General features: G+C 38.3%; 3 protein-coding genes across 6 annotated transcripts; all 3 read right to left on the bottom strand.

Annotated features, from left to right (window-relative positions):
* Positions 1-13,741: 13,741 nt before the first annotated feature.
* On the bottom strand, positions 13,742-20,897 carry LOC122724634. Its single transcript, XM_043960165.1, has 8 exons — positions 20,513-20,897; positions 19,883-19,984; positions 19,122-19,747; positions 18,607-18,656; positions 18,206-18,520; positions 18,029-18,086; positions 17,335-17,958; positions 13,742-13,768 (listed from the first exon to the last, which is right to left on the bottom strand). Exons 1-8 carry the CDS (start codon positions 20,895-20,897, stop codon positions 13,742-13,744), a joined length of 2,187 nt encoding a protein of 728 aa, XP_043816100.1.
* A 2,945-nt stretch (positions 20,898-23,842) lies between these two features.
* On the bottom strand, positions 23,843-32,781 carry LOC110623263 (nucleoprotein TPR-like). 3 transcript variants are annotated; one of them, XM_043959663.1, is made up of 18 exons: positions 32,326-32,780; positions 32,019-32,240; positions 31,491-31,580; positions 31,222-31,274; positions 30,844-30,940; positions 29,752-29,825; positions 29,307-29,424; positions 28,711-28,821; positions 28,341-28,417; positions 27,882-27,948; positions 26,903-26,968; positions 26,412-26,519; positions 26,193-26,323; positions 25,255-25,321; positions 25,069-25,133; positions 24,898-24,994; positions 24,602-24,672; positions 23,843-24,496 (listed from the first exon to the last, which is right to left on the bottom strand). In XM_043959663.1, the coding sequence occupies exons 1-18, from the start codon at positions 32,473-32,475 to the stop codon at positions 24,154-24,156; spliced, it is 2,007 nt and encodes a 668-aa protein (XP_043815598.1). In that variant the 5' UTR covers positions 32,476-32,780; the 3' UTR covers positions 23,843-24,153. The 3 variants fall into 3 exon arrangements, with proteins under 3 accessions (XP_043815598.1, XP_043815600.1, XP_043815599.1); XM_043959664.1 differs by having other exon boundaries at positions 24,357-24,491; positions 32,326-32,781; XM_043959665.1 differs by lacking the exons at positions 32,019-32,240; positions 32,326-32,780 and adding an exon at positions 31,691-31,813.
* Positions 32,782-57,336: 24,555 nt separating this feature from the next.
* LOC122724513 (G-patch and R3H domain-containing protein C30B4.02c-like) lies at positions 57,337-62,695 on the bottom strand. Of its 2 annotated transcripts, none has more exons than XM_043959680.1 (4): positions 62,279-62,693; positions 58,572-58,671; positions 57,680-58,501; positions 57,337-57,568 (listed from the first exon to the last, which is right to left on the bottom strand). In XM_043959680.1, coding segments are annotated over exons 1-3 (918 nt in total). In that variant the 5' UTR covers positions 62,281-62,693; the 3' UTR covers positions 57,337-57,568; positions 57,680-57,685. The 2 variants fall into 2 exon arrangements, with proteins under 2 accessions (XP_043815615.1, XP_043815616.1); XM_043959681.1 differs by having other exon boundaries at positions 57,339-57,568; positions 57,675-58,501; positions 62,279-62,695.
* Between the last annotated feature and the right edge of the window lie 9,394 nt (positions 62,696-72,089).

Below are 72,089 nucleotides of genomic sequence, written 5' to 3'. Positions count from 1 at the left end.
TGCCATGTTCGGCGGCCGAACTTGACTTTCGGCGGCCGAACCTGGACTTCCCTCACTCATGCTTTCGGGGGCCTATTGTGCCTCCAAAACGCATGCATGTTCAGCGGCCGAACTTGACTTTCGGCGGCCGAACCTGGGTTTTCCTCTAAGGACTTTTCATGCAAAAACTCATTTAATTTTCATACTTAGAACATTAAAATTCATGAAAACATTTTATAAAAACATGTTTTTACCCTTCTAGAGGTTCCCGACATCCGAAATTCCACCGGACGGTAGGAATTCCGATACCGGAGTCTAGCCGGGTATTACACCCCCGGCATGATTGGATATGTATGGTATGCTATGGAAGTCCAGGCGAGCCTGCACTACGCCCCTAGCATAATTAGACTGTATAGAGGGCTAAGTGGTGACAAGTTCATCCTTGATGTGAAATGTTTGTGCTGTGATGCGTTCCATGATATCATATGTTTTAAATACCATGTTTTATTATTCTGCTCACTGGGCTCTAGTAGCTCACCCCTCTCCCTTAACCCCCAGGTTTGCAGGTACAGGGTAGACTAGGAGGTCAGCAGGAGTAGAGTTATGTTGTATGTAATAGCTAGTGTGGACATGATAAATGTTGTTATGTTATGTTGAGTACAGTCATGTAAAAGTATGATATAGAAATGTTATGTAATAATGCTTATGAAGGTTTAGAGTTGTGCTTGACCATAGTTTTATGTTAATCCCTTTCTAATACATGATCTTAATGTTTAATGATGATTATTGAAAACCAAACTTAATGTATGTATGTTACCCCATTGGAGCATTGTTGAGGACTCCAGTGTGGGTTAATGATTATGGTTATGTGTAGTGCATGCACAGGTTGAGTTTGGTGAATGAATGGAAAGAAAAGTTCAAATTATTATGTATGTGTTGATCATGTATGGGATTAAACAGGTTTACAGGATGAATGTTAGGCTTGCTACGGGTCCCGGCGGCCTTATGCCGACCTGGATCCTAGCGCTGGTAGCGGTCCGGATTTTCGGGTCGTTACAGATTGGTATCAGAGCCCTAGGTTCATATGGTCGGACCTAGAGTGTCGGGCTCATAGAGGTTATAGAAGGTCAAGCACAATAGGAAGATCATGTCCACTAGGATAGGATGTAGAGTCCTGTCTTGAATGATGAGGTGTAATGCCATGATGATTTTATGCATGTGCATTAATGATATGCTATGTATGTGATGTATGTGATGCGGGTTTATGTGCTTCCACATGAACCATTTGATGCTGATGTTTATGTGATGTGTGCTGTTTTTCATTAAACAGGATGAGAGGAACTCGTCGATCTGCACGATTGACTGGAGTACCACCCCAGGACGAGGGCACTGATGCCCGTCCTCCTACATTGCCTAGGGCAATGTCTAGTAGGTCCAGCAGAGAAAGAGTAGTAAGAGACCCTAGAAGGTCTTTGGATCTGGGTAGAAGCAGATCAGTGAGGGGAACAGTGCAAGGGGATATGTCAGAGGATGTGGGGGATCAGATGGATGTGGATCAGAGGAGGGATGGCAGTCTCGGAGTAAGTATGTCGGAAGAGGGAATGGGAGAGTCCCAAGGAGGCACTCAGGCCTCGGGATTTGTTCAGCCACCTTATTACCCACCCTTTTCACATAATCCCGGGTATTCAATGGGAGGTACATCGGATTACCCCAGTTTTAACCCTTATCACTCTCAGATGCCATACCCACCTTTCTACCCACCGTACCCACAGTACCCCATGTACCCACCCCCATCTTTCTATCCAGGTACAGCAAACCCTACCCCAGGGGATGCTGCACCTCCACCACCACTAGCACCTACTGTCCCAGAAACTCAAATGCCTAAACCTAGCTCATCTGGAGGGAGCAAGGTCAAGATGACCGACTACATGAAGCTGGGTGCTCCCCAGTTTGAAACCGGTGATGACCCGTTTGTGTACCTTGAGAGGGTCAAGACAATTACAGATGAGATAGGAGCTGATGACAGTAGAGCCATTTAGATGGCTGGGTTCACATTAAAATGCAAGAAGGCCCGAGAATGGTTTAAGAATTATGTGAACCCGAGGTTGGATAGTCTATCCTGGGAGGAGTTTTCCAATGAGTTTGCAGGATGGGCTTTCCCTGACAGTTCCAGGGAGCTGAAAATGATTAAATTTGAGCAGTTGAGGCAGACAGATGAGATGAGTGTGGATGAGTATACAGACAGATTCTTAGAGCTGTTACCGTTTGCTGGGCAGAATCTGGACACAGATCAGAGGAAGTCAAGGAGGTATATCATGAGGCTCCATTCCAGGTATTCCTCCTTGATTCAGTCAGCAGAGAGGGAGAGTTTCCATGCCATAGTGGATATGGCTCGGAGGATGGAGGCTAGTGCTATCATCGAAGGGAAAGTCAAGCAGTCAGTGGCACAGCCTTCTGGTTCCAAGACCCCAGGTGGGGGGAGATTAGACCCTTCTTCTCTGAGTTCAGGCAGTAAGAAGTGGGACAGAGGCTCCCGGAAGTCCAAGAAGAACAAGTTCTGGAGCAAGATCAAGTCAGGTCTGGGATTAGGAAGTGGCTCTAGCTCGGGTGCAGGTATTACAGCATGTATGAAGTGTGGGAAGCCGCACAAGGGAGTATGTCTGGTTGGGACGACAGCCTGCTTCAGATGTGGGCAGGAGGGACACATGGCGCGGGAGTGTCCTAGAGTAGCTTCTGTGGCACAGTCTCAACAGACAGCTTCTGGTAGTATGGCTTAGCCAGTAGCTCCAGCCGCGACTCAGGCTAGTGGCAGAGGCAGAGGAAGAGGGGCAGCCTCTTCTTCAACAGGTTTTAGGGGTGAGGGTCCGTCAGCTCCAGCACGGATCTTCACCATGACTCAGCAGGAGGCAAACACATCCAACACCGTGGTGTCAGGTAATCTCATCATTGGTTGTTCTGATGTGTATGCATTAATGGACCCTGGTGCATCTCATTCTTTCATTGCTCCGAGGGCCGTCGAGAGGTTGGGATTGATGGTCTCTGGGTTAAAGTATCCCCTATGGGTCAGTGGACCCAAGTGTGACCCATCAGTGGCAGAGTCAGTCTGCCAGTGTAGTCCAGTTTTTGTTGAGGGGAGATGCCTTTCCGCCGACCTTGTGGTTCTAGATTTGACAGATTTTGACGTCATTCTAGGGATGGATTGGCTATCTACCCATGGTGCTACCTTGGACTGCAGAGACAAGGTAGTCAAGTTCAGATGTCAGGATGGGTCAGAGGTTGTCTTCAGAGGAGATAGGGGGAGTACACCTAGAGGTTTGATATCAGCCCTTCAGGCTCGTAGGCTACTCAGGAGGGGTTGTCAGGGTTTTCTAGCTCATGTGAGAGAGCTGGATAGTCATGTCAGAGAGCCCGCCTCAGTGCCAGTGGTCAGAGAGTTCTTAGATGTGTTCCCAGACGAGCTACCAGGTTTACCGCCTGCTAGGGAGATAGAGTTCGAAATTGAATTGATGCCTGGAACCAGACCGATCTCTATTCCTCCCTACAGGATGGCACCAGCAGAATTGAAGGAGCTTAAGGAGCAGTTGCAAGAGTTGGTAGATAGAGGATTCATCTGACCGAGTACCTCGCCTTGGGGTGCTCCAGTGCTATTTGTGAAAAAGAAGGATGGATCTCTCAGACTTTGTATTGACTACAGGCAGTTGAACAAAGTCACTACCAAGAATAAGTACCCGTTGCCAAGGATCGACGATCTATTTGACTAGCTAGCTGGAGCAGGTTGTTTCTCCAAAATAGATCCGAGATCGGGGTACCATCAGCTAAGGATAAGAGAAGAGGATGTGCTGAAGACAGCATTCAGGACCAGATATGGGCATTATGAGTTCCTTGTGATGCCGTTCGGGTTAACCAATGCCCCTGCAGCATTCATGGATCTTATGAACAGAGTGTTTAGCCAGTACCTGGATCACTTTGTTATTGTCTTCATAGATGATATCTTAGTGTATTCCAGGAATGCAGAGGAGCATGCCCATCATCTGAGGTTAGTTCTGCAGACCTTAAGGGAACATGGCTTGTATGCCAAGTTCTCCAAGTGTGAGTTCTGGCTGAGGAGCATATCTTTCTTGGGGCATGTGGTGTCAGAAAATGGAATCGAGGTAGACCCCAAGAAAGTGGAAGCTGTAGCAAACTGGCCTAGACCCACTACAGTTACAGAGATCAAGAGCTTCTTGGGTTTAGCAGGTTACTACAAGAGGTTCGTTCAGGACTTCTCTAAGATTGCAGCTCCCATGACCAGATTAACTAAGAAGAACTAGAGGTTTGTATGGACCGACCAGTGTGAGGAGAGCTTTGAGGAGCTAAAGAAGAGGTTGACTTCAGCACCAGTGTTAGCTCTGCCATCTAGTAATGAAGACTTCTCAGTCTATTGTGATGCGTCACGTGTGTGTAATGACCCGGAAATCGGACCGCTACCGGCGCTAGGATCCAGGTCGGCTTAAGGCTGCCGGAACCCATAGCAAGCCTGACATAAAACCTGTAAACCTGTTGAATCCCATACATGATCAAGAATATACAAAAAAATTAAAACTTTTCTTTCATTCATACACCAAACTCAATCTGTGCATGCACTATACATAACATAATCATAAGCATTGACCCCTCTGTGGGATCTCACCAATGCTCCCAATGGGTGACATAACATGTGTTGAGTTGGTTTACATAAACATCATAAAACATCTAAGATCATGTATTAAAAGGGATAACTACATTCTATGGTCAAGCACACCTCTATCATCCATAAACATCATTACATTACATATCTATACTATACATTTACATTACATCATATTCATTTATCATGTCCACACTAGCTATTACATAACCAAGACTTCATTACTCTTGCTGACCTCCTGGTCTACCCTGTACCTGCGAACCTGGGGGTTAAGGGAGAGGGGTGAGCTATAAAGCCCAGTGAGCAGAATAATAAAACATTTAAAACATATGGTAACATGGAATGCATCACATCACAATCATATCACATCAAGGATGAAGTTCTCACCAATAGTCCTCTACATGGTCCAACTGTGCCAGGGGCGTAGAATGGGCCTCACTGGTCTTTCTCTTACATAACATAGCATAACATAACATTCCAACTGTGCCAGGGGCGTAGAATGGGCCTCACTGGTCTTTCTCTTACATGGTGCCAGGGGCGTAGAATGGGCCTCACTGGTCTTCCATACCGTATCATCATCATATCGTGACATATGAGGACTAAAGGATCATTCAACACTCATCCGCATCATCAACATATTATGCAATGCAACATATTCGTGAGTTCTAATGCAAGCACCCTATTATATCTCATGGCATTCATGATGCGTGAATCATGCTAAAACTGGTTTATTTATTTTAAAGCATAAGAGTTATTCCACTCACCTCTGGCTAGCTCTGACAGACACCGAAGCAGCTGAACTCACTGCTGGGGTCCTCGGTTCCTCGGGTCTGAACCTACACAGGTGGACTCAAATGAGGCACCAAACATACATGATCATAACTCTAAACTACTTCCCAAAAACCCCCTAGAAACACCTCAAAACATTCATAGAATACATGCAAAGGAAGGCTGAACAGGGCACTTTCGGCGGCAGGTTCGGCGGCCGAAAGTCCCTTCAGAGCCGAAAGTCAGGCAGGTTCGGCGACACTTTCGGCGGCCGAAACTGCCCTCCAGAGACGAAAGTCCTCTTTCGGGGGCAGGCTTTGGCAGCCGAAGGCTGCTTCCACAAGCGGGTTCGGCGGCCGAAAGTTCCTTCGGCGGCCGAACCTGAGTTTCTCCAAAGTGGCAGAAACTCAGCTCCAATATGCACAAACGCCTCCCAAACCTTTCAAACATGCATAAACCTATTCTACAACACTCTCAAACATACACAACCAAGCATACAAGCTCCTAGGGGCTTCAAACCATCAAAAAAACCCAACTACAACACATCAAACAACTCACATTGTTCATAAACATACATAAACCCATAAACCTAGCAATGACCTAAACATGCATTTCTACCCCATAGATCTACTTAAAACTTACTTAAAACATGCAATGAGCTCAAGATCGGCTCTTACCTCTTGAAGATCGAGAGGAAAACGACCCTAGCTCGGGGATGGGAGAGATTTGAGTTTCTTGAACCTCAAAGCTCCAAAACTTGCTTTATACTTGAAAATCTTCAAAACAAAGTGAAAACTAGTGAAAATCGTGAAAGATTTGAAGGAAGAAACTCAAGATAGGTGAGGGACTGCGGAGAGCTCACCTTGGCCGAAAATGGGGAGAAAACTTGCCCATTTCGGCTAAGGAACCCCTTTATAGGTGGCTGGCCAGGCCACATTAGGGAGCCGAACGTGCCTCCGCATGCATGCCATGTTCGGCGGCCGAACATAACTCACTTATGCTTTCGGGGGCCTAAAGTACTCCCGAAGTGCATGCATGTTTGGCGGCCGAACTTGGGATTCGGCGGCCGAACCTGGGTCTTCCTTCAAGATTATTTTCATGCAAAAACTCATTTCCTTTTTACTTAAAACCATGAAATACATTGAAACATTTTATGAAAACATGTTTCTACCCTACTAGAGGCTTCCGACATCCGAGATTCCACCGGACGGTAGGAATTTCGATATCAGAGTCTAGCCGGGTATTACAGTGTGGGACTGGGTTGTGTGCTGATGCAGAATGAAAGGGTGATTGCTTATGCTTCTAGGCAGCTGAAGAAGCACGAGTTGAATTACCCTACACATGACCTAGAGATGGCAGTGGTAATCTTTGCACCTAAGATGTGGAGGCATTACCTGTATGGGGTGAAATGTGAGATCTTCACAGATCATAAAAGCCTGCAGTACATCCTGAGTCAGAGAGATTTGAATTTGAGGCAAAGAAGATGGGTAGAACTGCTCAGTGACTATGATTGCAAAATCCAGTGCCATCCGGGTAAGGCGAATGTTATGGCAGACGCCTTGAGCCAGAAATCACTTGGCAGTTTGTCCCATATATCAGCAGAGAGGAGGCCGGTAGTGAGGGAGTTCTTTGAGCTCATCAATGAAGGGCTACAGTTGGAGTTGTCTGGTATAGGTGCTTTAGTTGCCCAGATGAGAGTGGCACCCGTGTTTCTAGAGCAGGTGGCTCAGAAACAGCATGAGGACCCAGAGTTAGTGAAGATTGCCAGGACTGTTCAGTTAGGCAAAGATAGTGAGTTCAAATTCGACAGCAAGGGGATCCTCCGCTATGGAAACAGATTGTGTGTACCTGATGACGTAGGGCTGAAAGGAGACATTATGAGAGAGGCTCATAATGCCAGATACAGTGTTCACCCTGGAGCCACCAAGATGTATCAAGATCTGAAGAAGGTTTATTGGTGGCCAGCTATGAAAAGAGAAGTGGCACAGTTTGTGTCAGCCTACGAAGTGTGTCAGAGGGTGAAGCTGGAACATCAGAAGCCGGCTGGAATGCTTAACCCACTACCCATTCCAGAGTGGAAATGGGAGAATATAGCTATGGACTTCGTGGTGGGGTTACCGGCAACGTCCAACAGATTGGACTCCATATGGGTGATTGTGGACAGACTGACCAAATCTGCTCACTTCATCCCTGTCAGGAGTGGCTATTCTGTGGACAAGTTAGCGCAGGTGTATGTTGATGAGGTTGTCAAGTTGCATGGGGTTCCTGTTTCAATAGTGTCTGATAGAGGGCCCCAGTTCACCTCCAGGTTTTGACGGAGTCTGTAGAACGCTATGGGTACCAGGTTGGATTTTAGCACTGCTTTCCATCCTCAGACGGACGGACAATGAGAGAAGACCATCCAAACAATAGAAGATATGCTCAGAATGTGTGTGCTGGATTTTGGCGGTTCTTGGAGGCAGCATCTACCTTTAGTGGAGTTTGCCTACAATAACAGCCATCATGCCAGCATAGGGATGGCCCCATATGAAGCTTTGTATGGAAGGAAGTGCAGGTCGCCTGTCTGTTGGGAAGAAGTAGGAGAAAAGGCCTTGGCAGGGCCTGAGCTAGTAGAGATCACCAGCAGGGTGGTGCCCATAATCAGAGAGAGGATCAAGACTGCTGCAAGCAGATAGAAGAGTTATGCAGATATCCGCAGAAGGCAAGTAGAGTTTCAGGAGGGGGATTTGGTATTGCTCAAGGTGTCTCCAATGAAAGGGGTGATTCGGTTTGGGAAAAAGGGTAAGCTAGCTCCGCGGTACATCGGACCCTTTGAAGTCTTGCAAAAGATTGGGGATGTATCGTACAAGCTGGACTTGCCTGCTTCAATGGAGAGAATCCATCCGGTTCTTCATGTTTCCATGTTAAGAAAGTTCGCGTCAGATCCGGGCAAGGTTCTTAGTGAGCCTGATATGGAGATCCAAGAGGATCTCACCTATGTTGAGTAGCCGGTACGGATCCTAGACACCCAAATCAGAAAGCTAAGGAACAAGAAAATCCCAATGGTGAAAGTCCTTTGAAATCACCACAACATCGAAGAGTGTACTTGGGAGACATGGGAGTCCATGCTCCAGCAATATCCTCATCTCTTTTAAGGTGAGCGTTATGTGTTAGATATATAGGTTGATGTTTTATGCTTTGTATGATCATGTTTGATGCCATGCTATATTGTTTGGTGAACATTTGGGGACGAATGTTCTTAAGGGGGGAAGAATGTAATACCCGGCTAGACTCCGGTATCCGAATTCCTACCGTCCGGTGGAATCTCGGATGTCGGAAACCTCTAGAAGGGTAAAACCATGTTTTCATAAAATGTTTTAACGTATTTTATGGTCTTAAGCAAGAACGAAAGTAAGTTTTGAATGAAAATGGTCTTGAGAGGAAGACTCAGGTTCGACCGCCGAACATGCATGCACTTTGGGAGTGCTTTAGGCCCCCGAAGGCATAAGTGAGGGAAGTCCAGGTTCGGCCGCCGAACCTTATGTTCGGCCGCCGAACATGGCATGCATGCGGAGGCACGTTAGGCCCCCGAAAGTGGCCTGGCCAGCCACCTATAAAGGGGTCCCTTGTCCGAAATGGGCGAGCTTTTCTCCCCATTTTCGGCCAAGGTGAGCTCTCCGCCGTCCCCTATCGATTTTGAGTCTCTTCCTACAAATCTTTTATGATTTTCATGAGATTTCACTTTGTTTTGAAGATTTTTGAGCATTTAAGCAAGTTTTGAGGCTTGGAAGACTCAAGAGCTCTTTTCCTTGGTTCTCCAAGTTTAGGTCGTCTCCTTCTCGATCTTCAAGAGGTAAGAGCCGATCTTGAACTCATTTTATGTTTTAAGTAAGTTTTAAGTTGATTCATGGGGTAGAAATGCATGTTTAGGATAGTTGAGCTTGGTTAGGTTTTATGTGAACTTGTGGACAATGTATGATATTTGTGTATGTTTGATGTGTTGTAGTTGGGGTTTAGGATAGTTTGAGACCCGTAGGTGTTGATGTATGTGTGTATGCATGCTTTGAGAGAGTTGGATGCTTGATTAGAAGGTTTGGGAGGAAAGTGTGCAGTGAAGAGCTGAGTTTCTGCCCTTTGGGAGAAACCAGGTTCGGCAGCCGAAAGGATTTTCGGCCGCCGAACCTGTCTGTGAGGCAAGCCTTTCGGCTGCCGAAGCCTGCCCCTGAAAATGGACTTTCGTCTCTGGAGGGCACTTTCGGCCGCCGAAGGTGCCGCCGAACCTGCATGACTTTCGGCTCTGGAGGGACTTTCGGCCGCCGAACCTGCTGCCGAAAGTGCCCTGTTCAGCCTTCCTTTGCATGTTTTCTATGGATGTTTTGAGGTGTTTTAGGGGGTTTTTGGGGAGTATTTTAGAGTCATATTCATGTTTGTTAGGTCTCTCATTTGAGTCCACCTGTGTAGGTTCGGACCCGAGGAACCGAGGACCCCAGCAGTGAGATAGCTGCTTTCGAGTCTTGTCAGAGCTAGCCAGAGGTGAGTGGAATAACTCTCTATGTTTTCAAAGTAAATAATGAACGTTTTAGCATGATTCACGCATCATGAATGCCATGAGATATATTAGGGTGCTTGCATTAGAATTCACGAATATGTCGCATTGCACATTATGTTGTTGGTGTGGATGAATGTTGAATGATCCATTAGCCCTTATATGGTATGACATGACAGACTATGGAAGTCCGGGTGAGCCTGCACTACACCCCCGGCATGATTGGATATGTATGGTATGCTATGGAAGTCCAGGCGAGCCTGCACTACTCCCCTGGCATAATTAGACTGTATAGAGGGCTAAGTGGTGACAAGTTCATCCTTGATGTGAAATGTTTGTGCTGTGATGCGTTCCATGATATCATATGTTTTAAATACCATGTTTTATTATTCTGCTCACTGGGCTCTAGTAGCTCACCCCTCTCCCTTAACCCCCAGGTTTGCAGGTACAGGGTAGACTAGGAGGTCAGCAGGAGTAGAGTTATGTTGTATGTAATAGCTAGTGTGGACATGATAAATGTTGTTATGTTATGTTGAGTACAGTCATGTAAAAGTATGATATAGAAATGTTATGTAATAATGCTTATGAAGGTTTAGAGTTGTGCTTGACCATAGTTTTATATTAATCCCTTTCTAATACATGATCTTAATGTTTAATGATGATTATTGAAAACCAAACTTAATGTATGTATGTTACCTCATTGGAGCATTGTTGAGGACTCCAGTGTGGGTTAATGATTATGGTTATGTATAGTGCATGCACAGGTTGAGTTTGGTGAATGAATGGAAAGAAAAGTTCAAATTATTATGTATGTGTTGATCATGTATGGGATCAAAACCTTACCCATACTCATTCTTGGTTAATATATTTTGATCAATCAAACATTAAAACAACCACCCGATTTTCAAATTGGTTTTTAAAATAGTGGCAGTATAGAGGTATTTCAGAAGAAATTCTTTCACCTGAAGTACTTCAAGTATACCAGTATTTTATAACTAATTTTAAACCAGCCCAGGATGAAGCTTATATACCACCTTTAATGTATTTTTGTATAAACTTTTTTATTCCCTGGGTATACTAGTGGTTTTTTGATTTTCAATATGCTTCAGGAACTAATATTCCAGTCATTGTGAGAAAACATAAAATCAAATGGTGGGGATCATTCAGAAACACCACCACATAAATAGTTGTTAAGGAATGGATAATTAAAAAAGCACAATTTCCATCCATATCCTATGCAACTAAATTATCCCTGCAATATGGTTCTTCATTCGGAGCATAAAAGGCCCAATGCCAAGCATTACTTGCAGCTGCTAAAACTCCAGAAGAATATAAGATAATTTGTCAACAAATATTTAATCATCTAAATTCAGGAGAATCAGTAAAGAAAGAAGAGATAAAACAGTCTTCTAGTAAGGGATCATCAAGAAAGTCTTCCAGTAAAAAAGTTTTAAAGAAGCAGTCCAGCAGGAGAAAAATTAAAAAGCAGTCCAGTTCAGAATTGGAGTTGACAGCGTCATCCCAGACTTCATCCCCCAGTAAAAATCAGACATCTTTATACTGTGATAGTAATGAAGATGATTGCTATGGAGTTCTTCCACCAGTAAAAATCAAAAGTAAAACAGGAAAAAGAAGAGATAAACAGAAAGCAAAAGTAAAAAAGGAAAAAGAAAAGTTGAAGAAGAAAGGCAAGAAAAAGAAGGACACCTCATCTTCGTCCTCATCATCAGAATCAGAGTAAAGACAAAAATAGTAAAAGATGTGGCAGACAAACTATTCATCAACAGTAAAAAGAAGCAGAAGTGGCAGACAAACTATTCATTAACAGTAAAAAAAGCAGAAGTGGCAGACAAACTATTCATCAACAGTAAAAAGGAGCAGTAAAAGACAAAAACAAGTGGCAGATAGGTTACTATTCATGAACAGTAAAGGTCGCGTGAATCAACAGTAAAGGTCTTGTGACTCAATAGTAAAAGCTTAAAATTTTCTATAAAAGGGAGCCTCTCCCTTTGTGAAGGCACACATCTGATATACATTCTCTCTCTATTTTCTCTATCTTCACTTCCCTCTCTATTTCCTTTGTAAATTCTCTCTTAATTCCCAGAAATTTTGTATCAGTTCTTAAGTCTTTAATATAGTAAGTTTATTTTTGTTATAAGTTTATTTTTGCTACTTATATGAAGACCTCTTTAGGCACAAGAAACCTCAAGTCGTACTTCAACATGGATAAGGAAAACAAATCCAACAAGAAAAAAGGTTTCTCCAAAACATGCCTAGAGTTACCTCAAGTCCTACTTTAACAAGGACAAGAAAAAAAAAATCTAACAAAGAGAAGGATTCCTCCAAAATACGCTTAGGTTCTCTTTCTTCTTCTTCCTTTTTTTTTTTTTATTATGGAACCCAAATTGACCAAGAAAGAAAATTAACTAATTTAATAATAAAAAATTAAATCAACAAACACTCAAACAAGTTTAGATTCTAAACAAATTAAACTAGCACAAGATCGAGACCTTAGAAATAAAAAACATAAGAAAACTAAAATTTAAATCCCCAAACTAAGATAGATTAGAATATACCTTAACATTTAGCTCTGATACCAATTGATACGGGACCCTATGGATCAAGTCCAAGAACTTAGATGACAAGATGGAATAGCTCCAAAGATCCCCTCTTTGGTACCCCATGCAAAGGACAACAAGAACTCCAGTAATTGAGGATTAGAGAAACAAGACAAACGCCATAATTAAATTCATAAGTTTACCTTGATTCTTGATGCAATTGAAAGAATGCAATCTCACACTCTCACAATAATAAAAGACATACAAATAGCATGAATAATTCTGAATTTTGATTAAAGAAGTTTTCCTTCACATAAAAGACAGCTTGAGTTTATATAGAGAAAACTAAATCTAATCCTAAGAGAATAAGGATAAACTAAACCCTAAAGTGTCCAAATAAGACTTGGTTGAATATAAAGCCCATAGTATGGGGCATAATAAGGGCCAAACTAGGTCCAAAATAACAAACTAGGTAGTTAAACAGGTCTAAACACAAATAAGCTAACATATAAAATATGACCCATCGATCAAATAACCCATACCCTCGTACAATATCTAAACTAAATAAAATAATAAAGGATAGATTATGGACAATACAACCAAGCCCATAAATATCAAATTAGAAAGGATCTCATAACACATTAAGACATATGCTAAGTGTAAGTTACATATGCTAAGTGTAAGTTACATATGCTTAATACAATAAAGGCAAGATCACATCAGTAAGGCTGAAAACTCCAAGCATCTCTAGGCAGCAATATCTTTAACACACCTCAAGCAACAAGATTAGCTTATGTGTACCTTCAAACTCCACATAGCATTTGTTGAAAACAAGTTCATTAAACTCTTGTGTAACTTATTCTTGACTGAATAAGGACATGGCTGCCACAAGCTTCTTTGCACCGCTTCTTGTGATAGGTCCACTAAGAAGTACTAATGAATCTCCCATGCTTCATTGAGTTCCATGAATGAGTGATAGTTGATCCGTATCAATCTCACAAGGACCATAGAAGTCGACACAAGCAGCAGTGGAAGCAATTTGATAAGTTGAGGAAGATGGAAAGACATGGTTTTAGTACCACATAATTGCGTGAATAATATATTATATTATTTATTGAGAATATGGCTTATATAGGATATTAAAAATCATAAGATTATAGAAAGTTAGATATGTATATGAATTATCCACACTCTGCATTTCGTTAAGTACATGTTTATATTTTTATACTATTTGAAATTAATTCATTAAACCATTTGAACTAAAACCATTCCCTGTTCAATTTAAACAATCATAAGAATTAAATACAAATTAATTCAACTCATTGTAATTATTTCAATTCAAATTAGTTACAAATGAGTTCAATGAATCACTACAAAATAACAGACTATCAGCGACGGATTCTTCCGTCGCTGATAGTCTGAAATCCGTCGCTAAAACTTTCAGAGTCGGAATTCCGACGGACTCAAATCCGTCGCTTAAAGTCATATCGCTAATTTTTTCCGATGGATCAGGATTCCGTCAGAAACAATAGCGACGGAATTCCGACGGATTTGAAATTCGTCGGATAATTTTGTGACGGATTTTGCGACGGATAATTCTGTCGGAAAGTTTTGCAACGGATTTTATTCGTCGCTAAATCCGTCGGAAATTCCAAATTCATCTATGAACAATCTGTCGCTAATCTGTCGGAAATAATTAGCGACGAAAAATTTCCGTCAGAAATCCGTCGGAAATATTAACACATTTTAACGAATATTCTCACAAATCTGTCGCTAATCCATCGCTAATCTGTTAAAATTCAATCACAAAAAATAATTTCCTGCTTTTATTTAGATATTTCCTGTATAATGAAATAATTTATAATTAAAAATCATATTTAATATAAATCAAATATCATTCATAATAATTATAATTAATGTTCATAATACTTAACAATATTCATAAAATTTAAAATAAATCCATAATATTTAACAATGTTCATAAAATTTAAAATAAATTCATAATATTTAACAATGGTCATAAAATTTAAAATAAACCTATAATACTTAACAATATTCATAAAATTTAAAACTAATCTATGAATTTGTTGAACCATCTGATAAAATGTCCCAAATTCGGACCTCTAGTTCGAACTGATATGATGAAGATGTGTTTGTTTGCCCCCCTAATGCTTGTGGAGTATGCTCCTATATTTCCTCTTGCGCATGTACTACATCATCTATTTCATTCATAGAGAGCTGCTGGCTATGTCCTCTACCTCTAGATGATACTGCTTGTAACGACTCGGTGACCGGACCGCTACCGGCGCTAGGATCCAGATCGGCTTAAGGCCGCCGAGACCCGTAGCAAGCCTACTATGCATTCTGTAAACCTGGTAAATCCCATACATGATCAACAATTTCCATAAAAATTTGAAACTTTACATCTACCAAGCTTAATATGTGCATGCACACAATCTTTATAAACATAAACCCCATACTCGAGCCCTCATCAAATGCTCTAGTTGGGTCATCATTTCATATCTTAAGCTTGGTCATCAACATATATCATTATAAATCATAATAATATACCAAATCATGTACAAAAGGGATTAACCAGTTCTAGGGCCAAGCACAACTCTATCATCATTATACATTACATGACCTTACATCATTTTACAATACATGTCCACCACTACCACTATTACATAAGCTTTTCTCCTGTAGCTATCCCATGCTATCTCTGGCCCTGCAACCTGGGGGTTAAGGAGAGGGATGAGCTACTAGAGCCCAGTGAGTAGAGCACCAAGAAAATCAATAAAACATGCCTCCATGAAATGCATCACATCACAAACAAGTCATAGCAAGGATGAACGTGTCATCAATAGTCCTCACACATGCCATAGTGCTAGGGCGTAGCATGGGCTCCTGGTCTTTCTCATAACATACTAATAACATAACATGACATTCTATCATGCCAGTGGCGTAGATTGGGCCTCTGGTCTTTCTCTTACATGGTGCCAGGGCATAGCATGGGCCTCTGGACTTTCTCATATATCATGCCAGGGCGTAGAAGGGGCCCTGGACTTCCCTCAAGGACTAAAGGATCATCCAACATCCATCCACATCAATAACATATAATGCAATGCAACATATTCGTGAGTTCTAATGCAATACAACCTCATATATCCATAGCATTTATGATGCATGAGTCATGCTAAAACCTTTCATTTAATTTAAAACATAGTTCAGTTCTACTCACCTCTAGTAGACGCTGGAAAACCGCTGAACCAGCTAACACTGAGGGCCTCCTTGGTTCCTCGGGTCCGAACCTACACAGGTGGACTCAAATGAGGTATCGACATACTCTAACATAACTTGAAACATTCCCCCAAAGACCCCCTAAAACATCATAAACATGCATGGAAAAACAAGCAAAGGAAGGCTGGACAGGGGACTTTCGGCGGCAGGTTCGGCGGCCCAAGGTCCCTCTAGAGCCGAAAGTCATGCACTTTCGAAGGCAGGTTCGGCAGCCGAAAATCCTTTCCAGAGACAAAAGTCACAACCTTCGGCGGCATGTTCGGCAGCCGAAACTCCACTCCAGAGCCGAAAGTCCAAACTTTCGGGGGCGGATTTAGGCGGCCAAAACAACCTCCTCAAGGGGTTCGGCGGCCGAACCTGAGTTCTCCATGAAGGCAGAACTCGATCCAACCTTAAGTCTCCAGCCTCCAAAACCTCTCCAAAGCATGCATAACTCCCCAACAAGCTCTCATACACCTGCATATACCCTTCTCCATGCATATAGGGGCTTTAGAACTAGCTTAAACCCCAAAAACAACACAAATACACATATATGGCTTATGATCAACATAAACCCTACCCATGCAAACCATACAAAACCCATGCAAAAACCTCACTTAACCCCTTCAACCACCCTTAAAATATCAGAAAAGGTGAGGATCCATGCTTACCTCTTGAAGATCGAGAGGATTGATGGTCTTAACTTGGAGATGCAAGGAAAAACATATCTAGAACCTCCAAGCCTCACAACTTAGCTTCTTTGCTCAAAAACTTCAAAATCAATATGAAAACAACTTAAAACTTGCTCAACTTGAAAGAAAACCAAGAAATCACCCAAGAAAGATTAAGAACTCACCTATACCCGAAAAGAGAGAGAAAACTCACCTCAAATCCGGATAAGGGGCCCTTTTATAGGTGGCTGGTCAACCACCTTCGGCAGTCAAAGCTGTCTCCACAGCTTCACCACTTTCGGAAGCTGACCTTGGGCTTCGGTGGTAACGAAAGTATGCCACCTTCGGCGGCCGAAAGTGAGGTTCGGCGACCGAACCTTACATTTCCCTCCTTGGTCTTTTCTTTTCAAAACTCCAAGTTTTCCTTACTCAAATCACTAAAAACATGTAAAAACATTTTGAAAAACCTTTCTTTTACCCTTCTAGATAGCTCCGACATCCTTGAATTCCGGATTCCAACGGAGATTCCGCCGGAAAGTAGGAATTTCGATGCCGGGGTCTAGCCGGGTATTACACTGCTCTTCGAGGCATCTGAAAAAATAATTGTCCATAATTTTAAATTAACAATAAAGACAAACAATATATAAAACTATAATCAAATATTATGTCTATAAATATATATAAAAATATGATATACTTTACAATGTATCATTCAGAATCATCTTCTAAGTTGACATTATCATCACTATCAACACCATCAACTTCTAAATCGTCATCTGACTCTTTAGAGTCCTCTTCCTCTTCCTCTTCCTCATCCTCTTCCTCTTCCTCTTCCTCTTCCACCACTCCAAGTGGTTGTTGCATATGTTGCAATTCATTAATATCTACCTCAACTATAATACTTGAATTAAGAAACATTGTGGGATCATCAAGTTCGGTTGTTGGTACAATTTCGTGAGGTCTTGAGACATCATCATCCTGATAAGCAACATCACTGGAGTTTTGCTCATTTGAATTGTTGTTAACCATGGAAGGTCCAATATTGTAAGTGCTCCTAGCTTTGGTTTTGAAAACCGCACACCAGTCAACTCTGACTTTATTGATTTTAGGGTATTTAATATAGCAAACTTGATGAGCTTGTTGAGCTAAAATAAATGGATCAGATGATGCTAGCCTTAATTTGACATTGATTTCCACAAGACCATGTTGAGGATGGACTCTTACCCCTCTATTAGTGTCAAACCATTCATACTTGAAAAGGATTATCTTGTTTCTCTCTCCAAAGTACTCTAATTCTAATACCTCATTCAACAAGCCATAGTAATCACTTTCATATTCATTATAACAACTTCCTTTGACCCATACACCACTATTTAATGTTTTTCGCTCTCTGCTACAATCATATCGATGGAATTTAAATCCATTCACAAAGTATCCTTTATATGATTGTACTTTTTGGCTGGGCCCTTGAGCTATTTGATAAATGCAATTATCAACTTCTTTCCTTCCCACCTAATGTTGAAACATTAAGTTAGAAGTAAACAATAATGCACATGTTAAAATCATCACTTGCAATACTTACATAGTCTTTTAACCAATTAGCCAGTTCATGCTCTCGCATTCGCTCAATTTGTTGATCGCTGATATTTGGTATTGTTTCTCGTAAATGAGAATAAAAAATCCTACAAAAAAAATTAATTTTTTTATATCATAATTTATTTTACCATTAATATGTTAATACTTAATTTAAATCACTTACTCAATAAGCGGATCAATTTCAGGACAATTCAACAACACATATAAATGTGCTGCGTGATACTCTTCATTTGACAATATTCTGCCATGATCCAAATGCCCAAAAGGCCGACCTGCATGAGTGAAAATCAAAAGGCGTCCCATAAGTTCTACATGTCCACCATCATCATTTCTTGGGACTCTATTTAGCCTTGTCGAGATAGATGGCTCAAAGTAATGTGAGCAAAAAGATGAAATTTCCTCAATAAGATATGCCTCAACAATTGAACCCTCAACATAAGCTTTATTTTTTACTTTTTTCTTCAAGTCAAAGAGGTATCTAGTAAAACAAAAATTAGACTGTTAGTTGGTTATTTGACATTTATTTACAATACACCATATGTAAATATTTAGTATTGCATTTACCGTTCAAAGGGATACATCCAACGATATTGCACAGGTCCACCTACTTTTGCCTAGTATGCCAAGTGAATAGGTAAATGCTCCATTGAGTCAAAGAAACCGGGTGGGAATATCTTCTCCATCTTGCAAATGCTCTCAACAATATTTTTTTCTAAGATATTCAAATTTTCTTCTGTGAGTGTGGTTGCAGTTATGTCTCTAAAAAAATGACTCAACTTAGTCAAAGCATCCCAAACTGCTTTAGGCAATATGTCACGAAATGCAATTGGTATCAGTCTTTGCATTAATGTGTGACCATGGCTTTTTAATCCATAAAATTTACAATCATTCACACTAACAGACTAAGCAATGTTCGAAGCATAACCGTCAGGCAACCTCAAATCCTTAAGCCACTGACAAATTGACCGTTTCTGTTCTTTATTCAAAAAATAAGTAGCTTTAGGTTTGTACACTTTACCATTATTATACAACAATTCTAACTCGGGACGATTGCAATAGACTTTCAAATCTTATCTTGCCTTGATATTGTCCTTTGATTTGCCATTCACATCCATAACTGTGTAGAATATGTTATCAAACACATTCTTTTCTATATGCATAACATTCAAATTATGTCGAAGTAAATTTGATTGCCAATATAGAAGCTCCCAAAATATACTCTTTTTTACCCAGTTATGCTGTACTCCAAACCCCGGTATTGTTTGCTTGCCAGCAGTTGTTCCAAACACAACATCACTCAATAAATTAACTCGATGTTGTATAACATCACCTGCCATACGAGAAGGAGGATGAGTTTTTTCTATGAAATATTTTCTAAATTTATCTTTCTGTCTTCGATATGGATGGTTAATAGGAAGGAATTGACGATGACAATCAAAAAAGGATGGCTTCCCACCATGCTGAAGTATAAAGGCCTTACTATTTTCCATACAATATGGACATGACATTCTACCATGTATGCTCCATCCAGATAACATACCATATGCAAGAAAATCACTTATTGTCCATAACAATGCTGCTTTCATTTGAAAGTTTTGGTTAGAATTAGCATCATGAGTCCAAACTCCTTCATGCCACAACAATTTTAGCTCATCAATCAAAGGCCTCAAAAAAACATCCAAGCTTTTTCCAGGGCTTTTAGGACCTGGAATTACCATATTCAAAAACATGTAAGGTTTTTTCATTGCCATCCATGGAGGTAAATTGTAAACTACAACAATTACGGGTCAATAAGAATACGGCTTAGACCGTTGCCCAAAAGGATTGAATCCATCAGTACATAATCCAAGCCGAACATTTCTTGGATCAGATGCAAACCAAGAGTGGGTGCGATCAAAATGTTTCCATGCCTCACTATCAACAGGATGCACCATACTACCATCTACATGTTGGTTAGAAGCATGCCAAACCATATGCAGAGCTGTTTTGGATGACATAAAAAGTCTTTGGAGTCTAGGAATCAAAGGTAGATATCGCAACACTTTAAATGGTCTCTTTTTTCGTCGCCCCATAAATGATTGTATTGGTTTATATCGAGGGTAACCATATATTGTACATGATGTTCTGTCGATATTTTCTTGAAAGTACAACATACAATTGTTTACACAAACATCGATTTTTGTATAACCAAGGCCTAGGGTGGACATCATCTTCTTCGTATTATAAAAATTATCTGGTAAGAGGTTTCCTTCTGGTAGCATACTTTTTACCGTTCCCATAAACTTATTAAAACAACTATGACTAATGTGAAATTCTGACATTAAGTTCAGCAATTGAGATACAGCAGATAACTTGGTATGATTATTGCAGCCTTCCTATAATGGCACATCCGCACCATGTAATAATTCATAGAATTTTGAAACTTCTAAGTTCGGCTCCATGGTTTGATTGCCCATTTCAAAACTACCACCTCCAACTGTGCCATAATTTATATCCATTGCTTCTATGACCATGCTTCTATAATCATTGACATTATTGGTTGTAGCAAGATAATCAGTAGACTGTTCCTCAAGTTGTTCAGAATTTATTTCATGAGTGATACATTCACCATGCGCAATCCACTTAGTATATCCTCCAACAAATCCACTTTTGCAAAGGTGATAAGTAACATCTTGTCTATTCTGAAATTTTCTATTCTGACACTTAGAACATGGACAATGAATTTTATCTTGGCATATAAACTGTACTTGTGCATAGGCAAAGTTTAGAAATGTCTCCACTCCAATCTCAAATTCAGAATTAAGAAAACCATTTTGATCTAGTCGCTCATACATCCATCTACGATCTACCGACATGATAAATATATTCTGAAATATAAACAAATTCAACTCTAATTATATACTAATTTAACAAATCAAACACACTAATCAATTTAACAATACATATCAAAGAAAAGTTGAATGAAGGCACATAAAGTAAACTGACCAAGCCGAACTATACATATCAAGGAGTAATATATATATTAATAAAATTATATATTATTATTATTATTATTTTGAAATTTATAAAATGACTTATTCTCTTAAAATTAAAAAAATATATATATATATTTTTAAAAGGTCAGTTTTCCCTTTTAATTAAAAAAACTATATTAATCAATTTTTTTAATCAATTTTAAACATTAAAAATATTTCGTTGTTTATCCAATTTTTAAATTATTTGTTATCACTACTTTTGATTACCTCTATAAGCAATTCATCTAATTTGCTAGAAAAAAATAATTAATAATTAAAATATAAATATTGGAGGCAATTTACAAAATGGGGACAAAAAAAAAATTAATACAGCTGGGCAGCAAGGCAGGGTAGCAGCAGCATGCAGCTGCTGCAGCAAGGCAGCAAGCTGCTGTGCAGCAGCAAGCTAGCTGCTGCACAAGCAAGGCAGCAGCAAGCTTGCTGCTGTGCAGCTATAAAAAGTGTTGAGCACTTATTCTTTTTATGACTAATGAATATAATTCCACATTATTTTTAACATAAATTTATAAGTTATATTTCATGATTTATAAAAATTAGTAACATAATAATCATGTCCTCAATAATTGATGTTATCTCAAAACCCCAAATAAATAAATAAAAAACATAAAAACAAACAATTAAGCAATAAACCCATCAAACTCAATGGCTAAGTAATCATTTAATCTTTTTCAAAATTATTAATTTAATAATTAATATAAAATTAAAAATTAGTAGGACAAGTATACATTAGGATCAACCAATCATTCCATCACTAACTTACATGGAGTGGCGACGATCGGCAGCTGCAACGGCGGTGAGTGGCAACGGTGGTGGCGGCAGCGGTGGCAGCTCCAGCAATGACGACACAGCCGCGGCAGCAGCAACAGCTATGGAGAGGCGGCAGCAATGCGCGATAGCCCGGGAACTGCAGCAGCAGCAGCGGCGGCGGCGGCGACAGTGGCAAGAAGAAGGATGGAGCGATAAGTAGAAGAGAGGAGAGGAGAGGAAAAGGGTGGCTGAAATCAAAAGAGAGTCCCAAAAGAGATGGATTAGGTTTTTAAATATACTTTTTGCATTTTCTGACGGATTAGCGACGGAATTTATTCCGTCGCTAATATTTTAAAAGTCCGTCGCTAATCCATCACAAATCCGTCAGAAATATAAACATTTAGTATTCGTCGTTGATCCGTCGCTAATTCTATCGCTAAATTTTTTTTTCCGATGGAAGTAATTTCCGTCGCTGATAGTCCATTTTTTTGTGATGAATTAAGACTTTAACAATCGGTATTAGGCAAATTGCTAAGTGGGTTACCATTTTAGCTTGACACAAAACTATCCTAACTCTTGTACGCTATTCTAAATTTTGGCTAAATGTTAATAATAACATGTATGGGTTGCATTATACACATTTATTCACTTAAATGATCTTTCATATATGTATATAGTAAAAGAGACACCTACTACCCATTGGATGAATTGATAATTTATATTTAAGAATCTCCTAGTGATTAGGGTTGAATTACCCTCTTCCTTTTCTGAAGTACCTAACAATAATACATATCTATATATATAGAGAGAGAGGACTAAAGTTCATGAGTTGATCCTTTTGGAAACCAATAAAGCTATGAGATAGAAATGTGATGCTGCAGCAACTCACGTGATGCTCATCTGACCAAAACAAAGGCTAGATATCCTATATGCTGAATAATAAAGAGTGGGGACACTGTCAACTTCTAACGTGGGGAAAGGGCTATTGGCTGAATAAAAATGAATGATTGGTTAATTGGGTACTCGTGAAAGCTGAATAAATAAAAAGGAAAAAGCCTATGCATTCTGCAAATATGAAAAATTTAGAAGGTAAGCTCAGTGGAATCACTTTCGGAAACTGCTTTTTCAAGTAGATGATGGTGGTGGCGGCGGCGACAACGATGATGAGGAGGAGGAGACACGACACACTACTTCTCTTTGGTCAGCTTCTTGCTTTTGGCAACAAAAACATCTGTTCCCCTACCATTGATTATTGAAAATGCTTTTGCCACCTGCCAACCGGGATCAGGAGTCCTTCCAAAATCCAATGATTGTACTTCTCAAAAGTTCAAATAAAAGAAAAAATATAGTTAGATTTTATTACAACATTTATTGAAATAATTTTTTTTTTAATTGAGAATTGAAGATTGAGAGTAAAACATGAGATTTCTCAAATTTAATCAAATGCACTTACCACCTCAGATGCACTTATCATCAGACTAAATCTGTAAGTGTATTGAAAAAGCTTCTTTATAGCTTAATTTCAACATCGTAAAACAATTTTAAAAATTTCTTAAATTAAAATTTGATATTAAAAAACTCAATTTTTCATATAAATCAAAATGTCCAAAAATTTAACCTAAAAATTTTGAATTTTTGAGTTAATTTATACTTAAATTGGAACTTATTGATTAATTTAGATAAAAAGTTGATGAGATAATTTGACAATCATTGAACATTTTGCCAAAACGGCAAAAAAGAAAAGCTTTTGCAGGCATAGCTACATCAATTAATTCTTAGTAAAACCAGGCAAATAATGTGCAGTTCATTTTCTAAGAAATTGTATTATGGTAATGATTTCATTTGGTATTGAAATTAAATTTGATATTTTATAAATTTCCTTAACAATTATTGCGCCTTTATGATAAAAATATGTCCACCTTGTCCAAAAAATTTGACTTGATGTGAAAATAACCAGAAGAACACCTCTCATTGTACAAAATTGGCCCAACAGGATAGAACATGCAAAACAAAAGTAAAATCAGAAGAATCATATCATACTTTGACATGGGAAAATACAACTTTTTTTCATTTGAGGGAGGAAAATACAAAAATTTGTATAAGGTATATATCTACATTTACATAATTGCTACTGCAATTTCTCACAGCTAACTCCCCAATTAACTTGCAGCTTCTGGGGAGCCATTTAGATGTATTGTCAGTAATCTTACAACACTTAGCTTCCTACAGCTTTTCTTCATGCAGGCATGTCAAAAGAACTGCAGTTTTACAAGTTTACAACATTCAAAAACATAAATACAATCAAGATGTATGGTCTATTTCTTGATGGTCAGCTGGTTGCGCTTAGTTCCTTTTCAAGTTCATCAAACTCCCACTCACCAATCTCTTCTGACAGATAATCTAAGTCATCTTTCCCAAGTTCAGACTCTAATTCTTCCAGCTCCACTAGTGCTGATGTTTTTTGATTAAGAAAGGATGTTTTAGATCTCTTGTGATGTTTGTTTTCTACTGTCTGCCTGAAAAAAGGGGATAGACTGCCACGGGGTCTGGGTAGTGAGAGTGACCTTTGTATCCGAGTTTCAACTTCCAAAATTGGCCTCCCAATGGATTCAAATTCCTCTTTCATTTTTTCAAGAGCATTAAATAGTTCCTTGATCCTTTCGTCATCTTTCCTGAAAGTGAGTGTTCAGAATCTCATTTCGATGGGAGTGTTTCAGTACATTGAAAAATGGATGGGTCTATGTGGATATATTTTAAAGAAAAACAAGATAATTTACCTTGGAATACCATCATTTCCGTTGCAAAATTGCTTTTTCACAACATCAACCGTGCTTAAGGTAGATAAAAACTGGCAAAAACGTGGAATCAGAGGATGATAAAGCCTTAGATTAAAGACCAGCTATTTGGACATTAGAGTTGTTTCTCTTCCACCATGTTAAATCCCATCAAGTAAATAACAAGCAGAAAAGTATTCAAAGGAATGAAACTGTAATATCAAAACAGAGAATTCATACTAAAACACATAAAAAAGAATGCCTTAATTATCACAAAGAGAGAGAGAACACAATCATACCTTCCCTTCCAAATCCAGGTATTCCTTTTCAAGGCTCTTCCTTTTCTGTACCACTTTTGAAGAATCGCTATCCTTCATACTAGGTGCTATTTCTGGCCTGATGCAAAAGAATAGTTTGAGGTTTGATTTAACTTAGAAATGAACATTGTTCAAAGAAATACAGTGTAATACCCTTGAAATGAATGCAAATCCCCAACGAGTCCTCTAACGCGGCTGACGGAAGGTTCCAACTGTTCCTGATAAGAGAAGAATGATGTGCATACCAGAAGAAAAATGCTTAGATATATTGCATAAATTTGCTTTTGGAGAGCATATCATTACAAAAGAATCATCTACGAGTGATGAATATATCAATACCTTGTAAGATGTAAGGAGATGAATAACCAAATTCACAAAATAATCTCCATATCTCTCCAACTCAGCACTTAATACAGGAACCAAGAACATTAAAAAGAGAAGGTTAATTTCAAAAAGAAAAGGAAAACCTTTGGTCAAATTTGCAAGAAATAATTAATAAAAACACCTTGAGATTTTTACAACAATGTACATTTTGCTTCCATTTCAAAAATTGTTAGTTTAGTCCTTACACTCCAATCAGCATATGACAAACTGAAGTATTTCATTATTTAACAATTTCAGCAATAAAGTATAGAGATGCTAACAAACCACAGGGATTAAAAGAGTAATTTAAAACACTGAATAAACCTATATTGCAGCAAATCTCAAAGGGATTTTATCCACAGTTATAGCCAATCTTTTTAATCTGTTAAATGTATATACAAGCCTTAGTAATTGGTGTTCATTATAGCAAAACTTGGAATGATGTAAACTCAAACTCTTAAATTGATAATATAACACAAATTTTGCTAAAATTAATATATCCACAGTAGCATATTGGCATAAAAAATTATCAAATGTTATGTAGCACTGAAAAAAACAGAATATAGGAAATGAAAAATCTGGAATTTTTTTACTGCATCCTCTCTCTACCTTTCTCTTCTTCTCTTAAAATGCTTATGTCAATTTTTTTGTAGATAAAAATATGTCAATTTCAATTACTTGAGAATTCTGGCACATGTTCTTCAGTTTTGGCATAATTGATGCTAACATGCAAGATTTTATATATAAGTGACCAAATCAAAAAAGATCAACCACAACTAAAATTGGACCAAGATTTTTTTTCTGAAAAAAAAAAAAAGAAAAAAGAGTGATGAATATCAATCTCCTTTTTTTATTTTAGAAAGATTTCTATAGTCAAATTCATCAGTGGATTGATGGAAAGCAAATGAACATACTTGACCTGCTTCTCTTTTTGCTCAATATATGTGGTGTGTAGCGCCCAGGTATCTTCTAGAAAATTTATCCATCTATTAACAACATCTGCTTCTACTCTGCATGAAGAAATTGATCTTGAGAGCTCTTCGTCCTGCAGACCAAGGAATTTTGGCGGGAAAGGACTTAGATTTTAATGCTTATCACACAATAGCTCCTAGAATGAATAAAATCACACAGACCCTGGCTTTCAAGTGCATTAGAACTTGATTACTGGCTTCATCAAACTGTTCTTGTTCTTCCCTAGCATTGTGAAGTCGTGACCGAGCAGCAGTCAATGAGCTATTGACCTACATGAATGTGCAGGGATAGAATGTAATCCAGAAATATACACGGAAGTATTCCCATGGGATTGACAAAATAAAATTAAAGGACTGTAACTGGTTTAACTATTAAATTTAAATGGACATGAGCATGGATATGCATGTGACATTTCGATAGATTGTAATGAATGTAATGCAACCAAATTTCTAATGAAATTCAACAGAAAATATAGCTTACTAAATGTAGCCTACTGAAATGCATTCAAATACACCAAGGTTATCATGAACATGAATAATAAAAGTCCAACAACAGGTAAATCAAAAATTTTAATAGAAAATGCTTCCCAAAACTGCATTTATACTTCAAATAATTAAGGAAAAAACCCCCCCAAAAAAAGAAAAAAAAAAACCTTTTTCAATTCAGCTTCAAGTTCATCTTTATGCCTCTCAAGTTCTCCAATCTCATTTGCCAATTCCTGCAAAATGAGAGGAAACATTTTCAGTAGCTTGCAACAAATGAAATAGATGATGACATAACTTCCTTCCTAGTGTAAGAATGTTACATATAGTACACCTTAATTGTATAAAAATCCATAAGATCAACTATAATTTTTCTTATACTTTACCTGTTTTTCTGTTTAATTTAAAATTAATTGAAATCCAATTAATTCTCTTGTGCTCTTCATGGCATATATACCAATAAATTCACATTCACAAATTTACATTGGCCTAAACTAATCATCCATGTTTGAAAAGTTTGTTTTTTTTTCAGGCATTCAAAATGATGAGTTGCATGGCTTTCCTATTATTTTAGCTTTTCAGAAATCTGAGAAACTTTCTGCATGCATGTAGTAGGCACAGATTCAGGCACATAATCAATCACAAAATTATAGCATGAGAGACAGACAGAGAGAGAAGGAGGAGAATAAATAAGGTTTATGTGGTTCGACCATAAGATCTAGATTCACAGGCAAGACAAAGATAAAAGTTACTATCTCTTAAAACTTTTAAATCATAACCCCAGTGTGTTTTCAAAAATCCTCACAATGTTGCCATAATAGGTAGAAAATACAATACTTCAGTCCAACAAAACCACACAAAATACACTTTTGCATCGCACCATGAAACTTCTCGGATCAAGTCATAATTTTCTTCAATGAAAAAACATATCCAAATCTTAAGCCACATAAAATAACATCTATAAATGTTGAACAGGCAGAAAATATATGATTGCATAAAAGACTATCAAAAATAAAGAAAGATAAAAATTTGTCAACAAGAATTATTACTTAAATCTTTTACCCCTCTTGTCATGGATGGTTTTCTAAATTCTTTGATACCAGTTGTGTTAAGATAAAAAGAGGCATCAGTTCTTCAAAGTAAATGTACCTTCTCAAGCTGGTTAACTTCACTGGTTTTAGCTACTCGGAAACTTACTGCTTCTTCTTTCTGAGACCTGCTTACATATTGATTTAAAATATTAATATACTTTATAGCAAAATGAATGGATATAAATAATAGCACCACAGAAAAGATGAAAGATAAAGAAGAAATAATTGGAAAAAAAAAAAAACAATTTTCATATCTGCTAGAATGCAATGAGAGATGTATTTTCTTAAATATATGAATACCATGAGCACCTATTGTCAAAAGAAAAGAGAGAGCACAAATGATTTAATTCAACAAATGAGTGCAAAACCTCTCAGTGCTAATGCCAAATAGAAACACGCACAAGCAATCACATCGAGGGAGAGAGAGAATGAGAGAGAGAGAGAAATAAATTTCCATTTACAGTCATGCATATGTAGGTTTTTGTGCAAACAAAATATTCTGAGAAGTTATCTGAACCTGTTATCTAAAATTCGTTTTTCAGCTTTTGACGTTGAGTTAAGAAGAGACTCCAACAAAACTTTCAATTTTTCAACCTGAAAAAATGTAGTAATGTAGTATAGATCAATTATACAATAGTAGCATATAGCAGCATGATAAAATAAGCCAAAACAGAACCCAAGAAAACAAAATTTCCAAGTGGCAATACACCTCATTCCCTTTTGCCTCAAGTTAAATAAGAACTGGTGACCAACTCGTTTAAACTTTACATTATGCTTAGCAAAGAACTTAATAACTTTTGGAAATTGTAAATAAAGAAAAAAAAAAGGTCTAGATGGAAAATGAATTCCCCAGTTGATTTCTCGGTATTGTAAAGAATTAATTTTACCTTTCCAGCATGTGACCCTGGAGAATCGCCATTACTTAAAGATTTCTTCTTTAGTAAAAGTGCCTCCAATGTGGAACATAGTTCAATTTGCCCAAGTGTCTCTTCATGAGTCTGCATGAACACAAAAGCAATCAGCTCCAGTGAATCCCAATGTATATATTATCTGATTCAAAAACTGTCTGATATACCCTTAAAATTCTGAAGGATATAATAGCAGATTTAAAATTGTAACTGTCTATGACTAAGAAAACCTACCTCATTTTAAGATTTTAGCCTCCCCAGTAGAATAACCCAGAAAAGACTAAACAAGGATAAACCCAAATGATGATTTTAACATGCTTATGAAATATGAACACTGAAGTCTGAGGATCAGTATACGCTAAGCAGCAGGACAGGATCAAGATAGAAAAAGGAAATCTCAGACAGTTCACATGCTAAGAATTATGGCTGTCTTTACAAGTAACACCCAAAACCATTATTAAAGACATCTCAAAAATTTCTTAGCACCCATGCTTATTGCAATATAAGTCGTGCTTACATCAATGAAATTTACATGTATGGGAGTGAACAAGCATGAAAGTTTGGATCAACCTCACCTTTACCGTTGCAACAGTTGTCCCTTCAGATGATTGTTTCCCAGATTCATTTGGTGATTGATGGAACTCCTTCATGTTATCAATTTTCTGAATTAAACTGCAGGCTTCAGCATCTATTCTGAGGGCAGGGAACAGAACAAAAAACAAAAATTGAAGAATAATTAAACTGCCATCATAATCATTATACAAAAAAATTTCAATGAAGCAGATATCCAGACAGTAAATTAAAAATTTTAAAACTTATGATCTATGACTACTTTGTGCCTAACATATAAATGAAAACACCATTCATAAATAAAGATGTGTCAGTAAGAACTCATATAGAATAAGGACCACACAATTGGGTTTGTGATCTCTGCTACGGCAATAGAAAAAAATAGAAATTAAATGTTCAGGTAAAAGTCCACCCATAAAATTATGAAATTTATATTATATACTTAACCACCTTGCAATGCGATCGTTTATTTTCAACCCTGAAATTGCACATTGAGCATATTGGAGTAATTCTTCTCGCTTTACCTGAGAACAGGAAAAAAAAAAAAAGGTATGAAGCCTTGTGTTAAACAAGCTCATCTTTGATGTGTGTATATATGTACATATATATATATATATTTCCATGCACTAACTATAAAAAGCTAAAAGGTAATGGCAGCATGATTAAACATAATTATGGTACACCCGCAGGCTTAGCCTAGTGACAAGTGCATCTCTTACTTAGATAAGATCCCAAGTTTAAGTCCCCTCTACTCAACAAAGAGAGAAAAAAAAAAAAAACATAGGCACAGTGTAACTACATTTCGTTTTAGGTCAAACCATAAAGGTCATGGCAGAAGCAGAATATATTGGATGCAGCAATTTGAATACTAGTCTTTTTTTTTTTTTTTTTTTTTTGGTGAATTAGGAAGAATGCAGTTTACTTACAAAGATAAGAAATAATGAATATAAAAAATCAGCCAAATGCCGGAGAACCTCTTAAAAGAATGGTAGAAGGAGAAGAAGGCACCCATAACAAACTGATGAGATATCAAAAATAGAATTTAAGTCTATGCCAAAATATCTCAAGCTCTTAAAAACTTAACCTACATATCTATCCAAAACCAATATGGAAGAATAAGGCAATAAACCAAACTCTACATCTTTCCTTTACATCAAATATCCTTTGGCACGAGAAAGTACCTAAAATAGTGCACTAATTTAAAAACAACCAAAATCAGTTTCCTTGCGCAATTGATGAGGAATTTCCTGCAAATTTATTACCTTGTAAAACTGTAAAAACAGATGAAATAATGTTTGCAGTCATTCTGACTAGAAGTATACAAAAAGGTTCAAACCATATGTCATATTTATCTCGAATCTCAAATATCAACCAATATCAATTCTATTATGTAGGAAAGCAATGATATTTACTTCATAAAAACTTCTTTAATCCAGTTGCTCAAAATGTCCATTGTGTAGATCAACAATATAGGTCTTTGATATTAAAAGACAATTATCAGCAATGCAGAGATTGTGAAAGGCATATGTACTGTTTTCTTACCAATACTTCATCCTGGTAGGCAGAGAATGCTAATGCCAAATCTTGTATGCTACGAATAACTACTGTATGAACTTCTTTTCCTCCTGCAAGACAGAGCCTGTATATAACCAAACCAAAAGAAGTTCACATTGAATTCAATAAAATGAAGTTGACAGGTAAAATATTTATGAGTACATTTTCTTTTCATTATTCTCCACTAACTAAACTACGTGGTCATACCAAACTGTCAGGGGTCAGCTACACCAAATTACATATCATTTTCTTCTATTCAACCCAGCTTAGGCCATCACATTGGCAAAATTAAAATTTCAAATAACTAATTTAGGAAAAATCCATAATAGAACATATAAGCAAAATAAGAATAGTGAGAAGAATCACCCGAATATCTCCAGAAGCAGCAGAACTTCTTCCTCATTTGGTGCTTCAAGAATCTGAGTCATACAAAAGAGATAACCTGCGGTTAAATCAATGAATCAGCAAATAAAAAGCCCTGCCAAATATTTTATCAATGACACTGTAACTTTGTATCTCCAAAAACCCTTTTTTTACCAAAAAAAAAAAAAAAAAAAACCCTCACTGCATTACGAAATACCGACAGATATATAATAAAAGATTTCCATAACAGAGATCTGTATGTGGTAACTTACCATGGACAATGTTATGCCTTCAAGAGCTTGACTGTAAAGAAATGCATCCCCGAAATTCATTGTCCCAAGTTCAGGGTCAACATAACAATCCTGTCCATATTTAAATACAAATCATAAGATTAAAAAAACAGACCCATACCCATACATAATGAAGTTTGAACTTTTTTAGAGCAAGGAGGCTCCAAAGATGTTATTCTTACTATCATCTCAAGCGTATGGGAACAATGAGCCACAGAGATTTACCCCCTGTTTCTATTTCAAACTTGTACCGTATTAACTGGGGCCAAAAAGGCCAAAAAAAAAAAGTGCATGTTAAATTAAACATTCCCAACCTTAAGAAATTTCGCCTAATCATGTAAAGATACAGTGGTACCATTATTCATAAATGACCAAAGCAGTGAAACCATATTCAAAGTTGTCGAACAACCCATTAGAGAGTCTCAGGGCCCCATTTTCAATACCACTTCCAGCCGCTGAAAACAAAGAAAAAGTAACGAAAGATTTAAACAAAAAAATGGAACAACTCACCACGGTGGGATTGCTTGGAGAATCCTTGTCCTCGTCAGAGATGATCTGTTCATTAGGATTCTTGTCATTGTTCTCAGGATAAGCTGCAGATAATCTGTCAGCCTCCTTAAGTGCAACCAACCACCTTCTCAATAATTGAACTCTTTCAATCCCTCTACAAGACACAGAAACTTCCTCCAGTCTTTTCACAGTAAGCCTAAAGTTCTTCAAAATCCCAGTCCCCTGATTCACCAACAAACAATTCACATTGCATTAAAAAAAAATTAAAAAGAAAAACCCAAAACAACAAAACTAAAAAAACAATTACAACGCCGGGCTGGATGATCTTGGAGCCCTCAACCAAGGCATTGCCTGCATCATGGACACCGGTGTCAGCATAGCTCCGAACGGTACGTGTTAATTTGGTATTCCCTCCGGCTTCTACTGCCCTAAACACCGCCAACCTCAACCACGACATAATTATTCCGTCTTTTTCCTTTGAAATTGATGATTAAATATGGAAAGAAAAGTTAATGAATTATCAATAATAGATGTATTCTGATTGTAAATTTATTGTGTTCGTTGTAATGTTTGTTAGAAAAGACAGAAAAAAAAATATCAATAAAACTTTTGAAGAGGTGATTTTGAGGCAATTTTCCGGGAAAACTGAGAATGGAAATTGAAGAAGAAGAAGAAGAATGGTTTCGAGTCTTATGCCTCTCATTGCGCTTATTTGCCGTCCATTTTTTTTCTTCTTCTGTTTTTGTTTTCCATATTTAATCAATGTTTTCTTTTTAGCCGACATGTTCTTTTATGCGAACAACGTTCAAATCCAAGATATTCTAAAAAAAAGGTTCAGACACAATTAGTGGCTACTTCTGGAAAAAAATAAATAAATTGGTAGACTACTAATTTTTCACATAATTATAATTTTTTAAGTTTTTAAATTGAATTTATTTTATATATTAAGGGAAAAATTTATAACAAATTACTTTTTTTATATTTTTTTAATCTTTAAAATATTAAAAAATTAATTAAAATAAGAAATTAATTTATTTTTAAAAAATATTTTTTTGAAATGAAAATTGAGGAATAGAATTTAAATATGAGAATTGACGATTGAGGAAATAAAAATATGAAATCTATCAAATTTAGTTAGATGTAATTGCTATCGAATTAAATCGCAAGAAAAATAATTTAAAAAAATATAATTGTGTAATATTTTATCATTTTATCTATAACACTTGGTTTTTAACGTTAATTTTATTCAATTTTTCAATTTTTAATCTCACAATTAACAATAAAATATGAGTTATTTTTTATGAAATTTTAAATTTATTTTTATTTAAAAATCTTTAATTTAATTAGATATTTATACTAGTGTTTTATTTTAAATCAAAATATTTAAAAAATTTATATTAATGTTTAATTAAAATTATTAATCACTATATTAACGTTTAATTCTATTAAATTAAAATTTTCTTATAATTTAAAACAACATTAAAAACTAACTAAAATAAAAAAAATAATATTTAAAAAATCATTAAAATTAATATTTAATAATATGTATTTAATAAAATTCTTATTTTAAATTTTTTTAATTAAAATTTAGGAATTGATAAAATAAAATATAAAACCTATTAGATTTACTCAAATACATTCCTATCAAATTAAATCTTTCTGAGCGTTTTTATTTTAAATTATAAATTAAAATAAATATGTCATTATAACTTCTAACGTAAATTATATTTTAAAATCTTAATAAATGAAATTTTTATTTTAATAATTTTTAATATTAACATTTTATTTGATAAAATTAAATTTATATAATATTTATTTTTTAATTTTATTATTTTATTATTTTAAAATAAATTTATCATATTTATTTTTATTATAATAATTAAAATTCTAATACTATTAAAAGAAATATTAAAATCTATTAGTAAATTTTTTTAATATGAAAAAACTTTACAAATTACGTTCTTTTACTAAAATTTAAAAATAATTATAAATAGAATAATTTATAATAAAAAATTAGTCATGTCTTTTAAATTATAAATAATTAAATTTAAAATTAATTATTTTATGCAAAACAAAAATAAAAATTATTAACCTTAAATTATTACATTAAGATAAAGTTAATAATTAATACAATATTTATTTTACCTATAATTTATTTTATAATTATACTATAATAATATTTTAAAAATATATATATATTTAATAACTTTATTATATAATAAACATTATTACATATATAAAAATTTTGTATTGTAATATTCATAATAATAAATTGACCAAAATAATATAGCTTATATTATGTTAATCTTTTTAACTAATTTTGATTAGATATAATATGAACAATTATTTTTACTTTTAATTTGTTTAAATTAATTTTATTTTTGATAAAAAATATCATTTTTATATTTAATAACATTAGATATTTATAATATTTATCCTTATCATATTAAAGAATCTAAAATAGTTTTATATTAAAAAATAATAAAATCAAAATAAGAATTATCCTGCTTGAAACTCTTTATAGTTTGCACAGTGATTATTGAATCTGACTACACAGTCATTTTATACCTCCACTGTTTGGCTTTCAACCAACTTTACGCCTCCTTCATGCAAAAAGCTTCCGCCATTAAAGAGTTCATCATCATAGGAACTATCATCAATTTACCATCCATACAACCTCCATAATTATCACCAACTATCCATGCAATACCTGTTCTTTGCGCAACCTCATCATATGCAACATCTATATTGCATTTCAGCATACATGCTTCTGGTGGTCTCCATACAGCTAGATAATTAACTCCAACAAAACGGCCAACCCTTCTTGCTGTAAGAGTAACCTGCCAGTCAGTACACATCTGTCTACTGTTTGCCATTTATTCTCACAAACCACTTGATTCCAGCCAATCTAAATATACCACATCACACAAAAGAACTCAGCCAGTTGCGGTTTAGACACATGCTGCTGCATAACTTGAAGCAATTTAGTAGCTATTTGAACTTGTGGCCAAGTAAAACCACTTAATCTAAGCCAAATCGAACTCGCCAATAAATATTGAGTAAAAATATGGGTCACCAATTCTGCTGCTGCATCACAGATCGGGCAAAAATCATCAAACACAACTTGCTTTACTATTAGATTTTGCAAAACCGATAAAATATTGGATGCCAATCTCCATATAAAATTTGCAATTTTTGGCGGTACCTCTAGCTTCCAAATCCAGCCCCAATCAATTGCGGATTACTGTTGCTGTTGTCTTTGTGAAATTAAAAAATTATATCCACTACGAACGGTGTATATTTTTCTGCTATCCCACTACCATTGCCAACAATCATCTCCATAAGCACTCCCCATAGGTGTCCTCTTTATTAACTCAATCTCATGTTGGGAAAACATAGCTTGCAAAACTTCATCGTCCTATTGTCTAGAATTTGACAAAAGCAGACCAGCTACCTTCGACACCTGTATTGTTCACCGATTCCACAATTTGGCAAGCTTGGATCAGTTAGTCATCTATCCGAAAAAATATCAGTGCTCCTACTATTCCCTATTCTTTTAATACAATCACCTAATAACAGCTCCTTATTGTCAATCACACTCTTCCAAATGTGACTCTGATTCTTATTGTGAGTTGCCTGCAAAAAATTTGTTTTTGAAAAATACCTGGCCTTGTATATCCTTGCTACTAAAGAATCCGAGTTTATAAAAAATCTCTACCTATGCTTAGCAACAGGGCTATATTGAATTCTCTCAATAATCGAAAACCCAAGCCACCCACATCTTTCCCACAAGCCATTCGCTGTCAACTACACTAATGGATACTAGACTCACTATCTATAGTATTCCTCCACCAATATTTATTCATCTTTTTCTCAATAGCATCACAAACATACTGTGGAAGAATGAAAACAGACATTAGATGGTTTGGGATTGCCTAAATTGCCATTTTAATAGCACCTCCTTGCTAGCTCGCGATAACAAGGAATCTTTCCATCCCTGCAGTCTCTTTCAAACTTTATCAAGTACATAACTGAAAACTTCCTTTCAATTCCTTTCAATAACCGATGGTAGGCTCAGATATCGGTCAAAAAACTTAGTCTCATGAACACCCAAAAGATTATAAATATCTGTCCTTTCTATTTCAGCCATATTTGGAGTAAAAAAAATTTCAGATTTGGAAAAATTCACCTGTTATCCAGAGACATTTTGATAAAGTCGAAGGCACTGCTTAATTATGAATGCCTCTGCAACTGTGGCTTAAAAAACATATAATGCATCATCGGCAAAGAACAAGTAACTAATTGAAGTTTAGTTTAGAACGAAAAAACATATCGTAAAGAATTTAATTTTTTTTTTTTTTATTACAAAGAAATCATTTAGACATTTTTACATGATATAGTTCGTATATTTTGGCAATACCTATCTATAGAAGCAAATAAAATATTATATGGTTATAAGTTTTTGGCTTTTTTTATTATCATATCATTACTAATAGATATTTCAATCACTAAAAAACTTTTTAATTGAAAATTTTTAAAATATTTCAGTGATTTTATGAAATAATCAATATTTTATATGCTATTGTTTATTGTTTGTCTTACCTTAATTTAATGACTATATTCATGATTAAAATTTTATAAATAAATCTAATTTGTTACTTTAAATTTATTAGAATTATTCTATATTCTAATTTCAATACAAATATAATTTAAACTTTTAAAAATTTTAAAACAATTAAATATTAAATGAGCCGTGCATATATGTTATGAAATTAAATCTATATGAAACTATAGTAATGATTGAATTTCTATTTTAGATTAATAATTTTTCTAATTAAATTGAAATTACATATATTCTATTTTAAAAAATTATGTTTTATTATACTTATTTAGAGTAAAAATATATTATTTTTTATAAACTTTAATAATATGTAATATTATATAATTTTACATATAAAAAAAAGTAAACAATGAGTATAATAATGTGTTAATGGAAACTAAGTATATTAAAAATAGCAAGAAAAATGTTTGCAATAAAAATTAGAATTTTTGTTATAATACAGTTCTACAAATATGAATCTTTTTTCTTTAAAAAAAAATTATTAATAAACTCAATCTAGAAAGACTTGTATTATAGATATTTATAATCAAATCAAATAAAATATAACTTTTTGTTTTTAATATATTTTATTTTTAACTTGAAAATGAATACAAATTACATAAAAAAATGTTGACTTCAATTTTTATAATCTATTATGATACTATTAGAACTTTAATTTTGAATTTAATTATCCTTCTACAATATACTATAAAGTTAAATATTTTAATTTTTATATATAACATTTAATTATATATGAAAGTACAAATAAAAAGGAAGAACTTAGGGATAGATGAAAATACCCTAAACATATAAGCAAAGATTGTTGAGAAAAATAAAATAAAATTTTGAAATAAGTAGAAAAAAAATCTTAATCGAATTTTTTATATATATATAAAAGTAGCTTTTATTGAGGTTCAAACTCAAGATTTCTTCTTGAAAATAATTTTAATACTAATGCACTAGTCTACTTCTTAATCCAATATTATTTACCAACCCTTATTTAGTTGCAAATATAATTGTATTGGTTTTGATGCTACATAACAATCTCTCAAAATAAGTCATAAACTGTCACTATGAAATTGGAATACGTGGCAAGAATCTGATAAGTGGTAAACATGGTCTATCCCGAGAAAAGGAAGACCTGAAAACCTTAACTGTTAGTTCATCCTCAAAGATCCGCCCTTCCCTTGATAGGGCAAGTCTCGGTATGTAATTACCATTATTAAGCACAACCCCACACAACCCCATTACGCCTATAATTGCGGAATTACCAATCTATTAGCTGGTGATATTTTTTATCAAGTAGTTGATCACATTACCATCGGATTATTAGAAAATGCTATAGTTATCTCCACATTATTACAGTATAAAGAAGAACCACAGAGGCAAATGTACGCTATTCTCTTATATAAAAGTTCTAAGCAATTCATTACATTTTCTCTATCCTTCAGTATACTGACTTCAGAGTTGGAGTGGCTACCGTAAGCACCCACTACCTTACGTTCTCTTCTTTGCAAGTCTAAGCCAATCACAACATAACTCCCTTTCGGCCACGTCGTCAATCTAATCTTTGCAATATCATTTGGTTCTATTATCGAGAAATCCATTGAATTCTCTTTTTTCATTTGGATTAACATCGGGCTCTTATTTCTTCTCTCACTAAAAGGGGAACCTTTCCTCTTTGTCTCTTAAAATGGCCGAAATTATATATGTCATTACGGGAGAACCTGATAAAGGCAAAGGAAAAAATAAGCGTGTAGCAGAAGACATTCTGTCTGTTGATCAAGAACTGTGGATCAAGCAAGAGGTAAGGTTCAGTCTTGCTGACAAAGTGATTGGAATCTTTTAAAATGACCTGCTGGTCGTTAAGGTCCTCCTGAATTAGTATGAAGTAAGGCGAGTATTGGTGGATATAACTTTCAGCTCTAGGGGGAATAGTAGTGGCCTGAGGCAATCTGAGGTTGCCATAGAAGGTTGCGGACACCTAAAAGAAAGCCTCAAAAAAGCAACCATACCCATCAAATTGCTGGAGAAGCTGGAATCTCACGTAAAGTTAGAACCGGCAAACTCAATAGAGGAGATCCATATAGGTAAGGAGCAAAAGGTATGATTCGATACTACATTAACTGGTAAAATAAAGACTCGTCTAATAAAATTGCTAAAGAGCTGAATAACCACTTTCGCTTGGTCTCCAAAAGATGTAACAGGTGTGGACCCAGCTCTCATCATCCATAAGCTATCTATTGATAAGACCGTCAAATCAGTCCAACAAAAGAAAAGAAAATTTACATCAGAGAGGTAGCAGGTGATCAAAGAAGAGGTTGATAAGCTTTTGAATGCAGGATTAATAAAGGAAGTCCAATATCCCACATGGCTGGCCAATGCGGTCCTAGTAAAGAAAGCTAACAGAGAGTGGAGGATGTGGATAGATTTCACTAACTTGAATAAAGTATGTCTGAAAGATCATTACCTGTTATCGTCCATCGACAGATTAGTAGATTCAATCTTAGGTCATGCAGTGGTTTCCTTCCTTGATGCCGTTTCAAGATACCACCAAATCATGATGGACATCGAGGACGCAGAGAAGACTGCATTCATAACAGACAAAGGAGTTTACTGCTACAAGGTAATGCCTTTTGGTTTAAAAAACGTGGAGGCAATGTACCAAAGGCTAGTGTCAGGAATCTTTAAGGACATGGTGGAATCAACCGTCGAAGTGTATGTGGATGACATGGTGGTAAAGAGCCAATCATTGGAAGACCATCCAGAAGACATTCGAAAAGTCTTTGACGTCTTGGACAAGGCAGGCATGAAGCTGAACCCTGAAAAGTATACCTTTGGGGTAAAAGTTGGAAAGTTTCTGAGGTATATTATCTCGGAAAGAGGCATAGAGGCAAACCTTGAGAAGATCAATGCCATCCAAAATATAGAAGCACCCAAAACCATTAATGAAGTACATAGGTTGAATGGGTGAGTCACTACTTTAGGTAGTTTCATATCTTGCTCGACCAAAAGGTGTCTCTCGTTCTTTAAGGTCTTAAAAGGCAAATGTAAGCTTGAGTAGGAGAAGAGTGTGTAGAGACATTTGAAAGTCTAAAAACCTTTTTATGATCTCCTCCATTGCTAACCCCACCTATCAAAGGCGAAATTTTATTTCTATACTTGTCTATGACACAGAAAACAGTTTGCTTAGTACTCATTCGTGAAAACAATGGAGAGCAAATACTAGTGTATTATGCCAACCAAGTTTTGAAAAGGTGGAGCTAAATTATTCTCCTCTTAAAAGTTGGTGCTTGCAGTTCTAAGGTCAGCTACAATTCTACGACCATACTTTGAGTCACACACCATAGAATTCAGAACATATTATCCTCTAAAGAGAGTTTTACACAGGTCAGAGTTGCCAAGGTGATTATCTACCTGGGCAGTAATATTATCGGCTTATTATATCAGGTATGTCCTAAGGAAGGAAATGAAAGCCTAGGTGCTAGCCGATTTTGTTGCGAAAATGACTGCCATTAATTAGAACCTTCGGAGTCCCCTAAATCAACCATAGAGGAGTAGAAAGTTTGGGCATATGGAGCTTGTGGGGTCGGGATTTTTGAAATCAGGATCCTACTGCAGTCTCAAACTGATATAAAGTTTTGGCACGCAACAAAACTTACCTTCAATGCCATTAACAATGTAGCTTAGTATGAGGCTATAATAATGACACTGAGAATCATCAAGAAATTAGGTATATAAAAATCCATTATTTTTAATCTCCCACAATTAGTTGTTAATCAATGCTAGGGACAATTTAAAGTCTAAGAATCAAATCTTGTAAAATACAAGAAAAATGTTTGGTCCATAATGGAGAGGATAAAAAAAGGGTAGTGCAGTTGTGAACTTTGCTAAGGCCACAATAAAGAGACAGATCTCCTAGCCAAGATGGCAGCAGCAGGTGAACAAAACCTGACTCAACCGTTGCAGTTTGAGGAATTTTACACTCTAGCAACGAAAGCAGAAGAGTTTTTTCCTATAGAATAGTGGAAAGCATGGATGACGCCTGTATACAAATTTTTGACACAAGATGATCTTTCCGCTGATGAGTTATCAGCCAAATAGGTAATAAGAAAATCTTCTAAATGCGCACTAATTGATGGTTAATTATACAAGAGGTCCTCGACACAGCCATGGCTACGGTGTGTTACAAAGAAGGAAGGACAGGAAATCCTAAAGGATATCCATGAAGGTGATTGCGGGAGCCATGAAGAAGTTTGGACAATCGTCTGGAAAACATTCAGACAAGGGTATTACTAACCGATGATAATGTAAGATGCGAAATAACTTTTTCAAAAATATCGAAAATGCCAAGTACATGCAAATATCGCCAGGATATGAGGAGAAATGCAAGCAGCCATTGGAAGCCCCTAGCCTTTCTTTCAGTGGGAGATAGACATTGATCAAACCAAATTTAGACTCATTTTTCATGTTGTTATTTATGTTAAATTACACATTTTCTATCTAATTTTATGGTTTTGACCTTATTTTGCAAAAAATGGTGTAAAAGGGTAATTTGGAAAAATGGCCTTAAAACCGCCCAAAAGAGAGTAAAAGAGAACAAGCCTGGTTTTCCCAAAGTTGTTTGACCAAACCAAGCTGAAGCTGAAATGGGAGAAGAATGATTTGTTGTTTGACCAGACTATTTGCCCAAACAGACTGGGCAAACATACCCCCATCTAATGCCTTAGGTCCAAAACCGTTTTGATAGCCTAATTAAGCCCAACCAATATTAAATAAATGAGTAACTATTACTCATCCTATCTTACTAGGATAACCTAAACACTTTTCTTTGGCAAAACCTGCATTTTGGTGATCTTAGTCTTGATAGATATTTAATATATGGATGGCATTAAAACTTAAAATTTTAGAGTGAGGGTTCAACTTTTAATTTTTAATTATTTTATCTTGCATATATATATTATAACATCTTATATGCATATATATATATAGACTATCATGCATAGTATCTCATAATAATATATGACAAAATAATAAAATTATTTTACATAGTCATTTAAATCTTATTTAAAGACTAAAAATAATTTTTAAAATTTATTTTCTTATTAATATATATATATATATATATTATATATATATATATTATTTTATTATTATTATTTTATTTCCAGGGATAGAATGGTAATTGGGGCATCCAAGCAATTCTCCACAGCCAACCGCCCTCCACTTACCAGCACAGCCCATCGCCAATCCGACGTCCGGCTATTCGCGCAACGGTTGCGCGTCCATCAGCCCCTGCAATCCGATGCCGGCGAGCTTGGAGTCAGCGACATCACGAAGTGAGTTGCGATCTCACGGAATCGTGACGTCGACATGTTGCCGTTCTTCCATCTGCCCATCGACAGGATGGACGCACGACTTCTTGCCTCGTTGTCGATTGCGCAACACTTGCGTATCCCGCTGGCTACCTCGACGCGACATGGAAAACTCCATCGCCGACGGGATTCATGAAGGGAGTCGCGATCCAACATTTCACCAGATCACTCTGCCACTCCCTTCTACTGGCGACATCAAGCCCGCTTTTCTCAGCCACGCCAACCACCAGGCGTCCCGGAAATAAGTGCGTGACGCCCGTCGTTGGGCGTACTCGGGTTGAACATGGTCGCCGAAATCGTGTTCCTTGTGAACACGATTTCCAAAAATTGATTTTCCTTTTTTTTTAATTTTAATTAATTTAATTTTTCTAACAAAAATTAAAATTATCCAAATGATCCAATCATTTATCCATAAATTTAACCATAATCATCATGCCTTTTAAATAAGCATATATCACATATATCACATCAATCATGATATAATTAATTTAAATGAAAAGCACAGGTAGACTCTGATACCACTGTTAGGAAATCCCGAAATTATTGCAATCCAAAGGCGCAGCGGAAAAATAAAATTTCTCTGATTTCCTTTTCCTAGAATCCGAGTGCTTCATTTAATTCACAAGAAGGATGTGAGACTAACCTGTTAATCTCGTCAAGAAGATACAATATTGGACTGATGGTGTTGCCTTTTCAAACGAACACCCTCTATGGTATCCACATGAATGTCTTCTATCCTTCTAGAGTGCTAGCTCTCTCAAGGATGGATAGATTATGTGCTCCACAATCTGCAACTTTTAGACTGAATTTTCTCAAAAATGAGCATTCCACAATTCGTAGAATGGGTATTTATATGTTTCAGTCTTTTGTTTTTCCCACAACTTCTTTTCCTAAAAGGAGTTGTGTTTTTCCCACACTATCATGTTGAGAAGTGGGAGAGAACTTCAAGAGGTCAAGGCTGATGATGGAGGTTCACAATTGCAAAAATGAGCTGTTGAAGAAAATCTGCCAGGAACTGAGACAGACTGCTATTTGCCCAAACAGACTGGGCAAACAAGTAGACAACATACACAACAGGATAGGGACAGTTTGCCCAAGCAGCCAGAACACTGTTTGCTCGAATAGACTGGGCAAACAGCACCAGTACACCAGCAGAATACAAACCAGCAAATAAGCTTCAAGATTCCACCTCCCTTTCCAAAAAGGTTTGAAAAATCACAAAAAGAAAAAGAAGAAAGAGAGATCCTTGAAACCTTTAGGAAAGTGGAGATCAACATACCCTTGCTAGATGCTGTGAAACAAATACCAAGGTATGCAAAGTTCTTGAAAGAATTATGCACAAACCAAAGAAGGCTTGCTGAGAAGGAAAAGGTAAGTGTAGGTGAGGTTGTTACTGCTGTCATAAAGAGAAAACTACCGGCCAAGTGCAAAGATAGAGGGATGTTCGCTGTCTCTTGCAAAATTAGCAATGTGGGCATCAAGAAGGCCATGTGTGATCTAGGTGCATCAACTAATGTTATGCCTCTTTCTATTTATAACTCTTTAAATGCAGGTGCACTTAAGGACACTAGAGTGGTCATTCAATTGGCTGATAGATCTGTGGTATACCCAAAAGGCATTCTAGAAGACGTTCTAGTCTAAGTAGATCAACTTGTCTTTCCAACAGATTTCTATGTGATTGATATGGAGGAAGACAATAGCAACACCACCTCGGACATATTGCTTGGACGACCCTTCTTGAGTACAGCCAGGACTAAGATTAATGTGTATGATGGCACATTGACCATGGAATTTGAAGGGGAAGTGATAAAATTCAATGTTTATGATGCCATGAAATACCCCCATGACATGTCCCCTGTTTATGATTTAGATATCATTGATTGTTTGAGCTAAGAAATTTTTGATATGAATCAAAATGATATACTAAATAATGATTTTTGCAGGGAGGCCAGCCAAGAAAATGAGGGAAGTCAAGGAAAACTGAAATGGGCAGCAACGGTCTACTGCATACAGCAGACAGACTGTTGTTTGCCCAAACAGACAATAGAGGCAGAACAGGCAACCTTCTGCTTGCCCAAACAAGCCCAGCACCCAACTCAGACAGCACGCAGCCCGTCCATACCACCTTGGTAAGCAGAAAACAACATGCCCAGATCAGTTGAGCACGCAGCAGGATCACCTGGAAAGTCAGAATATTGTTTACATGAACAACCAGTAGGAAAGCATGAAGAAGATTATTGTTTGCCCAAACAACCAGTGAGGGTAGAATCCAGCACGACCAGATTGTTAGCACAGGTGAGTTTCTGTTCGACCAAGCACCCAGCAGAGGAAAAGCAAACAGACGCTTGTTTGCCCAAACAAGCCATGCAGACGACACAAGCAACAAGCTATCTACCCGAACAGCGAAATGAGGCAGAATATTGTTTGCCCAAACAATAGATCTCAACACAGCAACTTTTGGAATATGTAGAAAATGAAAATCATCTCCATGAACATTCGTTCTATGCCCAAGTTGATGAACCATGGTACACAAACATTGTGAATTACCTAGCCACAGGTAACTTACCTTCTGATATGCCCAAGCACATAAAAGACAAAGTAAAGAAGAGTACAAGGTACTACGTTTGGGATGAACCATACCTTTGGAAGCATTGTTCTGACCAAGTGATAAGGAGGTGCATACCAGATCAGGAGATAGCCTCAGTCCTTAAATTCTGCCATGCATACAGTTGCGGTGGACACTTTGGACCACGAAAGACAGCCCACAAAATCCTCGAAAGTGGACTATTTTGGCCTAACATTTTCTGAGATGCCTATTTATTTTGCATATCATGTGCACGATGCCAGCAGACTAGAAATCTAAGCAACAAAAATCAAATGCCTTAAAATCCTATCATGGTTTGCGATATATTCGATGTATGGGGTATAGACTTCATGGGGCCATTCCCACCATCCTTCGAATATACCTATATAATCCTCGCAGTGGATGATATATCCAAATTGATAGATGTAATACCCGGCTAGACCCTGGTATCGGAATTCCTACCTTCCGGCAGAATCTCCGTTGGAATCTGAAATTTTCCGGATGTCGGAGCTTTCTAGAAGGGTAAAATAAAGGTTTCCTAAAATGTTTTTATATGTTTTTATGGTTTTAATGAAGAAAGAAATTGAGTTTTGAAAGAAAAGCCATGGAGGAAAAAACCCAGGTTCGGCCGCCGAACATGGGAGGGTTTGCGGAAGCACCTTTGGCCCCCGAAGGTGGTCTGGCCAGCCACCTATAAAAGGTCCCATGTCCGAAAATGGGCGAGTTTTCTCTCTCTATTTTCGGGCATAGGTGAGATTTTGCCCTTTCGTGGTTGATTTTGTGTTTTCCTTCAATCCCTTCAAGTTTTTTATGAGTTTTTACTTTCTTTTGAAGATTTTTGAGCTAAGATCAGAGTTTTGAAGCTTGGAGACCCCCGGAGCTCGATTTCTCCCAATCTCCAAGTTTGGATCACCTCTCCTCTCGATCTTCAAGAGGTAAGCATAGATCCTCACCTCCTTTTATGTTTTAAGTAAGTTTTGAGGGGTTTTAAGGGTTTTGATGCATGTTTAAAGTAGATGTAAAATGTTAGGGTTTTTATTAGCTTAATGATAAATGTATGTTAAATGTGATGTTTGTTGGGGTTTAGGCTAGTTTTATGCCCCTATATGCATGAATAAGTGTTTATGCATGTTTTAGAATAGTTGAATGCTTGTTGTGAGGTTTTGGGTGGCCGGATGTGAGAGGCAGAATCGGGTTCTGCCCTTTGGGAGAGCCCCGGTTCGGCCGCCGAAGCCAGTTTCGGCTGCCGAACCTGCCTGTGGAGGCAATTTTGGCTGCCTAAACTCGCCCCTAAAAGTTTGGACTTTCGGCTCTAGAGTGGAGTTTCGGCCGCCGAACCTGCCCCCGAAGGTTGTGACTTTCAGCTCTGGAAGGACCTTCGGTCGCCGAACCTTGCCCCTGAAAGTGCCTGACTTTCGGATCTGGAGGGACCTTCGGCGACCGAACCTGCCGCCGAAAGTCCCCTGCCCAGCCTTCCTTTGCATGTTTTCTATGCATTTTTTATGATGTTTTAGGGGGTTTTTGGGGAGATGTTTAGAGTCATGTTAGAGTATGTTTGGTCCCTCACTTGAGTCCACCTGTGTAGGATCGGACTCGAGGAACCGAGGAGCCCAACAGTGTTAGCTGTTTCAGAGTCAGCCAGAGGTGAGTAGAACTGAACTATGTTATAAAGTAAATGGAATTTTTAGCATGTTCATACATCATGAATGCCATGATATGTACTAGGTTGTTTGCATTAGAAATTAACGAATATGGTGCATTGCATAATATGATGTTGATGTGGATGGATATTGGATGACCCACTAGCTCTCGATATGACATGTTATGATACGGTATGGAAGTCCAGTGAGGCCCATTCTACGCCCCTGGCACGATGTGAGAGAAAGACTAGTGAAGCCCATTCTACGCTCTTGGCACATTGGATATGTTATGTTATGTTATGTTAAGAGAAAGACCAGTGAGGTCCATTCTACGCCCCTGGCACAATTGGACTATGTAGAGGGTTATTGGTGACAAGTTCATCCGTGATGTGAATTGTTTGTGATGTGATGCATTTCATGATGGCATATGTTTATAAACTGTTTTTATTGTTTTGCTCACTGGGCTTTAGTAGCTCACCCCTTTCCCCTAACCCCCAGGGTTGCAGGAGCATAGGTAGCTATGGGAGAGTCATCAGAGTTCTGGTATAGCATGATGTAATAGTTTAGTAGTGGACATGATATGTAAAATAATGTAATGTAATGTAAGGTATAATACAGTGATGTAATGAGGATTAGTATTATGCTTGGCCATAATGTATGGTTAATCCCTGTTGTTCATGATCTTTATGTAAATGTTTAATAATGATATATGTTGAACCAAGCTTGATGCATGTAATGTTGACCCAACTAGAGCATTTGATGAGGACTCTAGTATGGAGTTTTTATGTTTACAGTTATAGTGCATGCACAGGTCAAGTTTGGTATGTGAAAAGTTTAAGTTTTTATGAAAATGTATGATCATGTATGGGATTTTATCAGATGTACAGGATGCATAGTAGGCTTGCTATGGGTCCCGGCGACCTTAAGTCGATCTGGATCCTAGCACCGGTAGCGGTCCGGTTTCTGGGTCGTTACAGAGTGGTATCAGAGCCCTAGGTTCATATGGTCGGACCTAGAGAGTGTCGGGCTCATAGATATCATAGAAGGGCAAGCACATTAGGAAAAATCATGTCCAATAGGATAGGATGTAGAGTCCTGTCTTAATGATGATGTGAAATGCCATGACTATATGCATGTACATTAATGATATGCTATGTATGTGATGCGGGTTCATGTGTTTCCACATGAACCATATGATGTTAATGTTTATGTGTATATGTTGTTTTTCAGAAGCAAGATGAGAGGCTCACGTCGATCCGCTAGATTGACAGGAGCTCCACTGGAAAATGAGGGCATGGATGCCCGTCCCCCTGTGACTCGGTCAAAAATAACCTTTCCGGTTATCAATAATTTTACAACTATAGATAGTGGTGAAAGGATCGAATCCACAGGGAATTGAGAACTTACCTATTTTCCTTATCAAGACCAATAAAATAAACTGAAACAAAAATAAACTGAAAAAGAGATAAACTAAAACGAGATAAAACTGAAAGCAAAATAAACTGAAAGCGAAATAAACTGAAAGCAAAATAAACTGAAAGCAAAACAAACTGAAACGAGATAAAACTGAAAGTAAAATAATTTGAAAGCAAAACAAACTGAAACGAGATAAAACTGAAAACGAGATAAACTGAAAGCGGAATAAAAATAAATTGCAGTAAAAGTAAAATGGGGGGTTTGAGATTGATTTGATTAACAAACTACTGAAAGCAATTAAAATAAGCGAATAATAAAATAAAAGAGAAATAAATAATAAAATAAAAGAGAAATAAATAATAAGAAAGCTCTAGTTGAAGAATTTGATCCACTTCAGTTGTTGGGATTGATCATTGACACTTAGTTTCTTTTGATTGATTCAATAGATTAGTTATGGAGATGGAAGACGCTTCTCACCACCATTTCTCTCCTTATGATTAAACCAATTAGGAACGTCCTCTAATTAATTACTAATTAACAAATTGCCAAGGAACGTCCTTGGGCCTTAGGCATCACACAATTGTTAATTGCATGAAGAAAGAGAGAGATCCAATCCTAACTACTCAAACGCATGAGATGTTGCTAGATCATACAATTTCCTTAGTTTTTACACCAAGTGTTCTTATGTTTGAATAATTCCAGTAATTACGGACTAAAAATTATCCAAACTAACATATTATTTGTAATACCCGGCTAGACTCCGGTATCGGAATTCCTACCGTCCGGTGGAATCTCGGATGTCGGAAGCCTCTGGTAGGGTAGAAACATGTTTTCATAAAATGTTTTAATGTATTTCATGATTTTAAGTAAAAAGGAAATGAGTTTTTGCATGAAAACAACCTTGGAGGAAAACTCAGGTTCGGCCGCCGAACATGCATGCACTTCGGGAGTACTTTAGGCCCCCGAAAGCATAAGTGAGGGAAGTCCAGGTTCGGCCGCCGAACCTCAAGTTCGGCCGCCGAACATGGCATGCATGCGGAGGCACTTTCAGCTCCCGAACGTGGCCTGGCCAGCCACCTATAAAGGGGTCCCTTAGCCGAAAATGGGCGAGCTTTTTCCCATTTTCGGCCAAGGTGAGCTCTCCGCCGTCCCTCACCGATCTTGAGTTTCTTCCTTCCATTCTTCATGATTTTTATGAGTTTGCAACTTTATTTTGAAGGTTTTGAGCTTTTAAGCAAGTTTTGGAGCTTGGAGGTTCAAGGAACTCTCTCTCTCCCATTTTCCGAGCTAGGGTCGTTCTTCTCTCGATCTTCAAGAGGTAAGGACCGATCTTGAGCTTATGGCATGTTTTAAGTAAGTTTTAAGTAGATCTATGGGGTAGAATGCATGTTTAGCTCATGGTTAGGTTTATGGGTTTTATATGTGCTTATGAGCAATGTGGATGCTTGATGTGTTGTAGATGGGGTTTAAGGTAGTTTGATGCCCCTAGGAACTTGCATGCTTGAGTATGTATGTTGTAGATTAGGAGAAATGCATGTTTGGATGGTTTTGAGAGGAAAATATGCATGAGGAACCAAGTTTCTGCCCTTTGGCAGAAACCAGGTTCGGCAGCCGAAGGACTTTCGGCCGCTGAACCTGCCTGGGAGGCAAGCCTTTCGGCTGCCGAAGCCTGCCCCCGAAAGAGGACTTTCGTCTCTGTCTGGGAGTTTCGGCCGCCGAAAGTGCCGCCGAACATGCATGAGTTTCGTCTCTGTTTGGGAGTTTCGGCCGCCGAAGGTGCCGCCGAACCTGCCTGACTTTCGGCTCTGAAGGGACTTTCAGCCGCCGAACCTGCCGCCGAACCTGCCGCCGAAAGTGCCCTGTCCAGCCTTCCTTTGCATGTTTTTGCTTGGATGTTTTGAGGAGTTTTAGAGGGTTTTTGGGGGATGTTTTTAGAGTTATGTTCTAGTTGTTTGGTCCCTCATTTGAGTCCACCTGTGTAGGTTCGGACCCGAGGAACCGAGGAGCTCAGCAGTGAGTCAGCTGCTTCAGTCAGTGTCAGAGCTAGCCAGATGTGAGTAGAACTAAACTAAATCTTTTATTTTACGAAATTAAATGCTTAAAGCATGTTCATGCATCATGTTTATATGTAATAGGTTGATTGCACTAGTTACACGAATATGTTGCATTGCATAATATGTTGTTGCTGCGGATGAATGTTGAATGATCCATTAGCCCTCATATGTCATGACGTGATGATATGATATGGAAGTCCAGGTGTGGCCTGCACTACGCCCCTGGCACTATGTAAGAGAAAGACCGGATGTGGCCTGCACTACGCCCCCGACACCATTGGTTATGTATGTTATGTTATGTATAAGAGAAAGACCAGGTGTGGCCTGCACTACGTCCCTGGCATGATTGGAATATGTAGAGGGCTAAATGGTGACAAGTTCATCCTTTATATGATTAGTTGTGATGTGACGCATTCCATGAACTTTTAATATAAATGTTTTATTATTCTGCTCACTGGGCTCTTGTAGCTCACCCCTTTTCCCCTTAACCCCCAGGTTTGCAGGTACAGGGTAGACCAGGAGGTCCGCAAGAGTAATGAAGTCATGTGTTTATAATAGATAGCGTGTGGATATGATGAAATTGTAATGTAATGTCTTACGTAGTCATGTCATGTAATAATGATATTGAGGATTAGAGATTGTGCTTGACTCTATGTGTAAGGTATCCCTTTTAATACATGATCTTAGATGTTTATGTCAACCAACTCAATATATATTGTATCGCCCATTGGGGCATTGATGAGATCCCACAGAGGGGTCATGGTTATGATTATGATTATGTTTAGTGCATGCACAGGTTGAGTTTGGTGTATGAATGCAAGGAAAAGTTTTAAATTTTTATGTATGTTGTTGATCATGTATGGGATTAAACAGGTTTACAGGTTGCATGTTAGTCTTACTACGGGTCCCGGCGGCCTTAAGCCGACCTGGATCCTAGCGCCGGTAGCGGTCCGATTTTCGGGTCGTTACATTATTACCTTGCAATCAAGAATCAATTGGCCATATTGATCAAAACAACAAAGCAATAATGGAATTAAGCATGAGATTGTATGAATATTGAATAACAAAAGATAAACAATGTTTGATCAAGTGTCCCAATCCATAAAACAACTAAAGTATCACCTAATCTTCAACTAGAATAAAAGGTTTCAGCCTCTCATGGCTGAAACAAAAATAAAAAAATAAAAGAAAAGAAGAAAGGTAGAAGAAGAGATGTGAATCCCATAGGTGTCTCCAAGGTGGAGTGTAAAGGTTGTGTGGAGGCTCCTTATGTGTCTTTTTATAGTTGAAAGTGCTGCCCTAGGTCATACATGCTTCCTAATTAGTGAAGAGGCTGTCCAAAGTGCTGAAAAGGAAAGAATCGCATTGCAAATTCTCCAGAACGAAGGAGGCATGCGGATTGCAGAAGAGGAAGTGGAGCGCAGTCATTGAATGCAGAAGGGAAAGTGTGTAATACCCGACTAGACCCCGGCGTCGAAATTCCTACTTTCCGGCGGAATCTCTGTTGGAATCCGGAATTTAAGGATGTCGGAGCTATCTAGAAGGGGAAAAGAAACGTTTTTCAAAATATTTTTACATGTTTTTAGTGATTTGAGAAAGAAAACTTGGAGTTTTGAAAAGAAAAGACCAAGGAGGGAAATGTAAGGTTCGGCCGCCGAACCTCACTTTCGGCTGCCGAACCTCACTTTCGGCTGCCGAAGGTGGCATACTTTCGTTGCCACCGAAGCCCAAGTTCGGCTTCCGAAAGTGGTGAAGCTGTGAAGGTAGCTTTGGTTGCCGAAGGTGGTTGACCAGCCACCTATAAAAGGGTCCCTTATCCGGATTTGAGGTGAGTTTTCTCTCTCTTTTCGGGTATAGGTGAGTTCTTGACCTCCTTTGGGTGATTTCTTGGTTTTCTTTAACGTGGAGTAAGTTTTAAGTTGTTTTCATGTTGATTTTGAAGTTTTTGAGCAAAGAAGCTAAGTTGTGAGGCTTGGAGGTTCTAGATCTATTTTTCCTTGCAACTCCAAGTTAAGACCATCAATCCTCTCGATCTTCAAGAGGTAAGCATGGATCCTCATCTTTTCTACTGTTTTAAGGGTGTTTGAAGGGTTTAAGTGAGGTTTTTGCATGGGTTTTGCATGGTTTGCATGGATAGGGTTTATGTTGATCATAAGCCATATGTGTGTATTTGTGTTGTTTTTGGGGTTTAAGCTAGTTCTAAACCCCCTATATGCATGGAGAAGGGTATATGCATGTGTTTGAGAGCTTGTTGGTGAGTTATGCATGCTTTGGAGAGGTTTTGGAGGCTGGAGACTTAAGGTTGGATCGAGTTCTGCCTTCTTGGAGAACTCAGGTTCGGCCGTCGAAGCAAGGTTCAGCCGCTGAAGAAAGGTTCGGCCGCCGAAGCAAGGTTCGGCCGCCGAACCCCTTGAGGAGGTTGTTTTGGTCGCCTAAACCTGCCCCCGAAAGTTTGGACTTTCGGCTCTGGAGTGGAGTTTTGGCCCCCGAACATGCCGCCGAAGGTTATGACTTTCGTCTCTAGAAAGGACTTTCGGCTGCTGAACCTGCCTCCGAAAGTGCCTGACTTTGGGCTCTGGAGGGACCTTCGGCCGCCGAACCTGCCGCCGAAAGTCCCCTGTCCAGCCTTCCTTTGCTTGTTTTTCCATGCATGTTTATGATGTTTTAGGGGGTTTTTGGGGGAATGTTTAGAGTTATGCTAGAGTATGTCGGTACCTCATTTGAGTCCACCTATGTAGGTTCGGAGCCGAGGAACCAAGGAGGCCCTCAATGTTAGCTAGTTCAGCGGTATTCCAGTGTCTACTAGAGGTGAGTAGAACTGAACTATGTTTTAAATTAAATGAAAGGTTTTAGTATGACTCATGCATCATAAATGCCATGGATATATAAGGTTGTATTGCATTAGAACTCACGAATATATTGTATTGCATTATATGTTATTGATGTGGATGGATGTTGGATGATCCTTTAGTCCTTGAGGGAAGTCCAAGGCCCATTCTACGCCCGGGCATGATGTATGAGAAAGTCCAGAGGCCTATGCTACGCCCTAGCACTATGTAAGAGAAAGACCAGAGGCCCATTCTACGCCACTGGCATGATGGAATGTCATTTTATGTTATTATTATGTTATGAGAAAGACCAGGAGCCCATGCTACGCCCTGGCACTATGGCATGTGTGAGGACTATTGGTAACAAGTTCATCCTTGCTATGACTTGTTTGTGATGTGATGCATTTCATGGAGGCATGTTTTATTGATTTTCTTGGTGCTCTACTCACTGGGCTCTAGTAGCTCACCCCTCTCCTTAACCCCCAGGTTGCAGGGCCAAAGATAGCATGGGATTGCTTCAGGAGAAAAGCTTATGTAATAGTGGTAGTGGACATGTATTGTAAAATGATGTAAGGTCATGTAATGTATAATGATGATAGAGTTGTGCTTGGCCCTAGAACTGATTAATCCCTTTTGTACATGATTTGTATATTATTATGATTTATAATGATATATGTTGATGACTAAGCTTAAGATATGAAATGATGACCCAACTAGAGCATTTGATGAGGGCTCGAGTATGGGGTTTATGTTTACAGAGATTGTGTGCATGCACAGGTTAAGCTTGGTAGATGTAAAGTTTCAAATTTTTATGGAAATTGTTGATCATGTATGGGATTTATCAGGTTTACAGAATGCATAGTAGGCTTGCTATGGGTCCCGGCAGCTTTAAGCCGATCTGGATCCTAGCGCCGGTAGCAGTCCGGTCACCGGGACGTTATAGATTGGTATCAGAGCCCTAGGTTCATATGGTCGGACCTAGAGAGTGTTGGGCTCATAGATGTCATAAGAAGGGCAAGCACAATAGGAATAATCATGTCCACTAGGATAGGATGTAGAGTCCTGTCTTGCTGATGATGTGTAATGCCATGACTTTTTGCATGTGCATTTCTGATGTGTTTTCACATGGACCATATGATGCTCATGTTTATGTTATGTGTTGTGTGTTTTCAGAAGTCAGAATGCGAGGTACTCGTCGATCTGCACGATTGACTGGAGTTCCACCTGAGGATGAAGGCATGAATGCCCGTCCCCCTGCTTTGCCAAGGGCAAGGTCGAGTAGGACAAGCAGAGAAGGTACATCAAGGAACCCTAGAAGGTCTTTTGATGCAAGCAGAAGAGGAACAGTTTAGGGAGAAGAGCCTGAGGATGTGAGGGAGGCTATGGATGTGGACTAGAGAGAAGGAAGTGTGGGTGTTGGCATGTCTGAAGAGGATATGGGTGAGTCTCAGGGAGGCGGTCAGGCCTCGGGGTTTGGTTATCCACCCCAGTATCAGCCTTTCTTTCAGGGCCCAGGGTATTCGATGGGGGGTACATCAGATTACTCTAGCTTTAACCCATATCCCACCTTCATGCCATATCCTCCGTTCTACCCACCATATCCACAGTACCCTATGTATCCACCCTCACCCTTTTTCCCAAGTCCAGCAACTCCTTATCCAGGAAGTGTTGTACCTCCTCCTCTGCCACCAGCAGAACCAGTTGTTCCTGTTATCCAAACACCCGAACCTAGCTCACCGAAGAGGAGCAAGGTAAAAATGACATATTACTTAAAACTGGATGCTCCTAAGTACAAAACAGGAGGTGATCCGTTTGGGTATCTAAAAATGGTGAAAATGATGGCAGATGAGCTGGGGGCAGATGATACTAGAGCCATTTAGATGGCGGGGTTCACTTTGAAGTGCAAGAAAGCAAAGGAGTGGTTTAATAATTATGTGGACCCTAGGTTGGATAGCATGTCTTGGGAGGAGTTTGCGAATGAATTTGCTGGGTGGGCTTTTCCAGATAGTTCCAGAGAGCTAAAGATGATAGAGTTTGAGCAGCTGAGGCAGTCTGAGGATATGAGTGTCGATGAGTACACTGATAAGTTCTTGGAGTTGTTGTAGTATACGGGTCAGGCTTATGATATAGATCAGAAGAAAGCAAAGAGGTATACCATGAGGCTTCATCCCAGGTATTCCTCCCTGATCCTAGCAGTAGAGAGGGAGAGCTTCCATTTCATAGTGGATGTAGCTAGAAAAATGGAGGCTAGTGCCATTATTCAGGGGACAATTAAGCATTCAGGGGCACAGTCTTCAGGTTCCAAAACCCCAGGTGGGGGAAAGCTAGATCCCTCTTCTCAGAGTGCAACAGCTTCAGGCAGTAAGAAGTGGGGTAAGACAAAAGTTAAGAAGAACAAGTTCTGGAACAAGTTGAAGTCAGGTCTGGGTTTGGGAAGTGGCTCGAACTCAGGTTCAGGAGTTGCAGAGTGTTCGAGGTGCGGTAAGCCGCACAAGGGAATGTGTCGATTTGGGACTACAGCCTGCTTCAGGTGTGGGCAGGAGGGACACATGGCTCGGGAGTGTCCGAGGGCGCCTTTCATGGCACTGTCCCAGCAGACAGCTTCAGGCAGTATGGCTCAGCCAGCAGCTCCAGCCATGACTTAGGGCAGTAGTAGAGGTAGAGGGAGAGGAGCAGCCTCTTCTTCAGCAGGTTCCCGAGGTGAAGGTCCATCAGCTCCAGCTCGGATCTTCACTCTGACACAGCAGGAGGCTAACGCATCAAACACCGTGGTGTCAGGTAATCTCATCATTGGGTGTTCTGATGTGTATGCTTTATTGGACCCTGGTGCTTCTCATTCCTTTATTGCACCGAGAGCCGTAGAGAGAGTGGGTTTGATGGCTTCTGGGTTAGAGTGTCCCCTTTGGGTCAGTGGGCCCAAGTGTGATCCATCAGTGGCAGAGTCAGTCTGCCGGTTTAGTCCTGTGTTCATTGAGGGACGATGCCTTCCAACCGACCTTGTGGTTCTAGATTTGACGGATTTTGATGTCATTCTAGGGATGGATTGGCTATCCGCTCATGATGCTACCTTGGACTGTAGAGACAAGGTAGTCAGGTTCAGAGATCAGGATGGATCAGTGTTTGTCTTCAGAGGAGACAGGAGGGGTATGCCTAGAGGTTTGATATCAGCCCTGCAGGCTCGTAGGTTGCTTAGGAGGGGTTGTTAGGGGTTTTTAGCTCATGTGAGAGAGCTTGATAGTCAGGTTAGGGAGCCCACCTCAGTGCCCGTAGTCAGGGAGTTTCAGACGTTTTTCCTGACGAACTTCCAGGACTACCACTTGCTAGGGAAATAGAGTTTGAAATAGAAGTCATGCTTGGAACCAGATCGATCTCTATCCCTCCATACAGGATGGCCCCAGCTGAGTTGCAAGAGTTAAAAGAACAGTTGCAAGAGTTGGTAGATAAGGGTTTCATCCGACCGAGTACCTCACCTTGGGGCGCTCCAGTTCTGTTTGTAAGGAAGAAAGATGGATCCTTAAGACTTTGTATTGACTACAGGCAGTTGAACAAAGTCACTACCAAGAATAGGTATCCTCTACCCAGGATCGATGATCTATTTGACCAGCTGGTAGGAGCAGGTTGTTTCTCCAAAATAGATCTAAGATATGGGTATCATCAGTTGAGAATCAGAGAAGAGGATGTGCCTAAGATAGCTTTCAGGACCATATATGGGCATTATGAGTTTCTAGTGATGCCGTTCGGATTAACTAATGCCCCTGCAGCATTCATGGATCTCATGAACAGAGTTTTCAGTCAGTATCTGGATCACTTCATTATTGTCTTCATTGATGATATCTTAGTGTATTCCAGGAATGCAGAGGAGCATGCCCATCATTTGAGGCTAGTGTTGCAGACCTTGAGGGAGCATGGCTTGTATGCTAAGTTCTCCAAGTGTGAGTTCTGGTTAAGGAGCATTTCTTTCTTGGGGCATGTTGTATCAGACCAAGGCATTGAGGTAGATCCCAAGAAGATAGAAGCAGTAGCTAGTTGGCCGAGACCCACTTCAGTGTCAGAGATTAAAAGTTTTCTGGGTTTGGCAGGCTATTATAGGAGGTTCATTCAGGACTTCTCTAAGATCGCTGCTCCTATGACCAGATTAACGAAGAAGAATCAGACTTTTGTGTGGTCTAACCAATGTGAAGAAAGTTTTGGAGAGCTCAAGAAAAGGTTGACTTCAGCACTGGTGTTAGCTCTGCCTATCAGCAATGAAGACTTCATAGTGTTTTGTGATGCCACTACAAAAAAACAGGGTATCAGTGACGGATTTTTCCGTCGCTGAAAGTAAAAAATCCGTCGCTGAAACTTTCAGCGACGGATTTGCGACGGACTCAAGTCCGTCGCTTAAAGTCATGTCGCTAATTTTTTCCGACGGATTGCAATTCCGTCGGAAATATTAGCGACGGATTTCCGACGGATTTTAACTCCTTCGGAAAAATTTCCGACGGTTTTCCGACGGAAAATTCAGTCGGAAAAATTTAGCGACGAAAAACTTTTGTCGCTAAATCCGTCGGAAATTCCAATTCATCCGGTGAACATTCCGTCGCTGATCCGTCGGAAATCCGTCGGAAATATTAACACAATTTAAAAAAAATTCTCACAAATCCGTCGCTAATCCGTCGCTAATATGCTAAAATTCAATCACAAAAAATAGTTCCCTGTTTTTATTTAGATATTCCCTGTATAATCAAATAATTTATAATTAAGAATCATATTGAATATAAATCAAATATCATTCATAATAATTATAAGTAATGTTCATAATACTTAACAATATTCAGAATATATAAAATAAATCCATAATATTTAACAATGTTCATAATAATACTTAACAATCGTCATAAAATTTAAAATAAATGAATAATACTTAACAATATTCATAAAACTAAAAACTAATCTATGAATTTGTTGAATCATCTGATAGAGAAGTACAATCTGCAGTTGGATTATTTGTTTCATTCATAGAGAGCTGCTGGCTATGTCCTCTACCTCTAGATGATACTGCTCTTCGAGGCATCTGAAAAAATAATTGTCCATTAGTTTTAATTAACAATAAAGACAAACAATAGAAAAAATAATAATCAAATATTAAGTCTATGAATATATATAAAAATATGATATACTTTACAATGTATCATTCAGAATCATCTTCTAAGTTGACATCATCATCACTATCAATACCATCAACTTCTAAATCGTCATCTGACTCTTCAGTGTCTTCTTCCTCTTCTTCATCCTCTCCCTCTTCCTCTTCCTCTACATCCTCATCTTCATCTTCCACCACTTCAAGTGGTTGTTGCACTTGTTGCAATTCATTAACATCCACCTCAACCATACTACTTGAATCAAGTAACATTGTGGGATCATCAAGTTCGGTTGTTGGTACAATTTCTTGAGGTCTTGAGACATCATCCTCTTGATAAGCAACATCATTGGAGTTTTGCTCATTTGAATTGTTGTTAACCATGGAAGGTCCAATATTGTAAGTGCTCCTAGCTTTGGTTTTGAAAACCGCACACCAGTCAACTCTGACTTTATTGATTTTAGGATATTTAATATAGCAAACTTGATGAGCTTGTTGAGCTAAAATAAATGGATCAGATGATGCTAGCCTTAATTTGACATTGATTTCCACAAGACCATGTTGAGGATGGACCCTTACCCCTCTATTAGTGTCAAACCATTCACACTTGAAAAGGATTATCTTGTTTTTCTCTCCAAAGTACTCTAATTCTAATACCTCATTCAGCAAGCCATAGTAATCACTTTCATATTCATTATAACAACTTCCTTTGACCCATACACCACTATTTAATGTTTTTCGCTCTCTGCCATAATCATGTCGATGAAATTTAAATCCATTCACAAAATATCCTTTATATGATTGTACTTTTCGGCTGGGCCCTTGAGCTATTTGATAAATGCAGTTATCAACTTCGTTCCTTCCCACCTAATGTTGAAATATTAAGTTAGAAGTCAACAATAATGCTAAAGCTCAAATCATCACTTGCAATACTTACATAGTCTTTTAACCAATTAGCCAGTTCTCGCTCTCGCATTTGCTCAATTTGTTGATCGCTGATATTTGGTATTGTTTCTCGAAAATGAGAATCAAAAATCCTACACAAAAAAATTAATTTTTTTGTAACATATTTTATTTTATATGATTAAAATGTTAATACTTAATTTAAATCACTTACTCAATAAACGGATCAATTTCAGGACAATTCAATAACACATATAAATGTGCTGCATAGTACTCTTCATTTGACAACATTCTGCCATGTTCCAACTGCCCAAAAGGTCGACCTGCATGAGTGAAAATCGAAAGGCGTCCCATAGGTTCTACATGTCCACCATCATCATTTCTTGGGACTCTATTTAGTCTTGTCGAGATAGATGGCTCAAAGTAATGTGAGCAAAAAGATGAAATTTCCTCAATAAGATATGCCTCAACAATTGAACCCTCAACAGAAGCTTTATTTTTGACTTTTTTCTTCAAGTCAAAGAGGTATCTAGTAAAAGAAAAATTAGACTGTTAGTTGGTTATTTGACATTTATTTACAATACACCATATGTAAATATTTAGTATTGCATTTACCGTTCAAAGGGATACATCCAACGATATTGCACAGGTCCACCTACTTTTGCCTCGTATGCCAAGTGAATAGGTAAATGCTCCATTGAGTCAAAGAAACCGGGTGGGAATATCTTCTCCATCTTGCAAATGCTCTCAACAATATTTTTTTCTAAGATATTCAAATTTTCTTCTGTGAGTGTGGTTGCAGTTATGTCTCTAAAAAAATGACTCAACTCAGTCAAAGCATCCCAAACTGCTTTAGGCAATATGTCACGAAATGCAATTGGTATCAGTCTTTGCATCAATATGTGGCAATCATGGCTTTTTAATCCATAAAATTTACAATCATTCACACTAACAGACTGAGCAATGTTCGAAGCATAACCGTCAGGCAACCTCAAATCCTTAAGCCATTGACAAATTGACCGTTTCTGTTCTTTATTCAAAGAATAAGTGGCTTTAGGTTTGTACACTTTACCATTATTATACAACAATTCTAACTCGGGACGATTGCAATAGACTTTCAAATCTTGTCTTGCCTTGATATTGTCCTTTGATTTGCCATTCACATCCATAACTGTGTAGAATATGTTATCAAATACATTCTTCTCTATATGCATAACATCCAAATTATGTCGAAGTAAATTTGATTGCCAATATGGAAGCTCCCAAAATATACTCTTTTTCACCCAGTTATGCTGTACTCCAAACCCCGGTATTGTTTGCTTGCCAGCAGTTGTTCCAAACACAACATCACTCAACAAATTAACCCGATGTTGTATAACATCACCTGCCATACGAGAAGGTGGAGGAGTTTTTTCTATGAAACCTTTTCTAAATTTATCTTTCTGTCTTCGATATGGATGGTTAATAGGAAGGAATTGACGATGACAATCAAAAAAAGATGGCTTCCCACCATGCTGAAGTATAAAGGCCTTACTATTTTCCATACAATATGGACATGACATTCTACCATGTGTGCTCCATCCAGATAACATACCATATGCAGGAAAATCACTTATTGTCCATAACAATGCTGCTTTCATTTGAAAGTTTTGGTTAGAATTAGCATCATGAGTCCAAACTCCTTCATGCCACAACAATTTCAGCTCATCAATCAAAGGCCTCAAAAAAACATCCAAGCTTTTTCCAGGGCTTTTAGGACCTGGAATTACCATATTCAGAAACATGTAAGGTTTTTTCATTGCCATCCATGGAGGTAAATTGTAAACTACAACAATTACGGGCCAACAAGAATACGGTTTAGACCGTTGCCCAAAAGGATTGAATCCATCAGTACATAATCCAAGCCGAACATTTCTTGGATCAGATGCAAACCAAGAGTGGGTGCGATCAAAATGTTTCCATGCCTCACTATCAACAGGATGCACCATACTACCATCTACATGTTGGTTAGAAGCATGCCAAACCATATGCAGAGCAGTTTTGGATGACATAAAAAGTCTTTGGAGTCTAGGAATCAAAGGTAGATATCGCAACACTTTAAATGGTCTCTTTTTTCGTCGCCCCATAAATGATTGTATTGGTTTATATCGAGGGTGACCACATATTGTACATGATGTTCTGTCGATATTTTCTTGAAAGTACAACATACAATTGTTTACACAAACATCGATTTTTGTATAACCAAGGCCTAGAGTGGACATCATCTTCTTCGTATTATAAAAATTATCTGGTAAGAGGTTTCCTTCTGGTAGCATACTTTTTACCGTTCCCATAAACTTATTAAAACAACTATGACTAATGTGAAATTCTGACATTAAGTTCAGCAATTGAGATACAGCAGATAACTTGGTATGATTATTGCAGCCTTCCCATAATGGCACATCCGCACCATGTAATAATTCATAGAATTTTGAAACTTCTAAGTTCGGCTCCATGGTTCGATTGCCCATTTCAGAACTACCAACTCCAACTGTACCATAATTTATATCCATTGCTTCCATGACCATGCTTCTATAATCATTGACATTGTTGGTTGTAGCAAGATAATCAGTAGATTGTTCCTCAAGTTGTTCAGAATTTATTTCATGAGTGATAGATTCACCATGCGCAATCCACTTAGTATATCCTCCAACAAATCCACTTTTGCAAAGGTGATAAGTAACATCTTGCCTATTCTGAAATTTCCTATTATGACACTTAGAACATGGACAACGAATTTTATCTTGGCATATAAACTTACTTGTGCATAGGCAAAGTTTAGAAATGTCTCCACCCCAATCTCAAATTCAGAATTAAGAAAGCCATTTTCATCTAGTCGCTCATACATCCATCTACGATCTACCGACATGATAAATATATTCTGAAATATAAACAAATTCAACTTTAATTATATACTAATTTAACAAATCAAACACACTAATCAATTTAACAATACATATCAAAGAAAAGTTGAATAAAGGCACATAAAGTAATCAATTTAACAATACATATATATATTAATAAAATTATATATTATTATTATTATTATTTTGAAATTTATAAAATGACTTATTCTCTTAAAATTAAAAATATATATATATTTTTTAAAAGGTCATTTTTTAAAAGGCAGCAAGCTGCTGTGCAGCAGCAGCTGCTGCACAGCAACTGCTGCTGCACAGCAGCTGCTGCAGCACAGCAGCTTGCTGCTGTGCAGCAGCAAGCTGCTGTGCTGCACAGCAGCAGCAAGCTGCTGCGCAGCAGCTTGCCTTGCTTGTGCAGCAGCAAGCTGCTGCCTTGCTTGTGCAGCAGCTAGCTTGCTGCTGCACAAGCAAGGCAGCAGCATGCTTGCTGCTGCACAAGCAAGGCAGCAGCAAGCTTGCTGCTGCACAAGCTATATTTCATAATTCCACATTTTTTTTTTTTATAACTAATAAATTTATTTTCACATTATTTTTAACATATTATAATATATATTTCATAATTTATAAAAATTAGTAACATAATAATCATGTAATCTCAAAACCCCAAATAAATAAATAAATAATATAAAAACAAACAATTAAGCAATAAACCCATCAAACTCAATGGCTAAGTAATCACCTAATATTTTTCAAAATTATTATTTTAATAATTAATATAAAATTAAAAATTAGTATAACAAGCATACATTAGGATCAACCAATCATTCCTTCAATAACTTACATGGAGTGGCGACGATCGGCAGTTGCAACGGCGGTGAGTGGCAACGGTGGTGGCGGCAGCGGTGGCAGCTCCAGCAATGGCGGCACAGCCGCGGCAACAGCAACAGCTACAGAGAGGCGCAGCAACGCGCGATAGCCCGGGAACGACAGTGGCGGCGGCGATGGAGGCGGCGACGGCGACGGCGGCAAGAAGAAGGATGGAGCGATAAGGAGAAGAGAGGAGAAGAGAGGAGAGGAAAATGGTGGCTGAAATCAAAAAGAGTCCCGAAAGAGATGGATTAGGTTTTTAAATATTTTTTTGCATTTTCTGACGGATTAGCGACGGAATAAATTCCGTCGCTAATATTTTAAAAATCCGTCGCTAATCCGTCGCAAATCCGTCAGAAATATAAAGCTTTAGTGTTCGTCGCTGATCCGTCGCTAATTCCGTCGCTAATTTTTTTTTTCCGACGGAAGTAATTTCCGTCGCTAAATCCGTCACTGATAGCCTATTTTTTTGTGGTGTGCGTCCCGAGTGGGACTGGGTTGTGTGTTGATGCAGAATGAGAGGGTAATTGCTTATGCTTCTAGGCAGTTGAAGAAGCACGAGTTGAATTATCCTACCCATGAACTAGAGATGGCAGCTGTGATCTTTGCACTCAAGATGTGGAGGCATTACCTTTATGGGGTTAAATACGAGATCTTCACAAATCATAAAAGCTTGCAGTACATCTTGAGTCAGAGAGAGTTGAATTTGAGGCAGAGGAAGTGGGTAGAACTGCTTAGTGACTATGATTGTACGATTCAGTACCATCCGGGTAAGGCAAATGTTGTGGCAGATGCCCTAAGTCGGAAATTACTTGGCAGTTTGTCTCATATCTCAGCAGAGAGAAGACCGGTGGTGAGAGAATTCTATAAGCTCGTGAATGAAGGGCTGCAGTTAGAGTTTTCTGGTACCGGTGCCTTGATCGCTCAGATGAGAGTGACACCTGTGTTTCTGGAGCAGGTGGCTCAGAAATAGCACGAGGATCCAGAGTTGGTAAAGATTGCCAGGACTGTTCAGTCAGGCAGCAATGATGAGTTCAGATTTGACAACAAAGGAATCCTCCGTTATGGAACCAGGTTATGTGTACCAGATGATGTGAGCCTGAAAAGAGACATTACGAGGGAAGCTCATAATGCCAGATACAGTGTTCACCCTGGAGGCACCAAGATGTACCAGGATCTGAAAAGAGTTTATTGGTGGCCAGCCATGAAGAGAGAGGTGGCACAGTTTGTGTCAGCCTGTGAGGTATGTCAGCGGGTGAAGCTGGAACATCATAAGCCGGCTGGAATGCTTAACCCACTGCTGATTCCAGAGTGGAAATGGGAGAACATAGCTATGGATTTTATGGTGGGGTTACCGGCAGCGTCCAACAGACTAGACTCCATATGGGTGATTGTGGACAAACTGACCAAATCTGCTCACTTCATCCCTGTCAGGAGTGGCTACTCTGTGGATAAGTTGGCTCAGGTATTTGTTGATGAAGTAGTCAGGTTGCATGGGGCTCCTGTTTCAATTGTGTTAGATAGAGGACCCCAATTCACCTCCAGGTTTTAGCAGAGTCTGCAGAATGCTATGGGCACAAAGTTGGACTTTAGCACTGCTTTCCATCCACAGACTGACGGACAGTCAGAGAGGACCATCCAGACGATTGAGGATATGCTCAGAATGTGTGTGCTAGATTTTAGCGATTCTTGGAGGCAGCATCTACCTTTGGTGGAGTTTGCCTATAATAACAGCTATCATGCTAGCATAGGGATGGCTCCATATGAAGCTCTTTATGGGAGGAAGTGCAGGTCACCTGTTTGCTAGGAAGAAGTTGGAGAGAGGTCCTTAGCAGGGCCTGAGTTGATTGAGATCACCAGCAGGGTCGTGCCTATTATTAGAGAAAGAATCAGAACTACTATGAGTCGGCAGAAAAGCTATGCAGATGTCCGCAGGAAGCATCTAGAGTTTCAGGAGGGAGAGTTGGTGTTGCTCAAAGTGTCTCCAATGAAAGGGGTGGTTCGTTTTAGGAAGAAAGGTAAATTAGCACCACGGTACATCGGACCCTTCGAGATCTTGCAGAAGGTTGGGAATGTATCGTATAAGCTAGATTTACCTGCTTCTATGGAGAGAATTCATCCGGTTTTCCACGTTTCTATGCTCCGAAAGTTTGTGTCAGATCCGGGCAAGGTTCTTAGTGAGCCTGATGTAGAGATCCTTGGAGATCTCACCTATGTTGAGCAGCCAGTGCGGATTCTAGACATGCAGATCAGAAAGCTGAGAAATAAGGCAAGTCCGATGGTGAAAGTCCTTTGGAACCACCATAATATCGAAGAATGTACCTGGGAGACGCAGGAGTCTATGCTCCAGCAATACCCTGATCGCTTTTAAGGTTCGTTTTTATGTGCTTTCTATGTTGTTATGTTGATGTGCTTATGTTCTTCCTGGCATGTGTTAGTGAGGAACATTCGGGGACGAATGTTCTTAAGGGGGGGAGAATGTAATACCCGGCTAGACTCTAGCGTCATAATTCCTACTTTCCGGCGGAATCTCCGTTGGAATCCAGAATTTAAGGATGTCGGAGCTATCTAGAAGGGGAAAAGAAAGGTTTTTCAAAATGTTTTTACATGTTTTTAGTGATTTGAGAAAGAAAACTTAGAGTTCTGAAAAGAAAAGACCAAGGAGGGAAATGTAAGGTTCGGCCGCCGAACTTCACTTTCGGCCGCCGAAGGTGGCATACTTTCGTTTCCACCGAAGCCCAAGTTCGGCTTCCGAAAGTGGTGAAGCTGTGGAGGCAGCTTTGGCTGTCGAAGGTGGTTGACCAGCCACCTATAAAAGGGTCCTTATCCAGATTTGAGGTGAGTTTTCTCTCTCTTTTCGGGTATAGGTGAGTTCTTGACCTCCTTTGGGTGATTTCTTGGTTTTCTTTAACGTGGAGCAAGTTTTAAGTTGTTTTTATGTTGATTTTGAAGTTTTTGAGCAAAGAAGCTAAGTTGTGAGGCTTGGAGGTTCTAGATCTGTTTTTCCTTGCAACTCCAGGTTAAGACCATCAATCCTCTCGATCTTCAAGAGGTAAGCATGGATCCTCACCTTTTCTACTGTTTTAAGGGTGTTTGAAGGGTTTAAGTGAGGTTTTTGCATGGGTTTTGCATGGTTTGCATGGATAGGGTTTATGTTGATCATAAGCCATACGTGTGTATTTGTGTTGTTTTTGGGGTTTAAGCTAGTTCTAAACCCCCTATATGCATGGAGAAGGGTATATGCATGTGTTTGAGAGCTTGTTGGTGAGTTATGCATGCTTTGGAGAGGTTTTGGAGGCTGGAGACTTAAGGTTGGATCGAGTTCTGCCTTCTTGGAGAACTCAGGTTCGGCCGCCGAACCCCTTGAGGAGGTTGTTTTGGCTGCCTAAACCCGCCCCCGAAAGTTTGGACTTTCGGCTCTAGAGTGGAGTTTCGGCCGCCGAAGGTTGTGACTTTCGTCTCTGGAAAGGACTTTTGGCTGCCGAACCTGCCTCCGAAAGTGCCTGACTTTCGGCTCTGGAGGGACCTTCGGCTGCCGAACCTACCGCCGAAAGTCCCCTGTCCAGCCTTCTTTTGCTTGTTTTTCCATGCATGTTTATGATGTTTTAGGGGGTTTTTGGGGGAATGTTTAGAGTTATGCTAGAGTATGTCAGTACCTCATTTGAGTCCACCTATGTAGGTTCAGACCCGAGGAACCAAGGAGGCCCTCAGTGTTAGCTGGTTCAGCGGTATTCCAACGTCTACTAGAGGTGAGTAGAACTGAACTATGTTTTAAATTAAATGAAGAGTTTTAGTATGACTCATGCATCACAAATGCCATGGATATATGAGGTTGTATTGCATTAGAACTCACGAATATGTTGTATTGCATTATATGTTATTGATGTAGATGGATGTTGGATGATCCTTTAGTCCTTGAGGGAAGTCCAGGGCCCATTCTACGCCCGGGTATAATATATGAGAAAGTCCAGAGGCCCATGCTACGCCCTGGCACCATGTAAGAGAAAGACCAGAGGCCCATTCTACGCCACTGGCATGATGGAATGTCATGTTATGTTATTATTATGTTATGAGAAAGACCAGGAGCCCATGCTACGCCCTGGCACTATGGCATGTGTGAGGACTATTGGTGACAAGTTCATCCTTGCTATGACTTGTTTGTGATGTGATGCATTTCATGGAGGCATGCTTTATTGATTTTCTTAGTGCTCTACTCACTGGACTCTAGTAGCTCACCCCTCTCCTTAACCCCCAGGTTGCAGGGCCAGAGATAGCATGGGATAGCTTCAGGAGAAAAGCTTATGTAATAGTGGTAGTGGACATGTATTGTAAAATGATGTAAGGTCATGTAATGTATAATGATGATAGAGTTGTGCTTGGCTCTAGAACTGATTAATCCCTTTTGTACATGATTTGTATATTATTATGATTTATAATGATATATGTTGATGACCAAGCTTAAGATATGAAATGATGACCCAACTAGAGCATTTGATGAGGGCTCGAGTATGGGGTTTATGTTTACAGAGATTGTGTGCATGCACAGGTTAAGCTTGGTAGATGTAAAGTTTCAAATTTTTATGGAAATTGTTGATCATGTATGGGATTTACCAGGTTTACAGAATGCATAGTAGGCTTGCTACAGGTCTCGGCGGCCTTAAGCCAATCTGAATCCTAGCGCCGGTAGCGGTCCGATCATCGGGTCGTTACAAAGTGAATCTGTCCAGTCTTTCCTTTTTAGGTGGAGCCTTCGTTTGAATTTTGAATACTGAATGTAGAAGATGCAAGTGTGTCTTCATGAGATCTTGCTCCCTAAATAGGAAGATATGACTGCTGCAGTGTGTGCACATATTTGAACAAGGAAAGAAACATCTGTGATTTGAATTTCAAATAATCTTCTGACTGAGCTTTCCTTATTTGCTTTTGCTTCTGCACTTTCCTTATTTGAAAACTTTCCTTTTCTGAAAACTTTCCTTATTTGAAAATTTTCCTTATTTGAAAATTTTCCTTATTTGAAAATTTCCATATTTGGCACTTTTTGGCAGTTTTAAGAGCATTTTCTCCAGATTGTCTCCTTACACCTAATATCTGCAAAACATGATTAAAACCACAAAATTAAGCAGAAAAGATGTAAATAAACATCAAGAACATAATGATAAAATGGACTAAAATATGCTATATCAAATACCCCCACACCTAGCCTTTTGCTTGTCCTCAAGCAAATAAATATAGTCAAACAAGCTTTCTTTGCTCTAGATCCTTATTACCACTTAAGCTCTTACTCAAGACACCTATTTTGAATCATTGCAGTGAAGAATATATGCATTAAGATTACTCGCCTTCTTTCCTTGTTTCCCTTTACTTACCATGACTAGGATTTGTTTTACTCAAGTGAGAGATCGTACATGCACATATTATTTGTTCAGATAAGACTCTTTTTAGCTTTCGGATTGACTTGCCCTTACCTCGAAGTACTTTATTCAGTCTTTTGCACTTAGATCTTTCTTGAAAAAGTCACCAACCTTTTGACGTGAAAGTACATATTGGTGATACCCACCCCCAGTTACTCAGTTGGTCACCTGTCCAAGTGGCTACTAGCTCTGTTCATAGTCTTTCAACCATTGGAACAGTTTTAAATTTGTGCTCATGAGGACTTTGCCTTTGCTGAATTTTCTCTCTCAATGATTTGGGCAAATCAATACCAATTGCTAAATCAAGTTAAGTTAAGTTCATTCACACAATTTTCAATTTATTCTCTCTAATGAGTGTCATCAATATATTTTTCACCATAGCAAACTCAAAGATTCAATTCAAAAGGCAATTCTCAAACATGAATATAACTCACTGCAATTGATTCAACATAAGTTTAAAGAGTTATCACATCAATGGGGTCATGGAAAGAAAAGCTCATCAACATAGTCTATCAGTTTGAGTGAAGCAAATCGGAACACAAAAAGGAAGAAGACTGTGGTTGTGTGTGTTATTGAAAGCAAAACGAAAAATTTGAAAAAAAATCACACTGAAAATGAAAATAAAAATTCAAACTGAAAATCAAAGCAAAAATTAAAAATTCAGAAATATGCATCCCCACACCTAAATCATGCATTGTCCTCAATGTATAGGAAATATTAAAATGCAAAAGAAATTGAGTACTCCCCTGGGTGTGGTGTGCATGGTGCGATCCACTTGATCAAGGCTCAAGTAATTGGAGAAGGGAAAAGGGTCCCAACTGCATTGAGTGAAAAGTGTAGCACTCATTTTGATTTTGTCATAGCCCATCCTATTTTCTCCATGTACTCATGAAGTAACATGATTAGCTTCTCTTCTTTCAGATGAGGTGTGCCTCTAGCCCTTATGTTTGCATTTTTTAGCACTTCCAACTTCAATTGATATTTCTCCATAGGTGGCTGCAATTTGGCAATAAGTTCAGGCAAAATAAATTCTACCTTATCCGGAGGCTTAGGAAGGCATTGATCTGCATGCGCCTTTGGTTTAGGCCATTGGACTTCCACTTGTTCCTCGTGAGCAAGGGCTGTTTGCGTTGGAAGGCTGAAAGGAGTTTCAGGCGATGGAAGCTGTGGTGAGAGGTTCGGCGGCTGAAAGGTGGTGGTTTCAGTCTGCGCAAGGCTGATCTGAAGAGGTGCGATTGGCTCTCCTTTGTTTTGTGCATGTTCGCAGTCCACCTGTTGGATGCAACAGTCAGTTTCTTTCAGTTCTAACTCTTTTTGGCTCTCTTCCCTGCAAGGATTATTATTCAGAATATCATCTTGATTCATATAAAAAACATCTTTGCTCAAATAATCAATGACATCTAAATCAACAACGGGTTCTGTTTAACCAGTTTGTTTGGACAAACAGTTTTCTGGTTGTTTCTCTTCAGCAGCTTGTTCTTGTACTTGCCAACTTTCATCATTATCCTCCACATCTTGAAGCTCTTGCTCTCTTCTTAACATGTTTGCTTTCATTGAGGTGGCCAATTGCCCTATGTCCTGTCGCATGCTTTGCATGGAACTTACCATTGTTTCCATCATCTTTTCAAGGTGCTGGATGAAATTCGGAGGTTCTGGTTGGGCATGATATCCTTGATAATTCTGGTAGTCGTTATCCCATGCATAACTGAAGTCTGAATAGTCTCTCCAGCCTGGATTGTATGTGTTATAGTATGGATCATGTCTAGGCTGGCTATTGAATCCTTCATATGCATGAACTGGTTGGTCATTGAATCCTCCAAATGTATGTCTAGACTGACTATTCCCATAAAGCATAGGACATTGATCAGTTGGGTGTCCTACATATGCATAGGTCCCATATGGCCTTGGTGGCTGAAATGCTTGAACCTATTGAACTAGTCCTATGGCAAAATCTTTCATAAAAGATGTCAGTTCAGAAAGCTGAAAAGAAGTAGTATATGTACTTACCTCGTCCATGATCAATTCTGCGATGGCAAGCTTTTTGACTGTGCGCTTCAAAAATTTTTTTTTTTGGATCTTAAGGCAGAATGTCCTTGAGTGCAGATCTGGTCATGAAAGACAAACAAATAAGTTAAATCAATTCTCCGGCAACGGCGCTAATTTTTTACTCGCGGTTGTCGAAGCCGGTCAAAAATAACCTTTCCGGTTATCAACAATTTTACAACTGTAGATAGTGGTGAAAGGATCGAATCCACAGGGAATTGAGAACTTACCTATTTTCCTTATCAAAACCAATAAAATAAACTGAAACAAAAATAAACTGAAAAAGAGATAAACTGAAACGAGATAAAACTGAAAGCAAAATAAACTGAAAGCGAAACAAACTGAAAGCAAAATAAACTGAAAGCAAAACAAACTGAAACGAGATAAAATTGAAAGCAAAATAATTTGAAAGCAAAACAAACTGAAACGAGATAAAACTGAAAACGAGATAAACTGAAAGCGGAATAAAAATAAATTGCAGTAAAAGTAAAATGGGGGGTTTGAGATTGATTTGATTAACAAACTACTAAAAGCAATTAAAATAAGCGAATAATAAAATAAAAGAGAAATAAATAATAAGAAAGCTCTAGTTGAAGAATTGGATCCACTTCAGTTGTTGGGATTGATCATTGACACTTAGTTTCTTTTGATTGATTCAATAGATTAGTTATGGAGATGGAAGACGTTTCTCACCACCATTTCTCTCCTTATGATTAAACCAATTAGGGAACGTCCTCTAATTAATTACTAATTAACAAATTGCCAAGGAACGTCCTTGGGCCTTAGGCATCAAATAATTGTTAATTGCATGAAGAAAGAGAGAGATCCAATCCTAACTACTCAAACGCATGAGATGTTGCTAGATCATACAATTTCCTTGGTTTTTAGACCAAGTGTTCTTATGTTTAAATAATTCCAGCAATTACGGACTAAAATTTATCCAAACTAACATATTATTACCTTGCAATCAAGAATCAATTGGCCATATTGATCAAAACAACAAAGCAACAATGGAATTAAGCATGAGATTGTATGAATATTGAATAACAAAAGATAAACAATGTTTGATCAAGTCTCCCAGTCCATAAAATAGCTAAAGTATCACCTAATCTTCAACTAGAATAAAAGGTTTCAGCCTCTCATGGCTGAAACAAAAATAAAAAAATAAAAGAAAAGAAGAAAGGTAGAAGAAGAGATGTGAATCCCGTAGGTGTCTCCAAGGTGGTGTGTAAAGGTTGTGTGGAGGCTCCTTATGTGTCTTTTTATAGTTGAAAGTGCTGCCCTAGGTCATACTTGCTTCCTAATTAGTGAAGAGGCTGCCCAAAGTGCTGAAAAGGAAAGAATCGCGTTGCAAATTCTCCAGAAGGAAGGAGGCACGTGGATTGCAGAAGAGGAAGTGGAGCGCAGTCATTGAATGCAGAAGGGAAAGTGAATCTGTCCAGTCTTTCCTTTTTATGTGGAGCCTTCATTTGAATTTTGAATGCTTAATGTAGAAGAGGCAAGTGTGTCTTCATGAGATCTTGCTGCCTAAATAGGAAGATATGACTGCTGCAGTGTGTGCACATCTTTGAACAAGGAAAGAAAGATCTGCGATTTGAATTTCAAATAATCTTCTGACTGAGCTTTCCTTATTTTCTTTTGCTTCTGCACTTTCCTTATTTGAAAACTTTCCTTTTCTAAAAACTTTCCTTATTTGAAAATTTTTCTTTTTTGGCACTTTCCATATTTGGCACTTTTTGGCAGTTTTAAGAGCATTTTCTCTATATTGTCTCTTTACACCTAATATCTGCAAAACATGATCAAAACCATAAAATTAAGCAGAAAAGATGTAAATAAACATCAAGAACATAATGATAAAATGGACTAAAATATGCTCTATCACCCTGCTTTGCCAAGGGCAATGTCTTGTAGATCAAGTACATAGGGAACGTCAAGGCACCCTAGAAGGTATTTTGATGTAAGCAGGAGGGGAACAGTTCAGGGTGGTATGTCAGCTGATATGAGGGGATCAGAGGAGGATAAACAGAGAAGAGATGGTAGCTTGGGCATGAGCATGTCAAAAGAGGGCATGGGAGAGTCTCAAGGAGGCGCTCAGGCCTCGGGGTTTGGTTACCTACCCCAATATCAATCCTTTCCACAGGGCCCAGGGTATCCGATGGGGGGTACATCGGATTACTCCGGCTTTAACCCATATGCCTCCTACATGCCTTACCCTCCTTTTTACCCACCATATCCCCAGTACCCTATGTATCCACCCTCACCCTTCTACCCAAATACAGCAAACCCTAACCCAGGGAATGCTGCACCTCCTCCTCCACCCACAGAACCTGT

The sequence above is a fragment of the Manihot esculenta genome, chromosome 9, assembly GCF_001659605.2.
Source record: "Manihot esculenta cultivar AM560-2 chromosome 9, M.esculenta_v8, whole genome shotgun sequence".
NCBI classification, from domain to species: Eukaryota; Viridiplantae; Streptophyta; class Magnoliopsida; order Malpighiales; family Euphorbiaceae; genus Manihot; species Manihot esculenta.
Note: the sequence above shows the minus strand (reverse complement) of the source record. Positions and strands in the feature narration are given on the sequence as shown.

Excerpts from the sequence above, each read along its gene's own strand:
- LOC122724634 (XM_043960165.1), bottom strand. The coding sequence starts at position 20,897 with ATGTCGGTAGATCGTAGATGGATGTATGAGCGACTAGATCAAAATGGT. Across the intron at positions 19,748-19,882 it reads AAATGTTCGGCTTGGATTAT|GTCCTAAAAGCCCTGGAAAA; the intron begins GTACTGATGGAT and ends TGGTAATTCCAG. Across the intron at positions 13,769-17,334 it reads ATTCAAGTATTATAGTTGAG|GGAATGGTTTTAGTTCAAAT; the intron begins GTAGATATTAAT and ends TAAATTGAACAG.
- LOC110623263 (XM_043959663.1), bottom strand. The coding sequence starts at position 32,475 with ATGTCGTGGTTGAGGTTGGCGGTGTTTAGGGCAGTAGAAGCCGGAGGG. Across the intron at positions 28,418-28,710 it reads CAGGGTCACATGCTGGAAAG|GTTGAAAAATTGAAAGTTTT; the intron begins GTAAAATTAATT and ends ACATTTTTTCAG. Across the intron at positions 24,497-24,601 it reads GGAAATGATGGTATTCCAAG|GAAAGATGACGAAAGGATCA; the intron begins GTAAATTATCTT and ends ACTCACTTTCAG.
- LOC122724513 (XM_043959681.1), bottom strand. Across the intron at positions 58,502-58,571 it reads CTAATTGGTTAAAAGACTAT|GTGGGAAGGAACGAAGTTGA; the intron begins GTAAGTATTGCA and ends TTTCAACATTAG.